The 72,089-nt window shown below is 38.6% G+C and overlaps 3 protein-coding genes and 1 long non-coding RNA gene across 9 annotated transcripts; 2 read left to right on the top strand and 2 right to left on the bottom strand.

Moving 5' to 3' along the window:
* The first annotated feature begins 4,041 nt into the window (after nt 1-4,041).
* Nucleotides 4,042-23,398, top strand: LOC121735520 (piggyBac transposable element-derived protein 4-like). Its single transcript, XM_042126359.1, has 5 exons — nt 4,042-4,120; nt 7,509-7,653; nt 20,288-20,377; nt 21,025-21,101; nt 21,184-23,398. The coding sequence occupies exons 2-5, from the start codon at nt 7,510-7,512 to the stop codon at nt 23,207-23,209; spliced, it is 2,337 nt and encodes a 778-aa protein (XP_041982293.1). The 5' UTR covers nt 4,042-4,120; nt 7,509; the 3' UTR covers nt 23,210-23,398.
* A 2,348-nt stretch (nt 23,399-25,746) lies between these two features.
* On the bottom strand, nt 25,747-32,254 carry LOC121735531. Of its 4 annotated transcripts, XM_042126372.1 has the most exons (8): nt 32,230-32,254; nt 31,817-31,916; nt 30,010-30,222; nt 29,739-29,837; nt 28,978-29,079; nt 28,656-28,757; nt 26,709-26,810; nt 25,747-26,370 (listed from the first exon to the last, which is right to left on the bottom strand). In XM_042126372.1, exons 2-8 carry the CDS (start codon nt 31,860-31,862, stop codon nt 25,982-25,984), a joined length of 1,053 nt encoding a protein of 350 aa, XP_041982306.1. In that variant the 5' UTR covers nt 31,863-31,916; nt 32,230-32,254; the 3' UTR covers nt 25,747-25,981. The 4 variants fall into 4 exon arrangements, with proteins under 4 accessions (XP_041982306.1, XP_041982308.1, XP_041982305.1 ...); XM_042126374.1 differs by lacking the exon at nt 31,817-31,916; XM_042126371.1 differs by lacking the exon at nt 32,230-32,254 and having other exon boundaries at nt 31,817-32,033.
* A 16,962-nt stretch (nt 32,255-49,216) lies between these two features.
* Nucleotides 49,217-68,037, top strand: LOC121735528 (outer mitochondrial transmembrane helix translocase). 3 transcript variants are annotated; one of them, XM_042126370.1, is made up of 9 exons: nt 49,217-49,542; nt 50,098-50,206; nt 59,907-60,051; nt 61,499-61,666; nt 61,948-62,076; nt 64,728-64,867; nt 66,712-66,745; nt 67,475-67,570; nt 67,783-67,872. In XM_042126370.1, exons 1-8 carry the CDS (start codon nt 49,370-49,372, stop codon nt 67,558-67,560), a joined length of 984 nt encoding a protein of 327 aa, XP_041982304.1. In that variant the 5' UTR covers nt 49,217-49,369; the 3' UTR covers nt 67,561-67,570; nt 67,783-67,872. The 3 variants fall into 3 exon arrangements, with proteins under 3 accessions (XP_041982304.1, XP_041982303.1, XP_041982302.1); XM_042126369.1 differs by lacking the exon at nt 67,475-67,570 and having other exon boundaries at nt 50,110-50,206; nt 66,712-66,840; nt 67,783-68,037; XM_042126368.1 differs by lacking the exon at nt 67,475-67,570 and having other exon boundaries at nt 66,712-66,840; nt 67,783-68,037.
* Nucleotides 68,038-69,159: 1,122 nt separating this feature from the next.
* LOC121735549 lies at nt 69,160-71,829 on the bottom strand. Its single transcript, XR_006036877.1, has 2 exons — nt 71,644-71,829; nt 69,160-69,190 (listed from the first exon to the last, which is right to left on the bottom strand). It is a non-coding gene; the product is annotated as an uncharacterized LOC121735549 (long non-coding RNA).
* Between the last annotated feature and the right edge of the window lie 260 nt (nt 71,830-72,089).

Genomic DNA, 72,089 nt, shown 5'->3' with positions numbered 1-72,089 from the left:
CATACCAACATAAATCAGTAATACTAACCTTAAATTTATCAATTAACTCCTTCCTTTCATCCGCACCTTTCACACATCTCTTTTTAGTTACTTACCTAGTAAACCATCGCGTATATATAAGTATAGTACCGTACTATACTTACGTAGAATAACACACCTGCATATTATTCTACGTATCTTATTAGTTATTACAATTTGTTAACAGTCACACATACAAAATATAATATCAGCTGCAGATAATTTTAAACAATACCACAGAATAGATAATAGTACAAGTACATTACATTTAAAAATATTATCGAAGCAACTTACTTCACAGAAGTAATGTCAAATGTGTGCCTTACGCTCTGGAGTTAAGGTTGAATTTGTTATGTTAAATTTTTGTGACATTGGTGACCCTGTCGTGGTAATGATGATGCTGATGATGAATGTAATTTGCATAGTAGCATATGCTTTCAGTTCTTAAAACAACGCCTAAACCCCCAAACTTGTATCTATAAGGGATCCGGAGTTCTCTTAGTATCTTCGGAACCATAGTATATCTCGGTGCAAAATCTTGCGTTTTGGTAGCATATGCTTAGGATGCTTCTTATAAAACCAAAATCACTATATGTTTTCATATAAATTTCGTGGAGTTCCCTTGATTACTCATGGTTCCCATCATCAAGTCACCACTTTTGTGAAAATGGAACTAAATTGGAGTGAAACCTCATACAACAAAACAAAAATTTCAAAAATCGGTTCACAAACGGCGGAGTAATCGTTGAACATACACAAATAAAAATTAAAAATATATATTTATCCACACCCGAACATATAACCTCCTCCTTTTTGGAAGTCGGTTAAAAATGTCAGGCACTGGAAGAAGTGATTGCTACACTTACTGTAAATAATATAAGCTATGAAATTCAGCTTTACTCTTCCTCGAAGGTCAGATAGACCATCAGAACTGGATACCTCTTTAAGTAATCGCGACCAAAACTCCATAGTTGTTGGTCGTTCTTTTCTCTGTAGAGGTCACAAACAGGCAAACTTTCAGGTTTTCTTATAGCTTTCAGCTTTGCAGATAAATATGATTTAGGCATGAAACTAGCACATATTATTCTATTAACTGTACTAAACTTCGGAAGTCAGTCAAAAATACTGCTATTCAAATACAATTCAAGGTACCTTTTCTGCGTGTTGGTTTTCACATTCATCTTTTGCCGTTATTGTTTCTTCAGTTGATTTACTTTTATATTGCCTGAAATACAAACAGAAAGCACACAAAACATGTTATTTGTAAGACTAAGTAAGTAATTAAATGAAAAAATAAGTTGAAGTAAGGATAACAGTGATAATTATAGCAACATTTTGGCCTCTCTTGCCTTTTCCAAACTTTCCAAATTTTCTACATTTTTGCGTTTACTTTTCTTTGCTAAAAACATCTTCATTTTGATTCCCATTAGTTCTGTAATGTAATGTATTTTAATAGTAAAATTATTTTCCGCCATAAAAAATACATACATAAAATATAATATATTACTTACCAACAAAATAAAATATTTTTCTTACCAAAGAACCAAGATTTTTCGATCGCGCTATAAATGTTCACTAGTCTGGTATGCGCGACAAGGGTCAACAAAGGTCATGCGCAGCACGGAGCGATACGTCCTTCCTTCAGCAAGCCTCGCGGCGGACTAATTTGAATTGCTTTGCGCGCAGCGATTTATAGTAGTTTTAAAATATTTGTAGAAAAAAAATGACAAAATATTTGTTGATTTTTAAAAAGTATGTTTTTAATTAAAGTGTTCTTCTATCATATGAAGCTATTATTATATTGAAATAAGTAAGCTAAAAGGGTAAAAATAAGGTTTTAAATTCTTGATATTTCTCATTCTTTGAATTGAAATTTCTTATAGTTATATAACAAAATGAAACATTTTTTTCTACTAACTATTTGCTTAAAGATCTTGTCAATAGGTTATTATTTTTTTCTAATTAGATCTGTCGCTGGTTTTGTAAATTAAAAGCTTCGAAACTGATACCAAAACGGAATTTAAGAAAATCTCTGTTAAGGTATCGAGATTGAATGTACAAATACTCTAAAAATCGTATTTTTTTCTCTACTAACTATAAGGACAGTGAAATTTCCTATAAAAATAAGTAATCAACATTTTTATAAAGATAAGTGGTTGATGACTTATTCAAGTTTGAAAAGTACAATTTTAAGCCAAATTGAGCGTGAACGGCGTAAACGCTCGTAAATATTTAATTTATTTTGTTTTAAGTATTTTTTGTTATAGCGGGAATAGATATACACAATCTGTGAACATTTCAGAAGTCTAGCTATAGTGGTTAATGAGATACAGCCTGGAGACAGACAGACATCGAAGTCAGTAATAGGGAGATCGCAGACTCGATCGCACAAAAAGTCTGTCGTCTGCGATCTCCCATAGGGTCCCGTTTTACTCTTTGGGTACTGAACTTTTCTTTATATTTTTAGAATAAAGATAAAATGAACGTGGAGATAAATAAAAGATAAATATAAAAAATTACAAATTTATTTAAAATCAAAAATAGAATACCTAGTCAGCAGTAGAACGAGAACATGGAATCGAACTTAGTTTCAGTCATTTTCTTAGCCTCGAAATCTAACGGGTATTTGGGCACACTGCACTTAATTTGGGTCACTCAACAACGCGCAGTATCCGCACATGCTTCCAGAAATTTTCATTGTTAATCAAATCTCTCCTGCAAATCTTTTAAGTATAATATTTTTAAAATTTTAATATTTTTGAACGAACTTTTTCATTCCATGTCCTTATTTTTCTTTTAAGACACTTTTGCTCTAACTTCTTGTTTTGAGTTTATTTCTGTAAACAAGATTTTTATTTTTTATGAAGTTTTATTCTGCATTCAAAGTGTTGAAGTTAAATTTTTATATATAAATGTATATATATTTCATGCAATTTAGTATATAGGGGATTTCGGGGGCGATAAATGGATGTAGCTAGGAATCATTTTTAGAAAATGTCATTTTATTCGTGTTTTATCGAATACCGAGCAAAGCTCGGTCAAATAGCTAGTAATAAATTAATAATTAACATCAAACATTATAGTACAGCGATACTTTAAATAAACTGCTGTATTACTTTTAATTTGGGTTATAGAAGTTTGATGTTTACATAATGAGTAAAATTATTATTAGAATGAAAACAAAGTGACTATTGAAATGACATTGATTTTGTTATGATTATGTGTTGTCAAACAGATAACGAGGCGGATTAAGGTTAAAAATTTTTAAATAAATGATCAGATTCTTCACCTTATATTTTTTAAATTCGATAAAAAAGTACATCACTAAACGTCAAATCTACTAATTTCTATGTTGATTAAATATCGAAAATCAAGCCATGTTATATTCTATTCTATCACAAATCTTATTTTTTGTCTAATTATTAACTAAATTAGCACGTACGAAGTCAAGCCATCGGTAAAATAACAAAAATTTTAGTAAAAATATAAACATACCGATCCAAGGACAAACTTTTTTAAATTTCTTCACTTTTTTGACGGACTATAAATTAATTTAAAAAAAAGCAAATTGGTCGAAAAATTTGACCGATATATCGATATATCGATGTTTTTTTTGCAATATATCGAGACCGATATTGATATTTTTTCAAATATCGCTGTATTGATATATCGATATTTTCTTTCAATTTCGACATCTACGATATCTATAATACGACACTTTGACAGTTAATGTACCTCGGAGAACCGGAACATAAAATGGCGGACCGGCCACAGTATTTTGATTTGGTAGAGACCATTATGCCGAGTGCACTCTATAAAAGTCAAGAAGTCAAGAAGTTAGATTGTGATGTCTCTACTAACATTTGTGTTTGTGTTTTAGGTCAATCAACTCCTGTAAATATGTAATTTTGTTAAATGTAACCGTACACGTCTTGTACTTCACGACCTTCCTATATAGAGCAAAGTCTTTCGAGCCACTCTGACATTGGCAACTCGCCGAGTCGGCCATTTTTAAAAGATGAAGAAGAAGATTAGTGAATAATTAATTTCGAAGTTATTAATTTTGTTTGTTTGTTCGAAGTTTTTGCTGGTTTTCTCGAATGTAAGTACTGTTTTGTATTAGTACATAATTTATTTTACTCATTAAAAGTATTTTTAGATGATAATTTGAAAGGAATACATCGTAATAACTTATAGATTTCACTTGAAAAAATTGGTTTCCATTGGTTTCTATGGGACCGATTCAGACGTGATTTTCATAAGTTTGTAAATAAATGAAGTAAAAATCCTAAATAAGTAATTATAACTAGTTTACAAAACTATTTATCGTCGTATTATGCCTAATTTTAGTAAAATAACCAAAATCAATTTGACAAACAATGCATTCTAAAGTCAAAACAATACAAAAACGGCGTCCCCGGTCCCGTCGCGTCACTCCAAACATTTGCATGTAGGTACTCAAAACATTTTCCCCCTAAAGCAACTTCAAAACCCACTAAATTTCAACCAAAACTCCCCAAAAAATCAGAATATTTAAAATTACTTGGGGTCCGGCTAAAGTTTAGAATCATGCCCAACGATTTTGGTGGTGAGATGGGTTGAGGAGGGACAGGTTAGATGAGGAAAACCCCCCCGTACCACTTCCACCCTCAGGGGACCCTCCGTTTATGAGAAATTCGCATTTAAAATTTTCGTAATTTTGGGGTTAGGTCTTCTATTCTCTGATGTTTACGAAGTGTTTTTAAGGCATCCCAAGGCTGTGATGAGTGGGGGATGATTATTTTATCATTCCAAAACTATATAATTCAAGGTTTCTTGATAAAAATTAAGAAAATAATTATCAAAATTCACTACTCTATTAGAAATTGTATGGGTTTAGACTTTGGCCAATAACCCGCCACCCGCACTAATAAATATTTAGCTTCTTCTTCTCCTTCTTTTTCCTTTTATTTGCCTGGGATTTGTCACTTGGCATTTCTTTGATGTTCCGTTAAGGATAACAATAATAATTTAAGTAGGTAATGTAATAATTTATTAATGATTCTTATAATATGTATATAAATATATTTCATGTTATTTGTTATAAATGATAATAATATAAGTATTTTTAACAACAAATATTTGTATGATAAAATGAGAAAAGTCGGCAAACATCGTTTGTCAAATGACAGACGATGATCAGTCGTACTACTTAGCCACGGATACCAAAGGGGGGGGACGGGGGCACAGCCCCCTTAAAGCCAAAACAAAAACAAACACAATCCAGAAAGTCCAAAAGTAGGTTAGGTTAGGTTGGAACTTAGACCAAAACACCCAGAAATAGGTCAACTGATATAACGGGGGGGCTCCTGAGTGTGGAATTGGTACTGGGGGGGTTCACCCCCTAAATCGTTGGGCATGATTCTAAACTTTTACCTGGGGTCCTGCTAAGCGCTCAAAACGCTGTAATACACTTTCAACAGGCCAAACAAACACGTTTGTTTGTTTGGCTGCTGCTGTTGGCCAGCAGTTTTTAAATACTTCAATCTTTTTTTTCATTACATACAACGACAAATATAATAATCTCTCAGCCTACTGTCAGCAGTGTCAATTGTCAGCCCTCTGCTGGTACAACTCAAAAGACTATAGAGACATGTGCTTTGTGCGGCAGTTCCATCTTAAAGGTGGCTTTCGGATCTTTGCCGTGAGCGACCGCGACCGGTAACAATTCAAATAAAATGCTACTGCATGCTGCCGCCGCCGGCGGCGTAAAATGTAACCTATACTTAGCGTATGCCATAAAGTGGCTTTTCGTTCGAATTTTCGTCCGTCGCGGTAGCTCCCGGCAAAGATTCGAAAGCCGCTTTTAAGGTTGTTATTAGAAAAAATATTCCATTCTTCAAAAATTTTACCCCCAAAAATATCCCCAAAATATTTTACCCCCTAAAAAACCTACAAAATTTATTTTTTTCCACTAAATTCAGTGGGAAATCCCCATAGTTGGCAACACTGTTTTGAAGTTTGAACTCAATTTGGCTGCAGCTGACTGCTGAATGACTGCAGCTATTTAGCATTCATATAATATTATTATATGAATGCTAAACAAAAAAGGCTATTTCTCCAGTCCGCAGAATTTAGTTGTCCGGACGTATAAAGTAGGTACCCGCAGAGTTACAGATATACATATATGTATAGACTTCTGTATTTTTTAGGGTTCCGTACCCAAAGGGTAAAAACGGGACCCTATTACTGAGAGTTAAGACTTTGATGTCTGTCTGTCTGTCTGTCTCCAGGCTGTAATGGCTGCGGACGGAAGCCACGGAAAACATGTAATAGGCCCTGCCAAAAAAAAAAAAGACTGTAACTCAAGAACCGCTATAGCTAGACTTTTGTCACAGATTATGTATTTCTGGTGCCGCTATCACAACAAATTCTAAGAACAAAATATTTTTTTTTTTTTAATCTTTATTTTTTATAGAGAGTTAGGTACAAAAAGACCATGTCACTCTCGTAGAGAGCCGTTCTTAAATACTACACAATTAATTTTTATCTCTTAATTTTAAACCAAACAAAACTAATTTATACCAACCAATTGCTTCCTTAGATAAAGGAGCAGACAGAAATGGAAAGAATACGCTTACATCACAAACATTTATATCTAAGCTAAAAAATATATCTTGTCTAGCTACTTCGTTCCGGACACATTCCATCAGTATATGCTGGACGTCCTCAACCTTATCACACTCTAAACAATTAGGTGATGCCACTTTGCGCATTAAAAATGCAAATTTATTTAATGGAATGTGTCCAGATTGTAACCTTAAAGCTATTGACGTATATTGTCTGTTCAAAGAACCTTCAAACCAGGGAATTTTAAGCGGAGTCAATTGGATAACTTTATACCATATGCCTTTTGTAAGGGATGTTGTTTCAAAATATTCCTTCCAAGTTTTATATGAAAGCTGTTTCACAATAGAAATGTAATTAGTGTAGTGGGGAAAATTTTCACAAATGAGTCCATCATTTATTGCTTCTTTAGCTAAAATGGCTACCTTCTTATTCCCTACAAGACCTATGTGCGAGGGAATCCATTGTATCAATATTATTTTGTTTTGTAAGAACAAAATAAAGTTAATATTTAAGGGGGGTTCCTATACACTAAACATTATTTTTTGGTCTTTTTGGCTCATAATCCATAATGGCAATATATATGTAACACTTTTTAACAATTATTAAAATAAAATATTTTAAAAAGGGGGGCTCCCATACAAAAAACACAATTTTTTCCCTATTTGCGCTCTATAACGGTACGGAACCCTTTGTGCGCGAGTCCGACTCTTACTTGACCGATTATTTATAGTAATATAAGGTGTAGACAGTGTGGATCTAACTGGGCCACTTAGGTTTTTTAGATAAACTCAATAGGGGTTAAGATGTAACATTACCATATTTTTACCGGTATTTCGGACCCTGGTTTTGATATTGATTTTTCTTTTTGTTTTCTTGTAAAGCATGTCAAACTGGCGCGCCGATCAGGACCCACCCGTGGCACCTGCAGATTTCCTCGAGCTCTTATATGAAGATGAGGTCGAACTATCTGGTGAAGAGGGTGAATCCGATGGATCAGAGATGATTGAAACGGATCTGGAAGACGAGGTTGGTAACGCATTTTTTATTTATTTTCGCTTTGTTTTGCATGGACATTTATTTCTCTTATGTTTTAGTACAAATGATTTTGCCGTACAAAAAAAAATAACATCAAATATGGTGGCGACAATAGAAGAGAAGCTGAAACCACTGACGGACGATAACTTAAAATTAAATTAAAAAGTAACCACACTTCAAAGCAAAGTCCGCTCCCTCGAAAGGGAAATAAGAAAAAACAACATCATATTACATGGCGTACTAGAATTCGAAGAGGATAGTATTAAGCTTATGCAATCTGTGCTTCTAACCCTAAATGAGATGGGGAAAAAAGCTGGTATAGAGGATTTCGACAGATAAGGAGTAAGCGAAACACGCAGACTAGGAAAGAAAGGAAGCAACAATGCAAGATCTATACTTGTGGAACTAACGCTAGTATGGAGAAGGAACGAAATATTAAAGAATAACAAGCATTTCCCTTCAGGTATTCATGCTACAGAAGACCTTCCAAAAGACATTATTAATCAGAAAAGATCTTATAACCAAACAACAAGAAGAGATAAAGAAAGGAAACCAAGCATTTATACGCTATGACAAGCTTGTCATAAAGGAGAGCGTGCCAGAAAAGAAATCAAAAGAATATAGCACTACATAATGGGGAAAATAGTAGACAAAAGGGGAAAGAAAACACTGACACGAAAAGAAAAAGATCACCGACAAACTTACCAAAAGACTCTGAAATAAGACACAAAGAAACAGATGCAAGCGCACCGAGCAAAATAAACAAAAACTTCCATATTTTTCGTCGCAAAAAGCACCACAGACCAACAATAGTAAAACACAACAACTCAAAACTGCCACCGGAGCCGCTACGATAAATGCTAATTGCACTAGTGAAAAGAAACCGAGACAATAAACATACACTATCAAACAGCTGTTGCCCGCGACTTCGTCCGCGTTAGTATAGTAGATCACGATTCACGTCCCAAGTATTATTTATTGTACAAAAATATTCAATGTACAGCATTGACTTTCCTACGATTTTATTATATTATATAGATGTTCTGCGCGGCTTCGCTTGCGTAATTTAGGAATTTCACGCGACCGTACATTTTTCCGCAAAAAATAACCTATGTCCCGTAACGTGGTCTATTCTTCATGTTTGCCAAATAACATAAAAATTGCTCTTGTAGTTCTTAAAAATCTTAAGATAATAAGCAATTTCATATAATTTTCCCCGTTTTTTTCACATTTTCCTCTATTTCTTCGCTCCTATTAGTCGTAGAATAATAAAATATAGCCTATGGCCTTTCTCGATAAATAGGCTATCTAACACTGAAAGAACTTTTCAAATAAGCCCTTTCAAATAATTTCTCCCCGTTTTTTCCACACTTCCCTCTATTTCTTCGCTCTTATTAGTCTTAGCGTAATAAAATATAGCCTATAACCTTCCTCAACAAATGGGCTATCTAACACTGAAAGATTTTTTTAAATCGGACCAGTAGTTCCTGAGATTAGCGCGTTCAAATAAGCCCTTTCATATAATTTCCCCCGTTTTTTTCACATTTTCCACTATTTCTTCGGTCCTATTAGTTTTGGCGTGATCAAATATAGCTTGTAGCCTTCCTCGATCAATGGGCTATCTAACACTGAAAGAATTTTTCAAATCGGACCAGTAGTTCCTGAGATTAGCGCGTTCAAATAAGACCTTTAAAATAATTTCCCCCCGTTTTTTCCACATTTTCCTCTATTTCTTCGTTTCTATTAGTCTTAGCGTGATAAAATATAGCCTATAGCCTTACTCGATAAATGGGTTATCTAACACTGAAATAATTTTTCAAATCGGACCAGTAGTAGTAGTAATATAATGTCAGGTCCCTAGCTACAACCTACTGATATTTAGAATTTGTACACGGGCTGGATTCGATAAATATTGACATACTGGGACTCTCTGAAACGAGACTACAAGGATGCCAAATTGAGGAATATGCCAACTACATTCTTTGGTACATTGGAGAAACAAAGGGCCTCCATGGTGCAGGTTTTTTAATAAAAAAGATCTGGAAGGACAACTTCAAAGGTATATCAGAGAGAGTTGCACTATTGCTAATGAAATTTGAAAAAGACCAAATATCCATAATACCAGGCCTATCCCACTCGCGCGGTTAGGTATCGAACTGTAAGTACCCCTCTAGTGGGACAGATCACTATGGACTCACAAGCGAGCGCTGACGCACGCGCAAGATTTTTTCGTCGCTTGTCTGTCTGTCTTGCTTTCACGCCAAAACTACCGAACCGATTGTAATGAAATTTTGTACACAGATAGTCTAAAGCCTGAGAAAGGACATAGGCTACTTTTTTACTGGAAAAAAAGGGTTGTACGGGGGTGAAAATGCGTAAATTTTGTACCAATTAAGTTGGTTTCAAAAATTCATAATATGGCGCCGTGCGTCTCCTACATCGCGCTGACGCTTGCTCAAAAGTCTTTCTATAAGAGGTGGTATCAGCTTACACTCAGGTTTGGATTTTTTTTCGATTGTTATTTCTATTCTACGTTATTAAATAACTCAGTACTTTATCTATCAAAAGTCAAAGTCAAAGTAAAAATTTTTTATTCAGAATAGGTTTTTTTCAAACACTTTCCGAACGTAGATGCTACCGGGGCCTACCACCGGTTCGGGAACTAACCCGGCGAGAAGAACCGGCGTCAGAAACTCGCACGGGGCCATCTTTTACCAAAAAGATAGAAAATTACAATGTCATTATGATTAAATAAAAAAAACTAAATACAACAAGTGTACAATCTATACTAATATTATAAATGCGAAAGTATCTCTGTCTGTCTGTCTGTCTGTCTGTCTGTCTGTCTGTCTCGCTTTCACGCCAAAACAACCGAACCGATTGTAATGAAATTTTGTATACAGATAGTCTAAAGCCTGAGAAAGGACATAGGCTACTTTTTTACTGGAAAAAAGGGTTGTAAGGGGGTGAAAATACGAAAATTTGTTAAAATTAAGTTAGTTCCAAAAATTCATACTAGATGGCGCCGTGCGTCTCTTACATCGCGCTAACGCTTGCCCAACATCTTTCTATAAGAGGTGGTATCATTATACATTCGAGCTTCGATTTTTTCGATTGTTATTTCTTTTTTTCGTTATTACTAAGTCAGTACTTTATATTATATACAGTGACGTAACCTTAAACCTATCAATAATAAATAGTTTATGGGTAAAGTTGTGTAATTGGGGGGCTAAATAAGCTTTAAAATTTGGCATAAAATATAAAGTTTGATTTTAAAAAATGAAATATTATGTGCACACTGCACAGCTGTTTTGATTTAAGGGGTTTTCTTTATAAAAGCTTTTGACACCAATTTTGTTGCCATCGCGCGCTATAAACTGAAGTCCACGCGGACGAAGTCGCGGGCAACAGCTAGTATTACAATAAAATAATATACAGAAACAGCTCTGCAGGGGGCGACCTTATTCCCACGGTGTACTATCATTCATGAAATCAGTAACTTTATAGTATGCTTTGGTACACAAACGTTCTTTAACAACTTTTTTAAATTTATTAATTGAAAGATTTTGAACGTTTTCTATGATCTTATTATAAAGGCGTATACATTGACCTTTAAAAGAATTTTTGACTTTAGTAAGTCTAGTCACCGGAATTTCAAGCTTATGTTTATTACGAGTATTTCTCCCATGGGTATCACATTTTTTCTTGAATTCATATATATTCTTTTTAACATATAATACATTTGATAGGACATATTGAGTAGCAACAGTTAAGATTCCAGTTTCCTTAAAATTTTCTCTAAGTGAAGTATTACGGGCTAGCTTGTAGATTGCCCGAACAGCTCGCTTCTGCAGCACAAAAATTGTATTTATATCTGCAGCATTGCCCCACAGCAAAATGCCGTAGGACATAATACTATGAAAGTAACTAAAGTAAACTAGACGTGCTGTTGCTTCATCAGCAAATTGTCTAATCTTACTTACTGCATATGCTGCTGAACTGAGTCTGTCGGCCAACCCAGCAATATGAGGGGCCCACTGAAGCTTGGAATCTAGTGTTATATCTAAAAATACAGCTGTATCCACTAGTTCCATTACATCACCATTTAAAAGCACATTGGTTTCCGTTTGCCGTACATTGGGCAGTGTGAATTTAATACATTTGGTTTTTTTACTATTGAGTAAAAGATTATTAACGCTAAACCAATGTACAATCTTTAAGAGAGCATTATTTACTTCGTCATAACACGCATTAAGCCGTTTGATATTAAATGTAAGCGATGTATCATCAGCAAATAATACTATCCTATGTTTATCTTTGATTAAGAATGGCAGGTCATTTATATAAATAAGAAATAGGAAGGGTCCTAAAATAGACCCCTGTTTAATAATAGACCCCCATTTCAATTTTAGCACCAGCAGATTTTTTACCATTTATCTCAACCCTCTGAGTTCTATTTGACAAGTACGATTTTAGGAGGGCGTGTGCTGTGCCTTTTATGCCATAGTGACAGAGTTTCCTGACCAATGTTTTATGTTGCACGCAGTCAAAAGCCTTTGAGAGATCGCAAAAAACTCCTAGAGCATCCTGCGACGTCTCCCAGGCATTAAAAATACTACTGATCAATTCAACGCCTGCGTCTGTAGTAGACCGTCCCTTTGTAAAATATCTATGCAGTGACGTAACCTTAAACCTATCAATGATAAATAGTTTATGGGTAAAGTTGTGTAATTGAGGGGCTAAATAAGCTTTAAAATTTGGCATAAAATATAAAGTTTAATTTAAGAAAAAAAATATTATGTGCACACTGCACAGCTGTTTTGATTTAAGGGGGGTACCAGGGTTTTTTATGAAAGCTTTTGACAACAATTTTGTTGACATCGCGCGCTATAAACTGAAATCCACGCGGACGAAGTCGCGGGCAACAGCTAGTCGAATATAAAACTATTCTATACTAATATTATAAAGCGGAAGAGTTTGTTTGTTTGTTTGAACGCGCTAATCTCAAGAACTACTGGTCCGATTTGAAAAATTTTTCAGTGTTAGATAGCCCATTTATCGAGGAAGGCTATAGGCTATATTTTATCACGCTAATACTAATAGGAGCGAAGAAATAGAGGAAAGTATGGAAAAAACGGGAGGAAATTATTTGAAAGGGCTTATTTGAACGCGCTAATCTCAGGAACTACTCATCCGATTTGAAAAATTATTTCAGTGTTAGATAGCCTATTTATCGAAAAAGGCTATAGGCTATATTTTATTGCGCTACGACTAATAAAAGAGAAGAAATAGAGGAAAGTGTGGAAAAAACGGGATAAATTATTTGAAATGGCTTATTTGAACGCGCTAATCTCAGGAACCACTGGTCCGATTTGAAAAATTCTTTCAGTGTTAGATAGCCCATTTATCGAGAAAGGCTATAGGCTATATTTTATCACGCTAAGACTAATGAGAGCGAAGAAATAGAGAAAAATGTGGAAAAAATTGGGGAAATTATTTGAAAGGGCTTATTTGAACGCGTTAATCTTAGGAACTACTGGTCCGATTTGAAAAATTCTTTCAGTGTTAGATAGCCCATTTATCGAGAAAGGCTATAGGCCATATTTTATCACGCTCAGACTAAAAGCAGCGAAGAAATAGAGGAAAATGTGGAAAAAAACTATTGGAGAAATTTATCTGTTATTTGGCACAGGTAAGAAGTAGACCACGTGAAGGCTCATAGGCTATTTTTAGTGGACTAATTTGTCTGTGAAATATCTTATTTACACGGGCGAAGCTGCGCGGAACGTTATATTTCGCGTGGTCACGACCGCACGCGTAAACGGCTTGACCCATTTTGCTGAAATTTGGTATAAAGATACTTTGAGTCCCGAAAAAGAACATAGGATACATTTTGTCCCGGAAAAATGTACGGTTACTGCACAAAATACTTTTATGATTTGTGCATAAACTATTCAATCTATTTTGATGGAATTTGGCATCGAGATACTTTGAGTCTCGGGAAAGGACAAGGAATACTAATTTTGTCCCGGAAAATGTACGGTTCCCGCACAATAAACTTTTATGATTATATTCGCCTAAACTATTTAACCTATTTTGATGAAATTTGGTATGGCAAATGGCAATACTTTTAGTCTCGGGAAAGGACAAGGGATACTTTTTATGCAGGAAAATATACGGTTCCCGCACAATAAACTTTTATCATTCTCGCCTGAAGTCTAAACTATTCAATCTATTTTGATGAAATTTGGTATGGCAATACTTTCAGTCTCGGGAAAGGACAAGGGTACTTTTTATCCCGGAAAATATACGGTTCCCGCACAATAAACTTTTATTGGTTCTCGCCTAAACTATTTATACCTAATTTAATCTATTTTGATAAAATTTGGCATGGAGATTGGAGATACTAATTTGAATCTGGGACAAGGAATGTTTTTTGTCCCGGAAAAATGTGCGGTTCCCACACAATATACTTTTCTGATTTGTGCGTAAGCGACTCAATCGTGAGGGAACAACTATAAAGCCCACGCGGACGAAGTCGCGGGCAACAGCTAGTATATAATATACATTGGGTTACTGGAATTTGATTATTACCATAAAAAAGTTTGCTATTAGTAGCTATCTATAGCTTTGCCCACACTGTACCTTTTTCTGTTCGTCAAGCCTCTCTCTTTCTTTTCTTTCGCTCGCCTCACATTCGCTGTTGACTGCGCTATAACGCATGCCGTTATAGCGCAGTCAACAGCGAATGTGAGGCGAGCCCGCGAGCGCGACGCATGCCCTCTAACCGTATCTAACTTTCGCTTTGTTATTAAAAATGACATTTGGCGTTGCGTTCGTTGACGCATTCAATTATTGAATGCGCTAAAATGAAAGTTGAATGAAAGAAGATGACGAAAATTGAAGACGACAGCGCATAGTGTGGACATAGCTTAAAGTAATTAAAACAAGATTATTTTATTTTCTAAAAGGTGACAATCTTGATTTCGTCAGAAAGGGTACCTCTTACGCAATAAAATGAGAGCGGACATGTAGGTTAATATAATTGTAGGCACCTAGCACTGCGCGGTCGGAATTTGAACTTTATAGTATCGTAGCATGAGTCGGTATTTCTTTAAACGGGTTTCGCAAGTGGGAATTCTGTTGGTACTACTAATATAATATATTCTGTGATAATACAGGCATATGCACCAACGGAGAGTTACAGCGACATTGAATTAGAAAAGTTCTACGACGATCTTAAACGAGCTCACGCTCTAGCCGACAGTAAAATTATTTTACTAGGAGACTTGAACGCAAAAATAGGACAACCAAAACCTGAAGAAAATTTGATTATGAAAAAATTTGGCCTAGGCATCAGAAATAAAAGGGGAGAAAGTCTCATAAACCATGCGCAAGAATATAAGCTCTCCATAATTAACACATATTATAAACTGAAACCTCAAAGAAGATGGACATGGAAATCACCCGTCGACAAAACAAAGAACGAAATATATTACATAATGGCAAATATCCCAAAATCTATACATAAATACGAAGTTCTTAACAATGTAAAATTTTGGACGGACCACATACTAATACGAATAACTCTCTCCATAAAACAAACTAAGAAAAGCAGAAAGAACTTCAAACCTCAACCTAAAATCCCTAGAACAGACGAAGAAATAAAGCAATACAAAGACAACCTAAAACTAAACATAGAAAACAAACTAGATAATAACGCAAACGTACAAGCATACTACGACACACTGGAAGAAGCAATAAAAAAGAGTCTTGTCACCGATAGACAGGAAAAAACGAGACACAATGTATTTAGCAACGAAACACTTAAAAAGAAACGAACTGAAAACAAAAGAACATAAAGATAAAAATATTAAACAAGAGCTAAGTAAACTATACAAGGAGACGAGTAAGGCAATAAAAAGAGATAACAAACAATATAGGCAAAGGATACTTACTGAAAACCTAAACAAATTCAGGAGCACAAAAAGAGGTCTAAAAGAGTTAAATCTACACAAAACATGGATACAAAATCTAGACAGACAAAACAAAGAAACTACAAGCAGACAAGAAATTCTACAAGAGGCAATAACTTTCTTCCAACAACTATACAAAAAAAGGGAAGAAAACTTAGTAGAACCTCGAAGTGACGAAGAGCATAGAAGTGACGTCACAGAAACAGAACTTATAGTAGATACAAATGAAGTATTATAACTGTTGAAAAATCTTAAAACAAACGAAAGTCCAGGTCCCGACGGCATTACCAACGAAGCCTTAAAACATGGGCGACGGTAGTTGCTTACCATCAGGTGACCCGTTTGCTCGTTTGCCCCCTCATTTAATAAAAAAAAAACTTGGAGCTTCAGTGCTTCTTACCCATCTTATCGATTTGTTCAACTTAATATTGGAAACTGAGATAGTACCTACCCAATGGTATACATCAGATATCATCCTCCTACACAAAAAAGGTAATCCAAAAGACATCAATAATCATCCTTGATCCTAAACCGTATTTCAAAAACTATTGACAACGCACAACCTATAGAACAAGCCGGCTTCCGTTCTGGCTTCAGTACCTTAGATCATATTTAAGCTTTAGAACAAGTAATTGAAAAATACGAGGAGTTTAACAAACCGCTGTATCTCGGGTTTGTAGATTACAGCAAGGCCTTTGATAGCATCAGCTACGCCTCAATATGGACCGCATTAAACAAGCTTAACATCAGCTCGAAATATATTAACATCATAAAACTCATATACAGAAACAGTACTAGTAGAGTAAGACTGGAAACGAAAGGTGAACTAATCAGTATAGAGAGGGGCGTAAGACAAGGCGATCCCTTATTACCGAAACTATTTATTGTGGTTCTAGAAAACATATTTAAAAACATCAACTGGGATGGCAAAGGCATAAAGATAAACAAGAAATACTTAACCCAACTTAGATTCGCAGATGACATAGTCTTGCTATCAGAATCAGCATCAGACCTGGAAAATATGCTGGATTCATTAAACCAAGAAAGCAAAAAGATAGGACTAGATACGAAAGCTTCAAAAACGAAAGTCATGACTAACAGCATTAAACGAACTGTAAAAACCGAGAACACAATAATAGAATATGTTGATAATTATATCCTACCTAGGAAAACAAATATCATTTCATAAGACTCACAACATAGACGAAGTAGAAAGAAGACAGAATATAAAAAAAAATCTGGTCCCTCAAAGAAATCCTAAAAGGAGACTACTCAATAAACCTGAAAAAAATAGTACTTGATACCTACGTGCTACCCAGCCTGCTTTACAGTTGCCAAACATGGGTTTTATCAACATTTACAAAGCAAAAGATAATAACAACCCAAAGAGCTATGGAAAGGAGCATCCTAAATATAAGGAAAATACAAAAAGTAAGAAGCGAAACAATTAGACACAAAACAAAACTAAGAGATACCCTAAAACAAGCTCTAAAACTGAAATGGCAGTGGGCTGGACATGTTTCTAGGTATACCGATAACAGATGGACAATGGAGAATGTTACTAGGTATGCCAAATTGCTTGAAATTTTGTTACAGTAAAGCCTGTATGTATACAAATACACTAGTTTTTTTTTGTAGTCAAAAATACCAAGTAGTTTTGATTTTATAGGCATTCAAAGTTTCGAAAAATATCGAGTCCCGCTAAAAGTCCCGTGACCGCCTGTGACGTCATATCACAATTGCATCGTACGGGCCCCATACAATAAACGTGATTTTTTGGCTTTTTTGCTCTTTATCAATAACGGCAACGGGTAGGCACTTGGAATTTTCACCATGGCCTTAATTATATGTGTACTTTAATAATTAATAATAATATTAAAATAAATTAAAAATTTAAGGGTGGCTCCCATACAAAAATCACAATTGTTGGCCTATTTTTGTTATGTAGCGGTACGGAAGTCTTCGTGCGCGAGTCCGACTCGCACTTGGCCGATTATTTATTTGTATTTTTTTAACTGACTTCCATAAAGGAGGAGGTTATATTATGTTCGTCTGTTTATATATTTTTTTTGTATGTTCAACGAACACTTCGCCGTTTGTGCACCGATTTTCAAGATTTTTTCGCTATTGTATCGGGTTTAATCCGAATTTGGTACCATGTTCATAAAAAAGGTAAGGTGACTTCGTGAAGGGATCCATAAGTAATCGAGGGAATTCCTCGCTATTTATACTAAAACCGCATATTTATCTGGATGATATTGTGATTTCGATTCATAATCTGAAGTATTTCGAATGGAAACTCATAGTGATTTTGGATAAATAACGAAGTATTCCAAGTGAATCTTACCAAAAAGTAAGATTTTTAGATTAAGATTAATTATTAAAGTACACATATAATTAAGGCCTTGGTGAAAATTTCAAGTGCCTACCTGTTGCCGAAGAACATTAAAAGCCAAAATACACGTTTATTGTATGTGGCCCGCGCGGCACAATTGTGATATGACGTCACACTGTAACCGGGCGCCCGCGTCGTATAGTTACAACTTGCTTTGCTTATAAATCGGAAACTAATTAACGTATCCAAGTAATTCTTTCACTAGTATTTATTATTTTTGACAGAATATGGACTGCTAATAATCAAAATTAGGTAACATTCTCCATAGAAACCACTGAGTGGGAGAAGCCTGCTGGAAAAAGAAGGGTTGGCAGGCCAAAAGAAAGATGGGCAGATGACCTAGTAAAGACAGCAGGCAAAAACTGGCTTAAGACAGAAAAACATGGAGGAGGCCTTAACACGACAAGGGACCTATACTACACAAGAAGGCTCGGCAGGGAACAGTGGAGGTTCTGGGGACACAGGTACTGACGGGCCAGGGTGTCAGGATGACATGAGATTACCTTAAAAATCTGCCGCTTTGCTCCCAGGGTCCGTCTGGGCTGTGTTACCTTGAGTATCCACTGTGCCACGCCAAGCCACGTGGAGTTAAAAAGTAGTAAAAGTAACAAATATAAATGTAATTTTAAAACATTGTGTAACTTATAGGGAATAAAGGCTTTTTTATTTTATTTATGTTTTAGTATGAAACTTGCAACACGAGGGCTAGCCGTCCACCCTCGCGCCATTCACTGCCAGAACTCTTTGAAGTGATAATGGTTTTATCAAAAACTTCTATTTAAATTGAGGTAGACATGCCATACGCATCAAATGTTCCGCCGTTCCAATAGAGCTAATTCACACCGTTGCAGTCAGTCTTCACTGGCGCGTTGTACGCGACGGTCGTATGCGAGTGTGTACAGTTAGCAAAGAAATTTTTAAAACAAACTTAGTTTATTTTCAGATACTAAATGTAATCAAAGGACAAAATGCTATCTTGTGTTATAAGATTTTGTAAAAAATATACAAATAAATATTCAGGGATTACCTTTCACAGGTAACTATCATAGTTGTTCACAATAGATGAATAATTTTTACCTGGCTACAGCAAAGCAAAATGTAAGAGTTGTGTCTTACAGGCTATGTATGTATGTATGTATGTATGTATGTATGTATGTATATGTTTCCGTTAATTTGCGTAAGCCAGTTAGAGTGCAGATTAACGCGGTATCCTGCAAATTATCTGGGTGAGTCAGTTAAAGTGCACAAAATTGATTCTATTCTTACATTACTAAATAATCTGCAGAATATCTAGGTAATCTGCAGACTACCGACCATGCATACGGTAAATTGCATAAAACAGGTTCTTGTTTGAATAAATCATATTATTTACTTGTAGGTATAGGGATTATTGAATATAATTTTTAGGACATTAACAAAGGAATAAAATATTAAAATTCAAGTAACCAAAATATTACTGCACTGGTAAAATATAACAGATCAAATGAACTAGAAAAAGAAACAATAATAAACAATTAAAAACAGTCTAATGTTAGCCATACACGCAACGGTCTACCGGAGAGGTCTACCTGTGCATTCGACCAGCGCAAAATCGAGGATCAATTCTTTCGAGTGACACCTGCGCAGGCATACCTGCAGATGACCTCTCCGGTAGACCGTAGCGTGTGTGGTAGCCATAAAGTTAACATGCTTAAGTCAACATTTTTTAGGACATAAACGAAGGAAGAGTTTAGCCTAGAATGTGAAAGAGTGACGTTAATGTGTTTTGTATTAATTTCCTAAGATTGTTCTGGGATAAAATATTCAATATTAACTTCAATGTTGTTGTTACTCCACTGATAAAATATAACAGACCAAATCGTCGAACATAGGAACAGAGGGGTGCAGTCCCAGCGAAGGAGCGCAACAAAAGTGTTTGGTTCACTGTAGTACTTTACATGTCAGTACTTTCGGGCGTTTGATCTTCGGGGAGTTACGCTTGAAGCGTTCGGTATGACCGAATGTCATAGGCCTGCATCCTTGTCACTCTTGTTACAAAATAATATTGGCATCTCGCACTTGACAACGTAGATACTTTTAGTTTCTGTGTGTGAGTAATGTTTTGAGTGTATTGTTTTAGGATTGCTTTTCAAATTACATTTCGCACTTCTACCTCAGTTTAAATAGAATTCTTTGGGTTTTATATAGTATGTGGTTATAAATATTTATAAAACCCATGGGTTACAGTGTATTCATGCTTTTTATGTTGGCCTAGGGTGAAGATAGCGATAGAGACATCTCACTGGTCGAGGCTCCACTACACTCTGTCACGTCCCCGGAGCGCCGCGAGAGGCTGTCGCGAATGGTATGCATTGGTTATTGTGTTAGGTTTGCGATAGTGATTATATAGGACTAGCTGTTGCCCGCGACTTCGTCCGCGTGGACTTCAGTTTATAGCGCGCGGTGTCAACAAAATTGTTGTCAAATTTAAAAGCTTTTTAAAACCTTAATATAAACTTAATAGTACTCCTTAAATCAATACCCAAAAACAGCTGTGCAGTGTGCACATAATATTTCATTATTTTAAATTAAACTTTATTTATGCCAAATTTTAAAACTTATTTAGCCCCCCATTACACAACTTTACTGCATAGATAAAGTACTGAGTAGTCAGTTATATAAAAGCGTGTAAAACAATCTTAAGAATCGAAACATGTAACTTGAGATGGTACCGCCTCTTATAGAAGCACGTAAGAGCAATCGATAGCGCGATGTAGACGACTCTTAGCGCCATCTGTTATGAATTTTTGGAACTAACTTAATTTGAACTAATTTACGTATTTTCACCCCCTTACAACCCCTTTTCCAGTTGAAAAGTAGCACAACGTACAAAATTTCAGTACAATCGGTTCAGTAGTTTTGGCGTGAAAGCGAGACAGACAGAGATACTTTCGCATTTATAATAATATTAGTATAGATTTTTACGTATTAACTTTTTAATTTTTTTGTCAGAACGACCCAACGACGCCTCCACGACGAGCGGTGTCCCGAGAGAGGTCACGATCGCCATTGTCGTTTTCGTCAGAATCGTAAGTGTGCTATTGTGTGTTGTTCGCGAGTAATTTATACCTGCGTATAAATCAATTAATTTTTTTTTTCTTGCTTTCATAGTGCTACTATCACGGTGCCAGCAGAGGGCCTGGTTCTGCTGTTCGATGAGTTTGGTACACCGCTCGACGAACAGACGCCGGGCGACGAGTTTTTTGCCCCGGATACCCACCCGTTGTATGTAATAGGTGAGCGTGGAAGAGATGAACGCAATAGAAGAGGAACGACTGGGAGAAGGGGTGGTAGAAGGGGAGTCAGGGGTGTGCGAGGACAGAGTGCACGCGGGGGTGAGTATCCGAACCGGGGCCATAGAGGAGGACGGCGGTGGCAGACGGGACAGCCACTGCGTGAAATATGGCTCCACGATGACGACGTTCCTCCCGAATTGTTAAGTTTGGCGATGGATGTATTGAGGAGACGACAGATGAGATTGCAAGGTGATGCCGTGGTCGATAGTACTGAACGAGGAAGGGTCGCTAGTGAGAGCGAAGATGAGGATGAATTTGTCGACGCCAGTGATGGTGCCGATGCTCTCTATAGTCTGGAACGCCAGAACTTTGACTTTGAATGGTATCCTATGGATACCTTTGAAGGTCAAGAACACAATTTTCAGCCAAATCGTACTGGTTCGGTTCGGTATTTCGATTCAGCCTATGACGCATTTCGTTCCTATTGGAGCGATGAGGTCTTAGGTTTAATAGTGGCCGAAACGAACCTTTATGCTTCGAAAATTTCTTCTGCTTCATTCCAGGCTGATTGGTTCCCCACAAATTTGCACGAAATTTTATGCCTCTTTTCGTTCTGGATGATGTTGGGGATCGTCAGATTGCCAACTGCTACTAGTTGTTTTTCTGTCGATCCTCTCTTGAAAACGGAAGTTTTCAGACGCATCTTTACAAGAAGAAGGTATGAAATGTTAAGTAGAGCGTTACATTTTGTAGATTCCGACCCCGTTATGGATAACAAAAATCCCTCCAACACTGGCGCCAGAAGCTTGGACCGATTACGCCGTTTGAGACCAATATTAACACATTTAAATTCAGCTTTTAAATCAAATTATATTTTAAGTAAAGACATTTGTATAGATGAAAGCCTTACACTTTGGAAAGGCAGATTGAAATTCAAACAGTATATTCGGAACAAAGCTTCTAAGTTTGGGATCAAAACGTTCGAGCTTTGTGAGAGCACCACCGGTTACCTGTGGTCGTTCATCGTTTACACCGGTAAACAATCTGCAACAGATCTGGAGCAGTCGCCCGGAGTGCCTAAAAGCGCGGCTGTTGTAAAAAAGCTCATCAGTCCCCTACTAAACAAAGGGTATAGATTGTTTATGGACAATTGGTACAATTCACCCCTATTAGCTAGATTTCTGAAGCTCAATGGTACCGACTGCGTTGGTACTTTGAGATCTTCCCATCGCGATGTTCCCATTGTAATAAATAAGGCTCCTCTTAATAGGGGAGAGTACATCGCCAGACATTCAGGCGATGTCACTGTTTTATCATGGCAAGACAAGAAACGAGTGACCATGATTTCCACTTGTCATGGTTCATCTACAGCCTTGCCTACAGTCTCTTCTAGACCATTATCTCGGACAGTAGCCTTTAAACCACAAGTGGTGCTGGACTACAATAAATACATGGGGGGTGTAGACTTAAAAGATCAGATGTTGGAGCCTTATTTATTAGAAAGGAAACGTTGCAAAAAATGGTACATGAAACTTTTCAAACGCCTTCTCAATGTATCCATTCTCAACTCTCGCATTCTTGTAGAATCATCTACTCATAAACATCATGATCATTTAGCTTATCGCCTTCAACTTGTAGATACCATCCTTTCAAAACATCTATCACATTGTCCGCAAACCCGTAGATATACTGCGTCTAGCAGTAGATCTACGCACCTTCAACCTAATAGATTTGTCCACTCCACACATTGGCCTGTCTCATTGGGATCCAGGAAGCGCTGTTTTGTTTGCCTGAAAAATGGCAAAAAAAACATAAGAACCTCCTATTGTTGCGAATCCTGTCGCGTGCCACTGTGTGTAGAGGATTGCTTTAAAGCTTATCATACATCACCTGCACCATAATACCAATTATTCATAAACAACTACGGCGGGAAAAATCGGGGTAAGAAACTTGCACAATTTAGGTAACCAACTCGGCGAGAACCGGCGTAAGAAACTCACATTCGCATATTGTGATTGCTAAGTCACATTCGTATGACTGGTATTGTATGAAAACAGAGTGGAAGGTTAGTGTGATTGTGTATTTTTTAGATATGCCTTTTCAATTTTTATACATTTTTATACTTTACATTGCAATTTTTATGTTTGTTATCACAAAAGTCTGTCGTCTGCGATCTCCCTTTTTACAAAATCTCCAATCTAAGACCCAGTTTCATCAAGCAATGTTAAATAAATAATGGCTTGTTAAATCAGTTAACGGCCTGTTAGAGCTATCGAGCGTTCCACCATGCCCTAATGTCATGTTAAATCACCTAACACGGTGTTAAATTTAATTCCTGCTATGGAGGTCCGTTAAATGTTTACTGTGGGAAATAAGTATTTTAACAGTCTGTTTAATTTTCTAAGCTCCGTTAAGTAATGCCTCGTTAGGATTTAACAAACATAGGTTGGAGAAATTGGGTCTAAAGGCATCAGGCATTATCTTTAGAGAATGTGTGCGTGTGTCATTTCCTTTGCAACATTTGCCACGGTTTTGCTGTAATAATATGTTTGCATATCTAACTATATTTTACCGTAGTACATGATAACCCTTTAACTTTTGACACTTTTCGTCGAAACACAATCAAATAAATAAATCTAACGTATGTACAATAAAACCAAGCATTTGCAGCTGGCTTGCTAAACATCTGTTCCGAAAATTGTAAATAAATATATATAGTTGTATAAAATTGTATTTTTATTCAATAGAGAAAGAACAACGAACCTTATTGGCATAGATACCTAAACTTACAAGTGCATAAAAATGTCGTATTTTGGTGTACATTTGGTACCTACTTATAAGGTGCATTGGGGCTATCTCGTAAAGTTTTTGGAAGAGTGAGTTATTGTGTCATTGTTTCAACTTTAGAAGACGAATTGTATTATATTGTTAGGTACCTATAACTCTAACATTTTAGTTGAAGTATAGTATCATACATTACCATAATACATTTCTTACCAATTATTCATAAACAACTACGGCGTGAAAAACCGGCGTAAGAAACTCGCACAATTTCGGGAACTAATCCGTATCAAAACAGAGTGGAAGGTTAGAATGATTGTGTAATTTTTGTATATACATAGTTTAGATATTATGTCTTTACCGTTCTGATACTGCGTATATATATATATATATATATATATATATATATATATATATATATAGGTTTGCATCAATTCCTTGCTGTAACTTGCACGAAGTTGTCACTTCTCATGGGTCCAAAACACACTTACGACTATTACGATGAAGTTTAAAATTTTACCCTTGTCTTAAATAATTATTAGGTTTATGGTTGAAGGGATAATAATATTATGTTGATAATGAAAATTTTATGGTTCTTTTTCTATTGTAAATAAATATATTGTTGTATAAAATTGTATGTTTTATTTATATTGTATGTTTTTATTCAATACAGTAATTTATGAACAAGTAAGTTAATTATAAGTTATAACTAAGGCGCTTTGCAGACGACGGGGCGGGGCAGGCCGGTCAATTTCGCCGCGAACGATAGCACAAAGGGAATCCTATATTACCAACGCACACGGCGGGCAAAAAGACCGCGCCGCAGGTGCCCAGCGGACACTGGCGACGCATGTCCGCGGCTGCCCGCCGTGGATCACACAAACCAGTTTACATGATGCAGCAACGCAGACGGCGTTTGCTTTGTGTACGCGGCGCGGGCAGCCGCAGAGGCAGACATCTACGGGCGTACGCAGCGAAGTTGACCAACCCGCCCCGACCTTTACGACGGTACTAGTACTATGGATTCTAGTATTACTTACAGGTCTTTTTCAGGCATTAGATGTACATTTAAAATTAAAATAAAACAACAGAATTTACTTACCCTTTATAAATTTTATTTATTACAAGAACATTCTTTTCTTTTAAAACATTTTCTTTGCCTTTAAGGACGCCATCACAAAAATTACGACAAAAATTAGCAGGTCAGTACGAATATCGACGTTAAGGACTTTCAAATAACATTAAATATCAGCGCGCCTTGTACAGTGGCGTTACGACTCTCTCCGCTTTGTTGATAGGGCGAAAATGTATGAAGAAATTTGAGAGCGTTTTTTATTTTTCTTATAAATGGAAATGTTACATAATTTTATATAAAATATTTAGCTGTTCGTACCTATAGGGGACTAAAAAAGCATCATTTTTTTGTATATTTATTTTCCTTAATTCAGTGTATTTAGATATAATGGTACCTAATCAGACCCCATTTTTTTATATTTTGCGATTATTGTGATGGTTAAAACGTATTTTATGTGAAAATTTTGTATTTGCGGCTATAACATTTTTATGGTATAGACGTGGAGATGAATAAATTATCTTTCATTTGAAACCAAAATATCCTCGCAGTAAGACTCCTAATTCTTTAAAATGGTACCGGAAAATCGCTGATATTTGTGAAAAAATGTGATAGCGTCCTTAATTGGTTGGTGTCTTCGTCATCATCACAATCGTTTTTACAGCTTAAAATTTTATTAAGTAATATTTTTACAGTAATGATGTATGAAAAATCTAGATGACAAATTTATTAAAAAGTCAAATTAAAGTTTCTTTATGGGTTTCACAGTTAATAAATTGGAAATCAATATTTACAAAAATTAATGTTTTAATGAATTGTTTTATATTGTTAATTTTTTGATTTGTTCAAGCAACTTTACTAGTGTTTGCGGTGCTGGCAAAATTAACATTTTTCTCAAAAAACAATATGATTTTGCACTCTGTTTAAATATAGCCAAGGATAATATTTTTTCGTCAAGGGTAAAACGCCGGCCTTTGTCTTTTTTTTTTATTTCTCGAAACTGCATCATGGTCAGCAATCTTGCAGCACATGGCAAATCTTCAATTAACTTTCGGAACTTTTCATTAGAAGTAATATTTCTACCTGTTTTAAGCATCGCCGATTGTGCCTTCATTTTGTTTTTCAATTTACTCAATTTAACTCTCAATCTTACAAGTTCATGATATAATTCCTGTTCAACCATAGTCATGCCTTGCTTCTTTTTCCGATCTGAAATGTGAAATATAAACATTTTGAGATAAGAAAGCAGAAATTAATAAATGGCCAAATTGTAATGCTTTTAACAAATCATTTCATATTTCATACAAATTAATAAATCACATCACATTTGCGGAGAATAGGATTCATACTTTTATTATTTATACATTACTAGCTGTTGCCCGCGACTTCGTCCGCGTGGACTTGAAAGCGAGACAGACAGACAGAGATACTTTCGCATTTATAATATTAGTATAGATAGTCCAGGTTATTATAGTACATATTTAAAAATAGATCCAAGATAGACAGAATTAAGTAAAAACCTTTGTAGTTATAAACTGAACACTCACCATTACACATTGATTTCTGTTCTGATTTTTTATTATGACCCATAGTATTTGTTGGAATATTTTCTTTATCGACAGCTTGCATGGCTACATCAAGAACAGTATCTGAAATTAATTTGAAAACATTTAATTAATCAGATTAAAGCTAAACCATACAAAGAAAATTAAGCAACAAAATTAACTAATCGGGATTGTATAATAAATAGACAACGGATTATATGCATTTGGATACTTGCATATGCAAATGCATACATTGGCACTTTTTAGTTGATAGTGCATATTATGTCAATTTTTCGTTGATAGTGCATATTTCGGTAGTTTTAAGCCCGTAGTCTCCAAACTAGCTATCATGTATCACATCGAGGCCACAAAACAGAGGTACGATAGACCAAAACACTTCAAATATGTCGCTTTATCCCCATTTAAAGAATGCAATACACCCAATAGGTACAATATTTTTCTAGAAACAAAAATTTTCTTTGACATTGGCAACTTTATTATTAAACTAGCTGTTGCCCGCGACTTCGTCCGCGTGGACTTCAGTGTATAGCACGCGGTGTCAACAAAATTGGTGTCAAAAGCTTTTTAAAACCCTGGTACCCCTTAAATCAAAATACCCAAAACGGCCGTGTAGTGGGCACATATATATATATATATATATATATATATATATATATATATATATATATATATATTTTTTTTTTTTTTAATTTAACTTTTTTATACCAAAAAAGCTTATTGAGCTTTACACAACTTAGCTGCATTACACAACTTTAGCTTTACCCATAAACTATTTAGTATTTATATTATAAATACTAAATAGTTTATGGGTATGCCGTTGTTTCTGATATCTATGTTGGTAGGTGAGTTATTTGATAAATAACGTGTTACATAACGATCGAAAGAATAGAAATACTTAGCTCAACATGGTACCACCTCTTATAGAAATACATATGAGCAAGCGATAGCGCGATCTAGGCGACTCTTGGCGCCATCTGTTATCAGTTTTGGAACTAACTTAATTTGAACAAAATTACGCATAAACACCCCCTTACAACCCCTTTTTCCAGTTAAAAAGTAGCCTATGTCCTTCCTCGGACTTTAGACTATCTGTGTTTTGGCGTGAAAGCGAGACAGACAGACAGACAGAGATACTTTCGCATTTATACTATTAGTATAGATTGAATAAAGTAGTTAACGATTTAATAAACTTCCATGGGCATTAAGATTGCAATCGGAAAATGCTGGTAGAAAATTATTATTGGTGCTGTGTAAAAATGAAAAATCCTGGATTTAATGAAATTATAAAAATTGGCGCTTTTACTAACGGCACCACCGGAAAACTCTTCAAAAAAATAATTAATTTTAATATTAAGTGACTTTAAATTGTGCATATTTCGGCCATTTTTCGTGCATGTTTGCATGCATATTTCGGCACTTTGATCGTGCATAGAATCCGATTCATAATTTTATCTTCTATTGGAAAAAAACCGAAAATCCGGATATTGAAAAATAAAAAACCGTATTTTTCATAGGCCCAAAAAATCCGGATTATTCGGATAACTGCCATCATCATTTATTATTAACTAGCTGTTGCCCGCGACTTCGTCCGCGTGGACTTCAGTTTATAGCGCGCGATGTCAACAAAATTTCACCCCCTTACAACGCTTTTTTCCAGTAAAAAAGTAGCTTATGTCCTTTCTCAGGCTTTAGACTATCTGTATACAAAATTTCATTACAATCGATTCGGTAGTTTTGGCGTGAAATCGAGACAGACAGACAGACAGAGATACTTTCGCATTTATAATATTAGTATATAATAATAATGGCAGTTTTTTTGGGTACAAACTAGCTTCTACTAAGGATTACGACATAGGATACTTTTATATAGCGTAGTTTATAATATAATAATACTCAGTTATAGGACGTAGTTATAAACTTAATACTCACCACTATGAATCAATATCTGTTCTGATTTTTTACTACAACCCATTGTATTTGTCAGAATATTTTCTTTATCAACAGCTTGCATGGCTACATCAAGAACAGTATCTGAAATTAATTTGAAAACATTTAATTAATCAGATTAAAGCTAAACCATACAAAGAAAATTAAGAAACAAAATTAACTAATCGGGGTTGTAAAATAATGGCAGTGTTTTGGGTACAAACTAGCTTCTACTAAGGATTACGACATAGGATACTTTTATATAGCGTTGTTTATAATATAATAATATTTAGTTAAAGGACATAGTTATAAACTGAATACTCACCACTATGAATCAATATCTGTTCTGATTTTTTACTACAACCCATTGTATTTGTCGGAATATTTTCTTTATCGACAGCTTGCATAGCTACATCAAGAACAGTATCTGAAATTAATGTTGAAAACATTAAATTAATCAGATTAAAGCTAAACCATAGGTTAATACCATACAAAGAAAATTAAGCAACAAAATTAACTAATCGGGGTTGTAAAATAATGGCTGTTTTTGGGGTACAAACTAGCTTCGAAAAGAAAACTACAGTTTTAATAAAATATAATATTAACATGATATAACACTAACAATAGACCACAAAATAATTGTTTATAAAAATAATATGACTAGACTTATTGCTTAACATGGAATTTTTTTTATGAAAATACAAAGGGGCAAACGAGCAAACGGGTCACCTGATGGAAAGCAACTTCCGTCGCCCATGGACACTCGCAGAATCATAAGAGCTGCGAGTGTGTTGTCGGCCTTTTAAGAGGGAATAGGGTAATAGGGGAGGGTAGGGAAGGGAAGGGGAGGGAAGGGAAGGGGAGGGTAGGGAAGGGAATAGGGTAGGAGATTGTGCTTCCGGTAAACTCACTCACTCGGCGAAACACAGCGCAAGCGCTGTTTCACGCCGGTTTTCTGTGAGAACGTGGTATTTCTCCGGGCGAGCCGGCCCATTCGTGCCGAAGCATGGCTCACCCACGTATAAATATATCCCACGGATATGTGTAATAGTAGACAGTATAGCTGTTGTCATAACAAATACATACCTCTTGAAGTTGATGGTAAGCACTCTGATGACTGTTGTGTCAAAGTCGATGGCCTTCTTTCTTTTAAGAAAAACGATGTTTTTGAAAGTCCTAAGGGATCTGTAACAAAGAAATAGATATTATTATAGATGGGGATAGGGGTATAGATACTACATTACATTAGTTTTTAAATTTCAGGTCATTCAAACTCACTTCAAATGGCACTCTCATTTCAAATCATTGATAATAAAATATGTAACAGTATTCAGTTTTTCAAACAACACCAACACACCTGGCATACGCTGGGTTGGTACTGCTATGTTGCTGATCCGATCGAAATGGCAACAATATTTCTCTTCAAAATGAGCGTGGCACACTCGGCGTCGTCGATAAATATAATCATTTTCCAAGTCCAAAACATCACCACCAATGACCATCAGCCATGCATTGAAACGCTCCCTCTCCTTTTCTGGATTAGGAAATAAATGCAGAACTCGATGAGACCCTGGCGAACAAAAGATATTGACATTTAATATTGCATGAATTGATTAAACAACTAGTGCTACATTCAATCTTAACCCTCCGTGTACAAGGTGGGGTATGAATACCCCAGAGGTAAAAACAATTATGCCATTTTTAAACGAAAAAGCGCATGAGTTGGGTTTTTCAGTAGAGCTGCAAATGAGATGTTGCTGTTCAATACCTGCCAAATATTCAGTTTGATGTCACACTTTAAGCACATGTCACCAATTCTGTGGCATGTGCTTAAAGTGCGCTGGGGTTAATCATATGTACCCCACCTACTATAATGGCACGTAGCTAAAAAGGCAAGTGTAACTTCTTTTATTTTGTTTGTTTAATTTTGTGTTTAACTTGATCAAATATTGTTTTAACTAAAACATGTCTCAGTTATCGAAAAAATATATTTTACGAGGACTGACTGAAGATGATGATTGTGATGCTGAGTTAATGAATTCCGAACAAGAATTGGATGGTGATGAAGATCAAATCAGTAATATAATCAGTAATATAAGGCTATGTCCAATACTAATAGATAGGAATACTCGGAACATTTGTAAAATATGTAATCTATACTTATAAAATTACATGTCCTGACTGACTGACTGATTCATCATCGCTGAGCAAAAACTGTAAAAGTTACAGCCACGAAATTTGGTGAGTAGGGTTGTTTTATTAAGTAGACACCCACTTAGGAAGGAATTTTGAAAATTTTACCCCGAAGGGGGTGAAATAAGGGTTGAAAGTTTTAATGAAAGTCCATCATTTCTTGAGTTAGAAACATGAAACTTTATTTTTGGGTTACTGATTAAAAATGAATGGATACGTATTTAAGCGTTTTTGGAAATTCTACCCCCAAGGGGGTGAAATTGGGGTTGAAAGTTTGAATGAAACTCCGTTATTTCTTGAGTTAGAAAAACATGAAATTCTATTTTTGGGTTACTGATTAAAAATGATTGGATACGTGTTTAAGCATTTCTGAAAATTCTACCCCCAAGGGGGTGAAATAAGGGTTGAAAGTTTAAATGAAAGTCCGTCATTTCTTAAGTTAGAAACATGAAAGTTTATTTTTGGACTGCTGATTAAAAATGAATGGATAGGTATTTAAGCGTTTTTAGAAATTCTACCCCCAAGGGGGTGAAATTGGAGTTGAAAGTTTGAATGAAAGTCCGTCATTTCTTGAGTTAGAAACATGAAACTTTATTTTTGTGCTACTGATTAAAATGTTGGCAAATTAGGAATCCCTTTTTTTACAGAGGTCTTTTTGATTGATTATTCTGTATTATAAAAGTTGACCAATCGTGTTATGCTATGGGTAATTCAAAGACAAAGACAATATGATGAATACTGACAATGAACTTTAATTTCTTAGCTATAGTCATTGCTGAGAAAAATTTATATCCCCACCGATAAACCCCATATACAGACCCCACCTAATATAGCATGGTGAGATTAGTCACCTAGTACACGGAAAATTAATCATATTTATAAAAAAGGTAACCCTCCTTTCAGTAGTCTGGTAGTAATGTGAATGTTTGATAGTTTGTACAGTCTATTTTAACAAAATTTTGGATTCTTACCGCCAGATTCTATGCAGCCAGGAACACAACACTTCTTTTCAGACATGTTACGTGTTGACACCGTACCACCACAAGTCCACAATACACCACAAAGTACAAACTACAAAGCAACGAATACTATACTCACAAGGAGCTACAAAGAGTCCTATCTCAGTTCTTGCACAGGAGCAACCTAACAGGCCACAGCACTTACAATTTACAACACAGATTCACAAACTATATAGAATGCTAACGCATCAGACGGAACTCTTCCATAGTGAAAAAACGTTCCCTAATAACCACTCATATTGATTTTGACATTTTGTTTTTTTTATAATGGGACTGGAGTTTAGTTTAGTTGGAGCACAGATTACTAGTTTAGATTTGATTTACAAACACACAAACCGGAGCCGGGAGCACAGATTACTATGAACCGGAGGAGCGGAGGCTCTACTCCAGGTGGACGAAACTTCCGAACAAAAAAAAATTGGGTTCGAAATATAATCGAGGTGACTGAAGAAATAGCATAATCTGTGCGATTCAAATATAATTGTCTCGCTCATATAATAAGTGTGTACTCTTTCTAACATTAAGTAAGCGTTTCCCGCCAATGTCCGCCGCGGTTTTTAAATTTATTTGAATTTGGATAGATTCAGAAAAATTTTCTCCGTGTTTGAACAATTATTGTTAAACTCGCTTTTGTATTAAAATAAACCCAAAAAAAAGTCAGAAAAAGTACAAAAAGTGTGAAATCTGCATGGGACGTAATATCGATAAGAAAACTACTTATTAGCAAGATCTTTCCCACCAACAAGGAACGGTAAGTAAAATTTTAGTACTAATGTGTAAGATGTATTTTAAAATTTAAAGCAAAATATATTTAAATAAAACGATGCGCGTCAAAACTCGATTATCGCGCGGGAACCGTACATTTTTCCGGGACAAAAAGTATCCTATGTCCATTCCCTATACCTACTTACTCAAAAGTATCTCCATGCTTTTCAGCAAAATCGGTTCAGTGGTGAAGAGGTAACAGACAGATAGACGGACATTTTTACATTTATAATAATAGGTAGTAGGTAATAACTAATAAGTACTTAATATAAGTAAAGTATATATTAAAACGTATGGATAGTCCACATACTTACTACTTACAATATTATGCAACTGCAACTTTCGTTTTACATAATATTATTATTCTTTCAGTTGTAAGAAATGGGTTCAAGCCACTGGGAAACCAGCATTAGCTAGCTTAACTATTGGTCAGTTACATTATTCTCATTTCTTATGTGGTAAACACTTTCCTGTTAATAACTTCCGTAACAAAGGAACACCACTAACTGCAACTGCTTAAGCTTATGTTATAGTTCGAAATAGTTTATTGAACATTTACAATGAGTTCAACACTGATGAAAACTATACAAACTATTATTATTACATATGACCGGCTTCGGGCTGCGAGAGACTTGTACGTGTTGCACATAGCACGGCGCGAACGCGATTGTCGTGACGCGATCACCGACGCGCGCGCTTCCAGTTTAAACATGCGCGCGCAGATAATACTCATACTCGGAGCGTGTTATTGGTCGTCGATCGCGACCCGAGCGTCTCAGCGGTATGATTGGCCCCGGTGATGCGGTGCGAGGGGTGGCGCGAGGCGCCTGCTTAGTGCTTCGCGCTATAGCCTCCCCCTCCAAGTCACAAGCACGACCCGTCTGTGACTTGGCTGGACGACCACGGCGGCGCTGATGTACAACGACAGTGGATGGACCAACATACGGTGTGAGGGCGCTGGCATGGTACTTGCCTCGTACAACTCCGTTCGCATCCTCAACAATGAATGACGTGGGACTCACTAATTGAGCGACACGATAGGGACCTTCCCGTTTTGGGGCAAATTTACTGGTAAACCCCTTGGCTGCATTGCTCATCAAATGGGCATCCACGAGGACCAGGTCCCCTTCTGCAAACGAAGGACTCTCTCGTCTCTTACTATCACCACTGGCCTTTCGAAGATCTTGTTGCTCTTCAACCCGGTGCTTAACATCAAGCAAAATTCGCGCAAACTCCTTCAGGTAAGGCGTAATCTGGGGAACGAAATTTTGTTGGGACACAATATCTCGTAGGTCCGTGTGGACTGTTATAGGGGAGCGCATCTCCCTAGCAAAGGTAAGATATGCAGCAGTCTGACCCGTTCCTTGATTATAGGCACTATTGAGTGCAAAACGAACCTTCGGTAGTACAGTGGGCCACTGGCGATGTTCTGGTCCCACCAGAATACCAAGTAACTGCTTCAGCTCTCGATTCTTACGTTCCGCCGGGTTTGCTTCCGGATGATACACAGGAATTAGGGCCTGTTGGACTCCAAGCACAAACATAGCCTTTTGCATTACTGCCGAGACAAACTGACTACCATTATCCGAGATAACTCGACGAGGTAAACCATAACGCAGGAAGACTTCTTCTATCAAAACCTTTGCACACGACTCAGCTGTAGCATCACACAGTGCAAATAGTTCAATCCACCGACTCGCCGTATCTTCAATGAGAAAAACCCACTTTTCTCCGCCTTCGGCTTCAGGAAGGGGTCCGAAAAGATCCATCGCAAGCACTTCGAATCGCTGCTGGAGCACGGGTGTCTGAAGCAGACCAGCAGGTTTTAAATTCGTCGCTTTGTACTTTTGGCACAAGTCACAGGATTTAAGGTATTGAGCTACATAAGTCCTCATATTTCTAAAATAATATTTTTCTTTAATTTTTCGCAACGTACGCTCCAAGCCTAAGTGTCCAGCAGTGGGCGCATCATGGAGTTCTTTCATGATCTCTGCCTTTAACGACTCTGGGACTACCAGTTGTGGTTCCTCGGACACTCCGTCCGGATCACATCGATACAGGACTCCTCGTTCAATATAATAGCCCCGGTCAGTCCAGCGTACAGCTGCTGCAGGGTCATCCGAATTTTCAAAATCTTCTATAACTTTGCTCACCTCAGAATCATTCAATTGAGCTTTTCGAATGTCTTCTGGACTACATTGAGGCAAATCGACGACTACGGGACAAATACCACAAGATCCCGTAATAGCTTCTTCAGCTAAATTGGTCACTGGACGACTGAGAGTGTCGGCGACCAGATTAACTCTACCAGGTGTATAATTGATTTGGAGATCAAACGATTGAATTTTCATCGCCCAACGGGCCAATCTACCACTGGGTGTCTTTAATGACAAAAGCCATCTTAATGGTTGGTGGTCGGTAGCCACATGAACTTGGGCTCCTTCGAGGTACCCTCGGAATTTATCCAAAGCCCAAACGACCGCCAAGGCTTCTCGCTCGGTGGTATGATAATTTCGTTCAGCCGCAGTGAGCAGCCGGCTGGCATACTCAATTGGTCTCTCTTCATGATGAGAGGGGCCTTGCAATAATACTGCTCCTAGAGCATAGGCACTGGCGTCTGTCCGCAAAACAAACGGCTCATCAAAACTTGCTTGTCGAAGAATGGGACTGTTTGAAAGGCGCACCTTCAGTTCATCAAAGGCTCTTTGCTGGTCCTCGCCCCACATCCAACGTCGATCTTTCTTGGTAAGTTCCGTCAACGGACGAGCTAGATCAGAAAACTGGGTTATGAACTTCCGAAACCAGGAGCAGGTTTGTAAAAACGTTTTTAACTCTTTCAGGTTCGTAGGAGGCTTCATATTCATCACAGCTTCCACCTTCGTAGGATCCGGCTCGATTCCTTTTGAAGAAACGACGTGTCCCAGGTAAGTAACCTCATTTCTAGCAAAATAACACTTTTTTCTGTTTGCTTTCAGGTTGAACAGGCGAAGGCGCTCGAAGACCTGCTGAAGATCCTTCAGGTGCTGCTCCAGATTTGGTGATATAACGAGGATATCATCCAAGTATGCCAGGACGCAGACGGCCTTGAGACCAGACCTCACCCGGTCTATTAACCGCTGGAACGTCGCCGGTGCATTTTTTAAGCCGAACGGCATGCGGCGAAACTGGAACGTTCCAAAGGGCGTTGTGAACGCCGTCTTATGTCGATCTTCCGGGGCGACACTAATTTGCCAATACCCAGCTTTTAAGTCGATCGTTGACATGACGCAGTCTGCTTTTGTGTTCTGCAGTAATTCGTCGATAACCGGAAGTGGATACTTATCAGTCCGTGTGACGCTATTAAGCTTTCTGTAGTCTACACAGAACCGGGTTTCGCCATTTTTCTTCGGTATTAAAACCACAGGAGAGGCCCACTCCGACTCAGCGTCTTCGATGATGTCATCTTCCAGCATCTTATCTATTTCTTCACGAATAATGTCTTTCTTAGCGGGAGAAACGCGATACGGCGGACTAGCAATTGGCGCCGCATCTCCCGTATCTATACGATGTACGGCAAAATCACTCGGTCCTCCCCCTGGAGTAAAAATATCCTCGTGGATATTCAGAAGGTCCGACAGACGTTCCCTTTCGTCCAGACAAAGATGGGATCCCTCGTCATCGCGAAGACCCACAGACGAACAGGTAAGGGGCCGTAAAGGCTTGGTTTCAAAAATAATCGACTCCGGCGACCTATCGTGTCTCACATACCATACACCACGATCGAAGTCTAGTACCATACCAATGTCCTCTATAAAATTCATACCTAACAGGCTCTCGGTTGCATCCGGCAACATAATAAAATCGACCGCTCGCGCTACGCCTCGCACCGTTACATTAACATGCGCTATTTCAACATTTTGCGCAGAGGTCCGACCGTCCGCATATTTTAATTCAGTAAATACATTTTGGAACTGACAACCATGCTTAAATAAGTGGGCTCTTAGACTAACACTTCCTACGGAATGTTTAGCTCCAGTGTCTACTATTAAATTACCGAATTCACCACAGATTTGTACACGCAACACCGGACGCACACGCGAATCAATATTAGCGCAACTCGCGGAAACCGATTGAAATGTACTCTTAGATGGCACGGGCGGCGCGCTCGATTTTTTCTCCTTACACGTTGGACAGTTCGAGCGTATAACTCCGGGTGTCCCACACCCGAAACACGTGACCGCAGGGGAACGCGAAGCTCCTTCAACTGGACCATCTCTAGTCTTTGCCTGCTTGGCAATTCGCTGACAATCCTCCTTGAGGTGGCCGTACTGTTTACAGTACTTGCATTGAGGCCGAAACTTCCTCGTAGTAATAATAGGCTCCGCCTGAGCCGTCGCCGAAGTATACGGCGCTGGTTTCGTATCCATATTGACACGCGGCCTACTCTCGTCTATAATATCTTCCCCCCGCCGTGCTTGAGCCAATAACTCGGCGAAACTAGTAAAGTTAGCACGCGGGACTTTCTCTCTAATTCGACGGTGCATCAATCCATAGGCCATATCCAGCTGTACCGTTTCCGTCAGTGTAAACTGCGGGAGCTGGGCGAAAAGTGCTCGAACGTGACAAATAAACAAATCTGTAGACTCGTCTACACGTTGCTCTCGTTCAAAAATTTTCCTATACAGTTTGTGAGGAGGCAAGCGAGGTCCAAAAGTTTGCTTTAGAGCCTCTAAAGCAGCTTGCCACGACAACGTAGTGTCCTTGACTCCTTGCCACCAAGTAGCGGCCAATCCCGTCAGCAACATTGACAACCCACGTAGGGCATTGTGGTCGTCAATACGGAGACACTCTTTATAAGTTTCCACTGCATCGATAAACGCCTCAACGTTACTGTTATTCTCTCCGTTAAAACGAGCCGTGCACTTGGCGAAATTGCCAGTAGAAATTGGTAATGTACTTACAGGCTCGCCGCGACTCAACCTGTCTATGAGTAATAGAAGTTGATCCGTTGTCATGGTGACCGGGGCCGCAGCCGCACCACCAGCTGGCTGCGGGTCCTCCGCGGGCACCTGGGCGGCGTCAGCGCCGGCAGCGCATGGAGACGTGTCCGCCGAAACCGGCGGCGGCGTCGGCGTCCCGTCCACGGACGATTCGAGGACAGCCGACGAACTCGCTTGTTTCGCATGGGCTGATCTGGTGTTCATCTTGATAAGTCACCACGTACGCGGAACAGAACCGAAATAAAGTCTTATAGTCCAGGCTTCCACACAGCACCGAGGCTTACGTAACTTGTGGACGCCCCCTTACGTATTCGGTATTCTATAAGTCACTAATTCCACTATTATTACTATATCCGTTCGCGGAACAAAGTAACACAGCCCACCTACTGTTTAGCTCGCGGAAAGTATAGAACGAAATGTTTTAGACTATTATTATTATTAGCGCGCGAAAACAAAACTAACACAGCAGTCGACACACGCGCGGCTGCTTAGTTCGCGGAATAGGTACTAGAACAAAGATATTCTAGAAAAGTCTATTAACATTTAACACTCGTATTGTCATTAATACAGTTCGCGAAAACAAAACTAACACAGTTGTTGAGAACTTGAGATGCACACTGTTTAGTTCGCGGAGAATACCGGTGACAAAACTTAGGTATTCTAGAAGAGTCTATGTACATACACTGTACACACGTACTTATTGTTATTACAGAACGCGGAACAAAACTACTCCGTTGCGGAGATGCACACTGTTTAGTTCGCGGAGAATACCCGAAACAGTCTTAGGTCTTCCAGAAAGTCATTATTTCACACGTAGTGTTAACAGTTCGCGGAACAAAACTAAACAGAAAACTATATAGGCCACACCTACTGTTTAGTTCGCGGAGAAAAAACCGTTACACTATTAGGTCTTTTCGGAAACCTAGGTCTTAAAACTTTTCGGCCAAACGTTGGGCTGCCACTTATAGTTCGAAATAGTTTATTGAACATTTACAATGAGTTCAACACTGATGAAAACTATACAAACTATTATTATTACATATGACCGGCTTCGGGCTGCGAGAGACTTGTACGTGTTGCACATAGCACGGCGCGAACGCGATTGTCGTGACGCGATCACCGACGCGCGCGCTTCCAGTTTAAACATGCGCGCGCAGATAATACTCATACTCGGAGCGTGTTATTGGTCGTCGATCGCGACCCGAGCGTCTCAGCGGTATGATTGGCCCCGGTGATGCGGTGCGAGGGGTGGCGCGAGGCGCCTGCTTAGTGCTTCGCGCTATAATGTCACCAATACCTGTAAATGCAATATTTATACACAAAACAGTAACAATTGGAGGTAAGTTTCTATAATTAGAATATTTTGTTTCAACACAAACATTAGTAGGTATAGCATTAAGACTAATAATAATTGCCAGGCATTTCGATAAAACTAGGTTTATGATTGTAAGTAAATCAGGCCAAAATTTAAGGTAGTCCAGCTTTTGTGGCTTGGGCTCCATATAGAATTTCATACTGGCAATTGGCATGTTATATGATTTCATCTTTTTAAACAAAAATCTTGTAAGGATGCTGAGTTGATTGATATGACTGAGATTGAAATGCTAACTATAGGTAGCGTGTTCAGTCTTTTTTATATAGTATTTTGATTGTCTAGCTAGCTAGGTTTGACAATACAGCAATCATACATTAATTACTTTAGCACAGGTACCTTGCCAAGAAAATGCATGATAGAATATTTTCAAAAACATTGCACACAATATAATTAAAAAGTGGTTCAATAATATCTTCTCTCTTTCTATAACCTGAATAGTTTACCACTGTAATCAAACTGCAATATTATGTGTATCATTGAATGAAAGTGCAATTGTGTTTACGTCAGTACAGATTACCAGTAATATGAGAATCAATATTAAAAGATTTTATGAATCCAAATGTAAGTTCAGATTAAATTTACATCCAAGTAGGTATAACTTACAAACACAACACTTTAAGCAAGTATTTAGAAGTATCCAATCAATATTAAAATATTATATTTGAATTTTACAGACACTAATGAAATCTCCAGAGCCACCAACCACAATAATGTTATGAATGAGCAAAATTATTTTCTGCCATTTGAAAAATCCAAATTTTTATTTACATCCAAGTAGTATATACTTACAAACCCAGCACTTTATGCATGCATTTTTCTACTAATATTGTAATGACCAATTCTCTATTGAATGTTTTCCAGGCACTAAAAATATGTTACAACTTACAAGATGACACAGTGTTGGATGAGAATAGAATAAAATATTGTGATGAAGGTAAGTAACAAGACATGAACATAGCTTTTATTTCTTGTTTATAGTATATTATAATTACACTAACGTTGAAAAAAACGTGTTTTCTAACTAAAGTACACTGTAATATACTTAAGTATATTATATTCTAGAATTTAGATTCTATTTTAAAGTTTCTAATAATTGCAGACTGAGACATACTATTAAATTTTTTATATTAGTAGTATCTAGTAGGTACACATGTTTACAACAACACATGAAGTCGGTTAGAACTAGACATTACTTTAATTAATATTATAATTTATATGTAAATAACCCATGGCATGTGAATACTTTTGGCAGGAAAATAGTATAATTTTACATCGTTCGATTTGCCTTTATTTTTCTTGTATGTAATAGAACATCCGGGAATACAACAATTTACGTGGGAGAGCCATGCTTCGGTACGAATGGGCCGGCTCGACCGGATAAATACCACGTTCTCACAGAAAACCGGCGTGAAACAGCGCTTGCGCTGTGTTTCGCCGAGTGAGTGAGTTTACCGGAGGCCTAATCCCCTAACCCCTACCCTGTTCCCTTCCCTACCCTCAACTATTACCTTCCATTCCCTTCCCTACCCTACCCTATTACCTTATTCCCTCTTAAAAGGCCGGCAACGCACTTGCAGCTCTTCTGACAGGACACCACCAACATTAGGGCCGGCAGCGATGCCGCCCCAGCGGCCCCTGCTGCCCCCTTAGCCCAGGCGACCACTATCGCACCTGCACACCGCCCGGTCCCACGAGGGCGCGCTGCTAGGACCTCCCGCAGGGACGAAAATGTTCCTGCGTCTCGCACTCCCGGCGCCCCTATTCCCGCCCAAGGGCGTAGCCAGATGGGCGCCGAATACAACGAGATGACTACCTGCCAGCTCATTTAGCAGCTGCTCTCCCTGGCCATGGACGCCTTCTCTAGGATCCAAGCCGGGGAGGACACCTTCACCACTCTCCTGCAAACCTTTCCTGCTGGAGCTGCCATAATCTCCGCAATAATTTCCCGATGGACCAGCCCGCCACCAAGACATTGAGGGTGGTCCATTGGAACGCCCGAGGGATCCATGGGAAGAGGCAACTCCTTCAACACCTCCTTAGGTCGTATGAAGTAGACGTTGCCCTCCTCGGTGAGACCCATCTCACCCCCCACGTCCGCCTGTCTATACCCGGCTACCACGTGTATAGACAGGACTACCTGGATGGAGCTGCCGCCAGCCGAGGCCTGGCGGTCCTCGTCAAACGCAGCCTCCTCCACCAACTTCTCCCCAACCCCGAAGTGGCATCTTTTTATGCGCTCGGCATCGAGATAATGCTCGGCGCCACACGCACACATGTCTACGCCTGCTATAAGCCTCCGCAGATGCGACTAGACACCTCCGAGATCCACCGGCTCCTATCAGAAGAGCCGACTGTGATCGCGGGGGATCTTAATTGCAAACACCCTGGTTGGGGCTTGCGGACCTCTAATTCAGATGGCAACAGACTGCTGGCCGACTCCGAGCGCACAGGGTACAACGTAGTGGGTACCTACGTACCAACCCACTACCCAGACTGCCCCACTCACTCGCCGGACGTGCTGGACATAGCCATAACACATCGCCTCCCGGGTGGCCTCGAACAAGAGGTACTCGAGGAGGCCCTAGGCTCCGATCACCTCCCAGTACTAGCGACAATCAGGGCTGCGCCTGTGGCTATCCCACCGCCACCACCGCGCCCTGCCCGCGACTGGGAGGTGTTCTCCCAGCACCTCCACAACTCCACCCCCAATTTTCCGGTGGTCTCCGCCGAAGATGTAGGAAATCTGACGCAGGAGATCACCGTCTCCATCACGTCGGCCTTGGAGGCGGCCGCACAGCCGACCACAGGCCACAGCCGAAAAAGAGACGCACTGCCACGCCACATCGCCGACCTCATCATGGAGAAGAAGAAGTTGCGCAGGCGCTGGCAGGCGACCCGTTGCCCTCGGCTAAAAACGGAGCTAAACCGCCTCACAGAACGGGTGAAGACCGAGATGCGCGAGAAGAATGCTGCCGACTGGTCCCGGCGCATCACTCGAGCCGGTGAGGACTGGCAGTCCCTGCACCAGCTATGCCGCTCCCTCACCCATACCACAGCCCCGACGAGACCCCTGCTGGATGACGACGGCAACCCGCGCTACCGAGCCGAAGACCGAGCGGAGATTCATGCCTCCCATCTGGAGAGACAATTCTCCCCCCTGCCCACCTCGGCGACGGACCACGCTGCAGCAATTTCCGAGGAGGTAAGGCAATTCCTTCTATCCCCTCCCTCCCCCTCTGACATCCCGCACTTCTCATTTTCACCAAGAGAAGTCAAAAAGGTTATCTCACGCCTTAAACCCCGCAAAGCCCCCGGAGCAGACGGAATACCCAACTCCGCCCTCCGGCACCTCCCCTTCCGCACAGTGGCCGCCCTCACCCGCCTCTATAACGGGATTCTCAGGACCGGCCACTTTCCCAAACCCTGGAAGATGGGGCTTGTTATTACGATACCCAAGCCGCATAAGAATTTAAGACGCCCTGAAGGCTATCGCCCTATCACCCTCCTGTCCACTCTCTCGGAGACATTCGAAATCCTTCTTCTCAAATACCTCGATCCCTACCTTCCTCCTCGGAAGGAACAGTTTGGATTCCGCTCCCAGCTGAGCACGACCCATCAGCTGGTTCGAGTGGTCCATCTTCTCACCGCCGCTGCCAACAAGAGGAACTCCAGCGTGGCCGTCTTCCTTGATATGGAGAAGGCCTTCGACTCGGTCTGGCACGACGGGCTTATCTATAAGCTGAAAGAAGCTGGTGTGCCCAGGTCCATCATCCGGATCCTGGCCTCCTACCTGACGGGCAGGACCTTCAGAGTCAGGGTCGATGGAACCCTCTCGGAGGAGCACCCCATCACTGCCGGAGTCCCCCAGGGAGGGGTCCTCTCCCCTGGGCTTTACAATTTTTACGGGAGAGACATCCCAGCGCACCCCGCAACCATGGCGGCGCTGTACGCCGATGACACGGCATTCATCGCCTCCTCGATCACCCTGGACCACGCTGCCATCAAGGTGCAGAGGACGCTGGATCTCCTTCCTGAGTGTCTGAGCAAGTGGCGACTCTCGGTCAACCCGAGTAAGTCACAAGCGCTCGCCGTTACCAGGAAGTTGAGGTTACCAGCGCCCCTCAAAATTGAGGACTGCGAGATCCCGTGGCGCAGGACGGCCAAGTACCTGGGCGTCACCATTGACCGCAGCCTCAGTATGAACGCCCAGTGTGACCAAGTCGTCGCCGGCGCTCGTGCCGCCGCGGCCTGCCTCCGCAGCCTTTTCGCTGCCCCCCAGATCCCCACCAACATGCGGTTGGCGTTGTATAAGACGTACGTGCGATCTCGACTGACATACGCGGCCCCTGCCTGGTATCAGCTGCTGTCTGCGACGCGACGAGAGTTGCTCCAGCGGCAGCAGAACAGGGTGCTGCGCCGCGTTGTCGGTGCGCCGCGTTACGTTCGCAACGCCACCATCGCTCGGGACCTCAGGATGGAGAGCGTAGAGCAATTTATCTCTAGGCTCTCCTCCAACCTCTTCCGACGTGCTGATGCATCGAGCCTAGTCGAGCTGGAGGACCTGGCTCCCTGGCACGCACGCCCACCCGACCGCCTGCTGCTCCCCCGTGACACCATCCCCACGGAGGAGGGAGAACTGCGCCGCCCACTGCAGCGCCCCCGAAGAGGAGGAGCCGTGCGGACGAGCGCCACAGCGCCCCGCACCACTCCGGCAGCCGCACCCACGGATGCAGCCCCCCAACCAGCCCCCCCCGCGCTGGGCTTTTAAACCCCAGCGCGTCCCCCTCCCTTTACTTCTAGTGACACCAGGGGCCTGGCGAGTGGCAGCCCTATTGCCATTACCGCCGACCCCTCGGTGTCCTTTCCTCCCGGCATTTAAAGCCAGGGCTCAGGGAACTCTACCCCCCCATCTCTATTTTCCCAACTCGGTCCGGCCCTCAGTGTGGAGGAAAGACGGCGCGCGTGGGAGTGGTCCCACACACGCTATCTCCGCCCCAGGGCGGGGACCCTCGTGCGTCGCCGGGACCCTACCTGTCCCGGCCGAGTTCGGCCCCAGGCCATACTACCCCCCCTGGCCATTCCAGGCCCCCGGGTTTGCCCTGCGATATTCGCGGGGATTTATCCCTTAAAAATAGTATAACACACGCACCGTGGTACCCGTACCAGGTGCCCTAAATAGGAACACCACATGTAGAGGGGCTTAGCCCCTGGGCATGTTCCCCCACCCAGGCCCACCATCCAGGGCCAGGTGTGAGAAGACATAGCGACCGAGCAGCTCTTCTGATGCTGCGAGTGTCCATGGGCGACGGAAGTTGCTTTCCATCAGGTGACCCGTTTGCTCGTTTGCCCCCTTATTTCATAAAAAAAAAAATTCTTAAAAATACTCAAATTTCTCAAGATATATACTTAGGTAATTTTCCGTAGCTCGACTTAGCTTGACAATAATAATTAATATCTTTGACAACACACAAGTCACAACATAGATTAGGATCCTAACCAAGTTAGGATCCTAGCTTTCTAAATGTTATTCCACTTGACTAAATTTTTAGGAAGTGGAATAAGCGCTTAACTAGGACGTAACAAAGGAGTCGGTGCATATTTCATGTAATAAAAGTGTTAATAACACTGACATAGTATGTACTACGTACTGGACTCGACAACGCAACGCAATGCTTGGTCACATTCAACGTAATCTATATAGCAGCAGTGCACTTAGTCGCCCGTGAGCTTTTCTGCGCGCCAGACGTACCACAATGAAAAACGAAACCAAAAAAAGTCGCAAAAATGCCTAGTTGTGGGTTAAGATACTGCAAAAATGATTCCAGTAACACTTCCAAATGCAACGGAATAACATTTCATCGGTATTAGCATTCTTATTTAATTATTTTCAATTAAAATACGAACATTTAATTACTAGGCGAAGACGCGCGCCATTTTGCATTGTCATAGAGTAGTAGATTCAGAGTGTAATGTAGGCAGAATACCAAATATATACTAGTAATCTGTGCAGAATACAGATCTATGTTTGTATTTTGGTAATATGTATTTAAAATATTACTTAGGTACATTATACATGCGTACGTTATAATAATTTTATTATGTTACATATTTGAAAATATTTAAGTAATTTAAATAAGATCCATATTAATTATAAATTTTATAAAAAAGTGAATATTTATTTTTATTTTATCCACTTACTCAAATAGATTCTGCATTCATTCGAGTGTAGGCACAAAACTTTGTCACTTCTGCGGTACTGATCTATAGCAATCACCGCCCAGCCTTCCATCCCGCTCATGCCTCAAGTGCGACATGTTTTTTGTTCACAATAGCTGCTCTAGTACGTAGTACTTACTACCTCAGTGGTTAATAAAGGTTTTTAGATGATATGGGTGACAGTTTTCATATTCCTTGCTATGTAGTTTCATTTTATGGAAATTTCAAGTGCCTACCTATTACCATTATTGATATATAGCAAAAAATGCCAAAAAATCAAGTTTGTTGTATGGGAGCCCCCTTTAACTATTATTTATATTTTGTTTTTAGTATTTGTTGTTATAGCGGGAACAGAAATACATAATCTGTGAAAATGTCATAAGTCTAGCTATAGCGGTTCCTGCAATACAGCCTGGAGACAGACACACGGACAGACGGACATACATCGAAGTCTAGCTGTAAATTGTAACAGGGTCACGTTTTACCCTTTGGGTACAGAACCCTATTTGTGTATTTTTAGATGTGCAAGGTGCATATGATAATGTTAATTTGTCTGTACTTATTAAGGTTTTAAGTGAATTGGGGATTCCTGGTAGGTTTTTAAATTGGATATATAGATTCTTAAATCACCGTCTTGTCTATGTGAAATTTAATGATTTACTTCTTCCTAGTCGTATCCTCATGGCTGAGGGACGTGACCACCAAAATTTGCTTTCTGGGATAGGGCTCTCCACTTGTCTCTATTTTTGGCCTGATGAAATGCCTCCTGGAACGTGCAGTCAGCAGCCTTGACAATCGCGTCTGTCCATCGTGTAGCCACTCTGCCTCTGCCTCTTTTCCCCTCTAATTGCCCAGCTAGTATGAGACTCTCAAGATTATTAGGCTCCCGGCGGGCTATGTGGCCAAAAAAGGCAAGTGATCGTTGTAGACAAAGCGTGGACAGGCGGGTGGTAATTTTGAGTTGCTGAAGTATAGACGTGTTGGTCCGGTGTGCGGTCCAAGGGATGCCGAGCATTTTACGCCAGCACCACATTTCAAAAGCGTCAATCTTAACTCGAGTACGTGATTTTAGTGTCCATGTCTCGGAGGCATATAAAAATATTGAAAAGATTAGGGAACGCATTAGTGTTATTTTTGAGCTACGATAGATGTTCTTATTCTTCCATATCTTTTCTAAGCGCCCAACCGCAGATTTAGCCATCTGAGCCCGTCGGACAACCTCCCTCTCGCAGTTACCATTGTTGCTAATCAACGATCCCAGGTAGACAAACTCCTCTACGGGTTGGAGATCTTGTAGTAAGGATGTCTTTTGTATTTGGTTCAGCTTATCGACGTACATCAGTTTGGTTCTATTGCGATTGATTTGGAGGCCAAAGTCTCGACTAATCTTTTCGAGCCGCGCTAGAAGTTCAGCAAGTTTCACTTCGCAAGTACTTATAAGCGTGGTGTCGTCAGCGAACCTTAGGTTGTTGAGAAGGTATCCGTTAATTTTAATACCATCCTCCCAATCTTCCAACACTCGACGCATTATATATTCGCCTACGAGGTTGAACAGCTGTGGAGAGAGGATGCAACCCTGTCTGACACCACGCTCTGTAGCAAACGGCTCTGACAGATCATTGTCTAATCGCACCCTTGATCGACCTTCCAGACAGAGGTTTTGTACCAAAAATATGAGATGATCGGGGACGCCCAACTCTCTCATCACCTCCAGTATTTTGGACCAGACGATGCAGTCAAAGGCCTTAGCGTAATCCACAAAACAGAGTACTATTGGGACATTAAATTCTCTGCTCTTTTCTATCAGCTGACGGATGTTTAGGATTTGTTCTCGGGTACCCCTGCCCTTTACGAATCCCGCCTGCTCTTTGGATATCTGTCTAGTTATATAGTGTGCCAATCTGTTGTTTATAACATGGAGAAGAATCTTACTGGCGTGTGAAATTAGTGAGATGGTCCGATAATTTTCACACTTTTTAGTCGACCCTTTCTTATGTAGTGGTGTCACGAGAGATTCTGTCCAATCGTCTGGCCACTGTCCTGTTCTCCATACTTTAAGACATATTGAATGCATTACTCTGATTCCAGACTTACCCAAGCTCTTAAGCACTTGTGCCTGTATACCATCTCCACCGCAAGCTTTTGTTTTGAGCTTATTTATAGCTGCTTCTACTTCATGGAGAACGATGTCGGGTTCTTTATCTGTAAAATCTAATCTAGTGTCAGGTTCGTCAGCGTCATATTTGTACAGGTCTTGGCAGTAGTTCCTCCATCTTGTCATCACTTGGTTCTTGTCTAAAATCAGGTTACCCTTTTCATCTTCTATGTTCCAAGATTTTGATTTTCGTTCCCGTGTGAGAATTTTTACCTTTTGAAACATGTCTCTTGGATGTAGGGTATCAGAGTGTGTTTGTATATCTCTACATATGGAATTGATATATGCATTCTTGTCATGTCTACAGAGACGCTGTACTAGTGAGTCGAGTTCAGAGTATCGCTGTTGTTCTTCCTTTGAACGAATTCCTCCAGTCTTTAGAGCCTTTCTTTGTGCGATTGCCTCCTAAGTGGTCTTGCTCATCCACTCAGATCTAGGATGTTTTACTTTCCGTCCATAATGATTTACTACATGGTCCAAAATTTGCACATAAAGGCTTAATGCAAGGAGTGATACTGTCTCCAATCCTGTATAATTTATATACATCACAAATTTGTAAATATGTAAAAGTATTAGGTGTTAATGTTTTATAATATGCTGATGATATAGTTATCTATTGTATTAATCGTTTACTACGCTCGGCCAATTGTAATATTAATTTAGCTCTTAAGCAACTGTTAAATTATTATAATAACAAACTAAAACTAAATATTAATTCTTCAAAAAGCTCAGTTATGACTTTTTGTAAAAGTCAATGTAATGTTCAAGTTAAATGTAATAATGAAATCATCTCACTAGTAAATGAACATAAATTTCTAGGAATAGTTTTAGATAACAAACTTAAATTTAATGTACATATAGATTATATATGTAATAAAGCTTACAAGCGACTCAATATATTGAGATGTTTAGCAGGAGTTTTTTGGGGTGCTGATCCAAAAATTCTCTCAATGTTGTATAAAAGTTTAGTTAGGAGCCACTTTGACTATAGTTGCTTAGCATATATTAATGCTAGCGCTAGTCTTCTAAAAAAGTTAGATATCATTCAAAATCAAGCACTGCGCATTATAACTGGTGCGATTTAATCCACCCCTATAAACTCAATGAAAGTTGAAACTTATATTCCTCCTTTATTCTTGAGACGACTCATGTTAGCTAAGAAATACTTTGTTAAGATGATTGCAATTAAGTCCTCACTTCCTGTAAGAAAACTTAAAGTATCTGAGGAAATAACTAGTTTAATAGATTCTTTTGTAATAACATCACAAATTATTTCTACAAGGATTTTGCCACAGATGCCGACTTTGTTACAGTTGGTTTTAAATATGACAAATGACATTTATTCTAGTGATCTATGGCCAATTTATGACAACTTTGAAGGTTCTAGAAAAAATATTTGGTAACACCTGGAGACATCTATGGTAAGACCGACTTTCTCAGACTTCCTTACAGATGGGTCGAAAACTATAGATGAGGTTAAATCGGCTTATTATGATGAATTTCTGGATGTTACTAAATGTTTTATAATCAGTAATATGTGTTCTATCTACACAGCCGAATGTTATGCTGTTGAAATGGCATTACAATTAACAATATATAAAAACTTTAGTGTAGTGTTTTGTTTTTTTTTTTGTAAATAGTGCTTAGTGTGAACATTGGTGAGAACCTGTGGTGAGAACCAACATAGAAGAAAGACATTCCTTTTTTTTTAATTTTAATCTGTTGTATTTTGTATTATTATTGTATTTTTTTGGAGCAAAGGCCTCCTTTTCAGCTCTCAATAAATTAAAAAAAAAATCACTGTCAGTGCCAAAAGCCAACAAAAAAAAAACTCAAAAGAAAAATATATGTCAAAAAATATCTCTGGCCCGAAAATTACAAAAAGATTTCGTGAATATTATAAATTGCTGTTGTAATTTATTTCAGTCTAATTTAACCAGTCTGATTTAACATTAAGCATCGTTATTGAAAACATTTTAGGATTAACAATATAACCTAGTTTTGGAAAGTGCGGTATGATGGTGGAAGGTTCAGCCTTTACCAGAAACGATGTGTTCCAAATGGCAATTCGTGTTGCATTTGTGTCCGCAGTGACTTACTTTTCAATAAAATGGCTCGTCAATCAAATAGATCCGACGTCCAAGAGCCGGAAGAAAGCAGAGGAGAGAGCGCGGGAACAGTTACGCAAGTACATATCGATTTTCTTTACAAAACTTCTGTTCTAATTTTAAACTTTTCACAACATTCTAATACTTTATTCTAGTCTTATTATTAAATTCCATTTGCTCATTGCCAAGAACAAATAAATATAAACAGTTGCAATGTAAATTCAAACAGTGTAAATATTCATGATCATGTGTTCTATCATAATATATCAGTACCTGGATGACCAAGCTTTGCTCGGTATAGCAAACACTCATTGACTTCGTGTTACTTAATAACGCCATCTACTGGCCGTTGAAACAATTAATTGCCAACAATATAGTATTATTATTCGCCAATAGATGTCAGGAAGAGTCATATTTTTCAGTTTATCGATTATCGATAAAACACGAATAAAAAGACATTTTCTGAAAATGATTCCTAGCTAGATCGATTTATCGCCCCCGAAACCCCCTATATACTAAATTTCATGAAAATCGTTGGAGCCGATTCCGAGATTCTAATTATATATATACAAGAATTGCTCGTTTAAATATATAAGATAGAATATTGATGGCAAGTAGACCATGCATGTGTTAAGGATATCTTGCAGAGCGGGGCTCGGAGGGCGGCACTCGCTGGCGCTGGACAAGCTGACCGACCACGAGATGATCATCGCCTCACAGCTTGTAGTACCTGAAGAGATAAACGTAAGTTCAATTATAATATGTTTTCTACATAATATGTTTAAAGTTTTCTTATCAAACAAATTCAGGCTCTTTTTGACCCTCTATAACTTCATAATGGATAAACCAACAAGCCTGAATTTTCAGTTGTTAAGCAAGCATTGTATAAAAACGGTATATTTAAAATTTTATTCAATTTGCACCAGTAGTTTAAGAACTGTAACTTGTTAAAGTTTCTTAATTTTGTCACTGACTGACTGACTGACTGACCGATCACCAAAAGTCTAAGGCACTTCTAGCAAACATAGAACCTTCAAATTTGGAATATAATTAGTGTTTAGTGTTTAAATCAAGGGAAAGTTCCAATATTTCAAAATTTCTGTCCAGTTTTCTAGATACACTAACTTCGTAAATAACTTTGTAATCCCATATAAATGTATAGGATTACAAAGTTATATTTGCGGTTTATGTATCATTGTACCCGTACCATCAATATCTCCGGTTTATCGTCGGTAGAGAGAGATATCTAGCTAGTGTTTAGTGTTTTAATTAAGGGAAAACTTAATAAACATTTCATAAGTACTGTCCAGTTTTCTTCTTCTTTCCCTAACTTCGTGAATAACTTTGTAATCCCATATATACATGTATAAGATTACAAAGTTACATTAATTGCAATTTATGAATCATTGTACCGGTAGTCGGTACCATCGATATTTCCGTACGTATTATATTATGTATATTCGAAGGAGTAATAGTTGTAGATAGGTATCTATATATATGAAGCACTAGCTTTTGCCCGCGGCTTCGCTCGCGTGGAATTAAAAAATCGCGTAAAATACGAATATTCTTGTAAACCTCCTTTGGAAACCTGACGTTTTTCTAAGACCAAAAGTAGCCTATGTTACTCTTCATTCTTTCAACTAAGTCTACGTCATAAATCAAGTCGATTGGTTGCTTCGCTAGGCCGTGAAGAAAGGACAATCAAAAAAACAAACACACTTTCGCATTTATAATAATATTAGTATGGATATTGGGTAGTCCTGAAAGGCAAGTAGTATAGTAATACTGTATACATAATGATTATATTATCATTAATTGTTAGTTTTATTTGTTTCTTATAAAAATCGTTATTGATATTTGTAGTAGTAAAAGGTACCAAAAAGGAGAAAAGTAGGACTCTACAAAAAGAAGTGAGATCCCATCAAAAACATCCTGTAAAAAACCAAGTCTCGCAACTCAGTTTTTATACCGTAAAAATTTATGAGATCCATGCAATACCAAGTCAGTTAATTTATTCAGTCCCTACCTAGGGGGCCTTCTGTCTCAAGTTATTACGTAAGTTATTATCATATCAATATTAAAAATCTTTTACGTTTTAAATAAATAGATCGACTTGGACATCGCATGAAAACACAATGTATCTTACAATTCATACATAATTATTATAATATGTATTAGATTGTTTAGTTTATTGCGCTCCATGCGATTGATGCAGGCCCGTAGTGCTGTGTGATACTGTATAGTGTTATACTAAACAATCTAATCATGCGATGTCCAAGTCGATCTATTTATTTAAAACGTAAAAGATTTTTAATATTGATATGATAATAACTTACGTAATAACTTGAGACAGAAGGCCCCCTAGGTAGGGACTGAATAAATTAACCGACTTGGTATTGCATGGATCTCAAAAATTTTTACGGTATAAAAACTGAGTTGCGAGACTTGGTTTTTTTACAGGATGTTTTTGATTGGATTTTAATATTAATTCCATATATTGTGACTGACTCTACATTTGATACGACTAGCGTTTTATTTTGTCATAATTATATTATGGTTACTATCATGTTGTTAATATCAATTTTAACCTTTAAGTACACGCATTGTTTTGGGTAACGTTCCGTCACGCGTGGGGTCTAGAAGTACCCCAATATAAATATACATATAACTATAGATATAAACATATAAATATAAATATAGATAGCAGTGTTGAATTTCGTATCGCTCTTATTAATTTCTTAAAAAATATTAATTACACAATTCAAACTATTTAAGTGCAATAAATATTTATCCAAAAGTGATTATAATAACGTAAAGATAGAAAAATCGCATTTACCTACGAAAACAGGACACTTCAAGTGAATTTTGTTGGGGCGGTATCCATTGTGATTTATGGCGTCACTTCAAAGAAAAAGTGTTAAAAAATGAAGTGCTTTAAGTGTGAAGACGATTTTATTGACGACAATACAGTGCAATGTGATGGATGTAAAAGAAATGTCTGTTTACAATGTAGCAACCTTACCAGTAGTGAAGGCTGAAAGGCAAACGGACGCTATTATACCTATGCGCTCTTTGTCGCGAGGCACTATTTCAGGTTCCGAAGCTGATAAAGGCTTACGATGGCCTACGTAAAGAGCTTCATGAGATTAAAACTTCTTAAGAATCCGAAAAGTACTACTCCTACATGAACTACAAGTACCCCCAGCCCCTGTGAAATCCTCAACGGACACAAACACTATCATGATGGAAATCGCTGAGCGGGAACGCCGAGCTAATAATGTGATTATAGTAGGAGTACAGGAGTGTAGCTCAGATTTAAGTAATGATAGAAAAGAGCATGATAATCTAAAAATTCAGAATATATTCCTGGATATTAGCATATTAGCAAGAGTGGCAATCTCGATTATAATGCTTCTGTAGTATCTGTGCAGCGCCTGGATCGTCGGGAAACCGGAAAAACACGTCCTATTAAGGTGGTCTTTTCCTCGCGTAATATTGCTATTGGAGTACTAAAAAATAAAGGTAGTGCGAGCAAGGATATAAGGATTTATGATGACAAAACGCCCATGCAACGAGAACAATTGATGGAACTCAGAGAGGCACTTAAATCTAGGATTGAAAAGGGGGAAACAGACCTTACAATAAAATATGTAAAGGGCTCCCCAAGAATAGTTCAACAAAAAAACTAATACATAACACTAATACAAGCCCATACACTGACTTTACATTTTGCTATACTAATTTATTCTCATTACCACCCAAATTTGATATTTTTCTTCAATATATCAATGCAAAAAAGCCAGCAATTGCCATCATAACAGAAACATGGCTTAATAGTAACGACAGTTCCTGTTCCTTTAATATATCAAACTATAATCTATTTAGATTGGATCGCAAACATAAATCAAAAAGGAGTGAAGGGAAAACTAGAGGTGGCGGTGTTGCCATGTATATAAGAGACAATTTTAATGGTGTTCCTATAGTAGCCAATTATAATAGGAGATATATGTGCGATGAAGTGGAAGCTCTTTTCATAGATATACAATGTAGTATATACCACTTTCTTGTTGTAGGAGTATACAGAGCAGACGATACCAATGAAGATATATGGAGACCTCGAGACACCAAGCTCTACTCTAACATTTTAGAAGCGGCTATAAACAATACAATTATAGTTGCCGGTGATTTCAATCACCCTGCTATAGAATGGCCAATGAACATAAGCCAGACATTACCTGGTCCCGCACTACTCTTTAGAGAAATGTTTATGGACAGTAATCTTACACAGCTTGTAAACTTCCCAACAAGATTTAGAACAAATCAGACCGCTTCACTATTGGACTTGATAATGGTTAATGAACACTCTTTTATCAAACATATTGACTACAGCCCGCCAATCGGAAAAAGCGATCACTGTGTTATTGAATTCAGTACCCAACTTCTTATAAAAAGACATATAAATAATCAAAAGTTGCAAAGACCATACCATTTGATCAATTATGAAAATTACAATGCAGATCTTGCCACACACTTACAAAATGTGAACCCGAACTGTAACACAGAGGAACAATGGTTACAATTGCTGAAAGCAATAAACGTCACCACGAACAAACATGCCCCGGAAAGACTTATCACATATAAAAGTCACAATAAACCTTGGATCAATAAAGACATTTTGAAACTTATCTCCAAAAAGAATAAGCTCTGGAAGCTATATAAACAGACTAGACTAAATGAGGACTATGAAAGATACCGTGAAGTGAATAATAGATGTGTCTCACTTACAAGAAAGCAAAGATTTAACTATGAATCAAGAATTTTGGACCACGGTGAGAAGGGATTTTACTCATATATTCGGCAGAGTGTCTCCTCAAAAGTTGGCATACCTCCTGCTATGAGAAACCCGAATGGAGACCTTGTTACAAATCCAGTGGACATAGCAGAAATATTTGGCAGTGAATTCCAAAGGGCATACTCTAAAACACAACCACTCGACCTCGGTACGCAGCTTCCTATTTTACCTAAACTTACAAATGAATTGAGTGATACGTGGGAGAGCCATGCTTCGGCACGAATGGGCCGGCTCGACCGGATAAATACCACGTTCTCACAGCAAACCGGCGTGAAACAGCGCTTGCGCTGTGTTTCGCCGAGTGAGTGAGTTTACCGGAGGCCCAATCCCCTAACCCCTAACCTATTCCCTTCCCTACCCTCAACTATTCCCTTCCCTTCCCTTCCCTACCCTCCCCTATTACCCTATTCCCTCTTAAAAGGCCGGCAACGCACTTGCAGCTCTTCTGATGCTGCGAGTGTCCATGGGCGACGGAAGTTGCTTTCCATCAGGTGACGCGTTTGCTCGTTTGCCCCCTTATTTCATTAAAAAAAAAAAAAGTGATATTGAATTCACAGCTACAGATGTTACAAAAGTAATTGCAGGACTTAACAGTCACTCATCACCTGGTCCAGATCAAATTTCATGCAGTATTATTAAGAACTCCAGCAATTTACTAGCCCAACCATTAACAGACATAATGAACAGCTCATTCCGCTCTGGTGTAGTGCCTCAAGATTGGAAAAAGGCCATTGTAACACCAATTTTTAAAAAAGGAGATAAGACTGATCCCAAAAACTTTCGACCTATACACCTTACAAGTGTAGTGGTGAAAATTATGGAACAAATCATCTCTGAAAAAATGAATATATTTTGGCATAGGGAGGGAGTGATCTCTGCCAAGCAACATGGATTTGTCAAGAAAAGATCAACCATAACCAATCTACTGACATGTGTACGTTCTTGGTGCAATGAACTTGATAATAAACACCCTGTTGATATCATATACCTGGATTTTGAACGTGCCTTCGATAAAGTTTCCCATAAACACCTTCTTCTGAAACTTGAACACTTTGGAATAAGAGGACGGCTTCTAAACTGGATTAGTAACTACTTGAAAAACAGAACATTCCAAGTTCGAATAGGTAACTCTCTTTCCCACTGTAAAGCAGTGACAAGCGGCGTTCCACAGGGCTCGGTGCTCGCAGCAGGCCTGTTCGGTATGTATGTAATTAATCTAATTGCAATGATAAGATCTCACCCAGCCTTCTTTTCTGATGATGGCAAATTATTTGCTAACCCGCTAGTAAGCTCTAATCAAATACAGGATGACCTTGATCGGATACTTACTTGGACCAAAAACTGGTTATTAAGTTTGAACTTAACAAAGTGTTGTGTTTTGCACTTGGAAAACAATAACCCAAAATTACAGTACACCATTGACGGTTGTCCTTTGACCTCTACTAACTCACAAGCAGATCTGGGAGTTCAGATAACACACAACTTAAAATGGGATCAACATATTGCCAACATTGTCAAGAAAGCCAACTCGTTTGTTTACTTGGTTAAGAGGACCTTTCAAGTTGTAACAATTGACCTTTTTTTGAAAATATACAAAACATACATAAGACCACTACTGGAATATGGATTCCAAATTTGGAGTCCATACTTTCATAAGGATATTGATCTTTTAGAAAGTGTACAAAGAAAGGCAACAAAAATACCGAAAGCACTTCGACATATGAGCTATGAAGATATATTAAAGGCCTCACGACGCTAGAAGACAGGCGCCTTCGTGGAGACCTCATAGAGACATACAAAATACTAACACATTGTTACAGCGTGCCAGAGCTTGAAGATATTTACATTAGGAAAAATGTGAAATCCAGGTCAACTCGAGGTCATCATCTCAGACTAGAACGTACACCAGCGAACTCGCTTGTAGCTCATAACTTCCTAAGCAATAGAGTTGTGCAGACTTGGAATATGTTGTCCGATGATATTGTATCTGCACCAACTGTTAACAGCTTTAAAAATAGACTTGACAAATGGTTGATGACAAATAAGTCCTGCAAAAGAAATTAATAACGAGTGTGTGAATTACAACACTGTGTGATATGGTCATTATCAGCTAAATGCTGCTAGATCATTAACAATAAATAAATAAATTCAAAATGGTTTAATATTTTTAAAACCTCTTTTATATAATGAGAAAATATATTATTTTATTTATGAAAAGCATTTATATTTATAAATAATAAACTAACCATTATTTAGACAGTAAAGAATATTTTTATGAACTAACCAATCTCGTGCATAGAATTTTTAGGGCACATGTTGAATGTACTAAAATTCAATAAAAATGTCTACTTCTGACTAACTTTTTATTTTTTTCTAATAAATAAGGAGTTATAAATAAGTAATCAAAATAAAAATTAACACTAAACATTACAGAAAAAAAAATTGACAATCCTTGAAACACTAAACTAAAACACAACTCTAAACTAAAATTATTCCTTGAGTAGGCTAGGTAAGTAATAAATAATTTTACTGAATGAGGCTTGCAAATAGTTTTATAGCAAGGCTTACGGACAATAATAATTAGTTTTGGAACAATAACAGCATCTTCTCTTCATTTTTGGTGCACTAGGTCTACCTACCTCTAACTCTTCCAAAATGTTTCCAAAAACTTTCAGAGTCATTAAATTGTATAATATTATGATTTCAGCAATTTGATTTCCTGTTAGTCGGCAACAATTTTTGCCATTTATACATAGCCAATTCAAAAAACAAATAACTAAACATAATCACGGGTGATTATTCATTTAGATGTTACGGGATAAAAAATCACGGGTGGGGTCTGTAGGTATCCCCACATAAGCAAAAATGTAACTTCTCTCAGCAGAGGAGCGACGGGCTTTTACACACTGAAAGACCTCGCGTTGCATTGAGATTAGCCGAAAATGTGCGATCGTAACTTGCCAATTTAAAAAATTATCGTCAAAAAACAGCGCGTGGGGTCTGCGTAGACCCCGCCGGTGACGTTAAAGGTTAAGATTGTTTTATAGCAGATTAAACAAGTTAACTTATGTAGAAAAATGGTATACACTGTTATTTTCAAATAGCATTTATTTAGTCAAACATAAACGTTACCGACACTACATGCAAAAGGAAGTAGTTTCCGAGAGTGTTTGTAAACACCAATAATCTTCCTCTGTGTGTTCTAAATAACTCTACTTTGTATTTTTATCGAAAGTGCATGAAACAAACTATTACAAAATGGTTACCTATATCCTGTAAGTTATTTAAAAAAATATTTATCTCCGGTCGAGCCGGCCCATTCGTGCCGAAGCATAGCTCTCCCACGTATAAATATATATGTGTATAATTATATTCACAATAGTGGTGATCTGATGAAGGATCCATAAGTAATCGAGGGAACTCCTCAAAATTTATGGGGAAACATGTGGTGACTTCGGTTTCGTGAGAAGTATTCTAAGCATATGCTACAAACAAGTAAGATTTTGCACCGAGGTATACCTACCTGGTATACCGTGGTTCGGAAGGTGCTGAGAGAACTCCTGATTCTTTATAGATACAAGTGTGGGAGTTTCGGCGTTGTTTTAAGAACGGAAAGCATATGCTACTATGCAAATTACATTCATCATCATCATAATCACTACCATAATATTATACCATGCATCGTCCCATGATTATGAGCCTTTTCATAGACTTTTAGATCGAGGCTCGAGTTTGTCAAGCGATAATTTAAAAAAATCTATACTTAATATTATAAACCTGAAGAGTATGTTTGCTTGAATGCGCTAATCTCAGGAACTGCAGGGCCTCTATCATGAGCTCTTAAATCCATTCTCTTTACGTCCTTATACTGACTGTATAAGGACGTAAAGTGAATGGATTTAAGAGCTCATAATAGGCCCCCTAGGGGCCTATTATGAAAATGTACGGTTTCTGTGAAATTCCTAATTTACGCGGGCGAAGCCGCGCGGGACATCTAGTCTTTCTATAAGAGGTGGTATTATCTTATTGTCGGAGTTTTTAGATTGTTATTTCTTTTTTGCGCTATTTATTAAATCAGTACTTTATCCATGCAGTGACGTAACCTTAAACCTATCCTACTAATATTATAAAGGCGAAAGTTTGTTTGGATGTATGGATGTATGGATGTGTGGATGTATGGATGTTTGTAACTCTTTCACGCAAAAACTACTGAACGGATTTTAATGAAACTTTACAATAATATAGCTTATACATCAGAATAACACGTAGGCTACAATTTTAACCGACTTGCAAAATGGGGGAGGTGTTATGTTCGTTTTCTTATATTCAACGATTACTCCGCCGTTTCTTAACCGATTTTCAAAATTTTTCTTTTGGTATGTAGGGTATCATCCCAATTTGGTATTATATTCACAAAAGTGGTGATCTGATGAAGGATCCATAAGTAATCGAGGGAACTCCTCAATCCTACTAATATTATAAAGGCGAAAGTTTGTTTGGATGTATGGATGTATGGATGTGTGGATGTATGTGATGGTCACCAGTTTGCTTGTTTGCCCCCTTATTTTATAAAAAAAAAACGATCATAATATAACCGATATGGTGTATTTAATAATCCTAAAAAAACAGTACATATTGTATACAGATTATTTTCTATACCGAACTAACATTCTATATTGTCAGATATAAAAATGATAAATATTTAAACATTAAATCTACATTAAATTCATAAATACATAATTACAACACTGTACATCTGTATTAAAAATGTTTTTACTACGTACTAATCGCCACACTATCGTTTGTAGCATCGCGTCGTCCTGAATATCATATAGATTCCTATAAGAAAAGTCAATTAGTTACGATCGTTTTTAAAGTACTCGGTGATTGTTTAATCCAAAAAGGACATTGTATTTGGGATACAGTATAAGTAGTCTACTATGCCACATATAAATGGTTTCAATCGATTACGGGTTTTTGGTCTATACATTTTTGGGCATTCGCCTTTACCATGGAAATTGTCAGAAAATAAAATAAAAATACCGACTTAGTGGCGCATCATTTTATTTACTTATTATTTATACTTATTATTTTTCATGTATTTATCTATCGATGCTAAAAATGCCGTACAGAATCATATGACCAAAATGTACTCACCTTACATGCACTTTTGAATTCTCACCAGCACTCAGTTTGACAGCTTACAAGTGACGGCATAGTGCTAAATCCGATTATTTTATGCTCTAATATCGTCCTATATACGTCACCAGGTGGTTCATATGACCCATCCATTTTGGACATGGGCCTGCAGTAGTCTATTATAGTTGTCATGTAGTGAGTTATCAAGTTACTGATGCTAGTTTTATGATAGTCAGTACTTTGAGCAGGGTTAAAATTCAGTAATCAACTGTAATTTGAGAATCAAAGCGTCAGTGGTAAATAAGTCTGTTAGTATGTATTGTTAATTTTTCATGATGGATGGTGTCTTAACATCTGAGTTGCCTTATATATTTTGTTTTTCAGCAACTTCCTGGGGTGGTTCCTTTTCCTTTCGTATGACTGTCTGCAAAACAGAACATTCCTGTATTTCAGGTGAATTGGAAGGATATCGCCGGCTTAGATCATCTGATTAGAGAGTTGAGGGAGACAGTGATCCTGCCGATACAGAAGAGAGAGTTGTTTACTGACAGCCGCCTGACACAACCGCCAAAAGGAGTACTGTTGCATGGCCCACCTGGTAAGCAATGTTTTGTTGTAAAGGCTTATACAGTAATATTTCTTCTTGATGCAGAAAGACTTATCACTACCAATCCAAATAATGAAAGGCATGTTGTGTCACTGCCTATTATCGTCTAAACCACAAGAAAAGAAACAATGAAAAATTATATGACAAAGTATGAAGTTTTATTTGTGTCATAGTTTTGAATTTTGACCTTATAGGGAGGGGAAGAGGGGATTTCGGGACAAGCTCGAGCGTGTCAGATTAAGCTTGTATAGGCTTCCGACATGTATCTAGTTATCATGGTATAGAAATCAGATTTCTCACTTGGTGGGTTAAAAAAATATATTTTAATACTGAAATGTCATTGGATCTGTCAGATCATAAGATATTTAGTATACCCCAAAGAAGCCTCCATATAAAGTACTGACGATTCAAAGGTTAGGTACGCCTGTAGCAGCGTTGCCAGATTTTTTTTGAGCCAAGTCACTTTGGAACTTTTTGAGTGAAAAAGCGGGATTCTTTAGTCGAAAGCGGGACAAAGTAAAAAAAAAGTATAAAATCAAATGTTTTTTGAATTTTTATATTTTTATTGGCGTTAAAATAACGTTTACCTGACAACAGATAGCTAAAGTAGCCAAAGAAAATCCACCCCTCTATCTCCCACACTCTTATCTTCATTACGCACCTATCTTTCTCAGCACGCTGCACGTACGTTCGGGCTTTCTCCTAAAAAACGGGACTGAGCCTGTCCCGCGCGGGACATTTAATTTTGATGAAAAAATCGGGACGTCCCGCCAAAATCGGGACGTCTGGCAAGCCTGGCCTGTAGGGACATTTTAAAATATATAAAAAAATAAAGCTTAATATTTTCTTTTCCTAACTAAGCTTCGCAGATATTTTATAGCCTGTCAAGAAAGTAAATAAATAAAAAAGTGGCAATATCGTAGTGTCTACCCTTTCAAATCAATCTAAGAAAAAAGGATGACACTACGATGTTGCAACTTTTTAATTTCTTCACTTTCTTGACAGACTATATTTTGCACTAAACAGTAAACTAAATGATTTACTCCTTGTTGTCTAAATTACATTTATAATTTACCTAAATAAGAAATTTTCTGAATATTTTTTCTTTTTCAAAACTTTAAAATGGCTGCAGCTTCTGAACCCACCGCTAAAATAAAAAAACGCTCTTATAATTTTTTTATCAGTTTTACCTAATGTAAAAAACCTACTATGTCTCCATGACGCTCGAGTGACTACACAAATAGCACCTTACCCTCCCCTACTATTATTTACTACTTAGGTTAGTAACCCAGTCTGGGTTACTAACCTAAGTAGAGATATTAATATGTCCATGTTGATGCTTGCATGCAATGCGTGCTTAATAGGTATGAGGGAATTTCGTATTCGTATTAAGAAGTAATAACATTAATGTACAATTTTTTGTTTCACAAACTTTCAGGTTGTGGCAAGACACTTATAGCAAAAGCGACTGCAAAGGAGGCAAACATGAGTTTCATAAACCTGGATGTGTCGTTACTCACTGACAAGTGGTACGGAGAAACGCAGAAGCTTGCCGCTGCTGTGTTCTCCCTCGCAGTCAAACTGCAGCCCTGTATTGTGTTTATAGGTGAGAATTATCCACTATGACCTAGATATAAATTATAAAGTAAGAAAAGTGGCAACTATTCTTGCATTCTATGTAGATTTTTTTAGATAGATATATTATAGCCACTTGTTTCTTTCACTTGTGCACAAATATAACATTTGCACAACAACAACAACCAAACAAAAGACAGGCAGCAATAGGTTAATGAGCATCTTTCTAGCTGCTCTACAACTGCTATTTGATTGCAAATACATACTTTATCAAAATATTGTGTCCCTAAAACAAGATGAAATAATTGACAGACGAGATCGAGTCGTTCCTGCGCACGCGCACGCAGCACGACCATGAGGCGACGGCGATGATGAAGACGCAGTTCATGTCGCTGTGGGACGGCCTCATCACCGACCCCTCCTGCACCGTCATCATCATGGGTGAGTGACGACGTGTGGGGTGATGATAGAGTGATGATGAAGACGCAGTTCATATCGCTGTGGGACGGCCTCATCACCGACCCCTCCTGCACCGTCATCATCATGGGTGAGTGACGCCATGTGGGGTGATGATAGAGTGATGTTGAAGAGGCAGTTCATGTCGCAGTGGGACGGCCTCATCACCGACCCCTCCTGCACCGTGATCATCATGGGTGAGTGGCGACAATTTGGGGGATGATAGAGTGATGATGAAGACGCAATTCATGTCGCTGTGGGACGGCATCATCACCGACCCCTTCTGCATCGTCATCATGGGTGAGTGGCGACAATTTGGGGGATGATAGAGTGATGATGAAGACGCAATTCATGTCGCAGTGGGACGGCCTCATCACAGACCTTTCCTGCACCGTCATCATCATGGGTGAGTGGGGTCATGTGGGGTGATGATAGAGTGATGATGAAGACGCAGTTCATGTCGCTGTAGGACGGCCTCATCACCGACCCCTCCTGCACCGTCATCATCATGGGTGAGTGCAAGGCCTCAATGAGAATTGGCGGGTACTCCTACGAGGGCTGCTATTTATGTATCCGGAATTAAAAAAAGAAACAAACATATATCATTTAATATGGTTTTATTGCTTTTCAAAATATTCGCCGCGATGATCGACACACTTTTGCATACGCTGGAACCAATTTTCATAGCACTTTTTCCATTCTGATTGAGGTATCTCCAAAACGTGCATTTTGAACGCATCAACAGCCTCTTCGCGGCTCGAAAAACGTTGACCACGTAATTTGTTCTTCGCGTATGGAAATAAAAAGAAATCGTTAGGTGCCAAATCGGGGCTGTACGGCGGATGACCAGTCAATTCGATCTTTTGACCCTCCAAAAACTGAGTTGTTTCAGCTGAGGTGTGACAGCTAGCATTGTCGTGATGTAATATGATTCTGCGTTGTCGGTTGTCCTTTCTTATTTCTTCAAAGACTTCTGGTAAACAAATGGTCGTATACCATTCAGAATTAACCGTTTTACGATTCTCTAATGGCACTGTAGCCACATGTCCATTAATTCCAATAAAACAGGCGACCATTTGCTTCAAAGTACTTTTTGCACGAGTAACTTTTGTTGGTTTCGGCTCATCTTGGAACACCCACACCGTTGACTGTTGTTTAGTTTCGGGGTCATATGCATAGATCCAAGATTCATCACCTGTGTAGATATTATAAACGGCTTTTGACGTACCACGGTTGTATTTTTTTATCATTTTTTTGCACCAATCGACACGAGCCCGTTTTTGATCGATTGTCAAGTTGTGCGGAATCCAACGCGAACATATTTTTTTACAGCCAAATGTTCGTGTAATATCTTATGTATGCTCGTCATACTTATGCCTAAGGACGCCTCTATCTCGCGATATGTAACATGACGATCACGCATTATTAGTTCCCGCACAGCATCTATATTTTGTGGGACAACAGCTGTTTTTGGGCGACCTTCTTTATTTTCATCCGTGAGCATAGACCGCCCACGATTAAACTCACTGTACCAGTGATAAACACTGGTTTTTGATGGTGCTTCATCTCCAAAAGTTGCGGTGAGTTGAATAAAGCACTGTTGTTGATTTAACCCACGCCGAAAATCGTAGTAAATCATTGCACGAAAATGTTCACGCGTTAAATCCATGGCAAATGAAGACACGCAATTTTCAAAATGACGCCACAATGGAAAAATAATTGACAGTCACATGAAACAAAATGTATTCTTCAACCAAAGAGTTCTATTTTCAAATGTTGTAATTACTTTTTAAATATTGTTCTTGTAAGTGGCCAGTTCCGGATACATAAATAGCAGCCCTCGTACTGCGGCAGATATACTGAATGGATGTATGTATGCCTATCTATCTATTCTATACAATGCTTTACCTTGTCTTATATATTGAAGCGTTAATCATATCAATTCAGAGACAATATACTCAAATATAAACAAAATAATGGACCAAATTAAATTGTATTTTGTATTATGTATTTGGAATAAAATCAGATTGAAAGGCATACCGCATAGTTGACAAGTATTTATGTACCCTGGCTGCAACTCAATTTTCTGCTACAGAGTGTATTAAGAGTTATGACCATTAGCGGGGTCAAGGGGGGGGGGGGGGGGGGGGGTTACGCTGGGCGACCAGATAAAAAGGGGAGCTGAAGGCAAACAAAAAAGGCGCCAATTTTTTCAGCACTACCAGCACCCTGGGCGCCGAAGAAATCTCGCCCAGGGCGCTGGTAGTGCTAAAACCGACATTGACACTATAGGTCTACCAGAATCTGATGGCAAAAAGTGAGAAAAGAAATTGACTAGCAATGCCGGGGTAATTAGAATAAAACATTTTGATCACATGATGGCAGCGTTGCCAGTTTTTTTTTTGTGCCAAGTCGGGACTTTGGAACTTTTTGAGTGAAAAAGCGGGATGCTTCAGTCAAAAGCGGGACAAAGTAAAAAAAGGTATAAACGACCAAAAGATTCTGGAGCCCTATAGCGGGTGATTCTGTGTGTGAAACATGCAAATATAAAAATTAATCCAATGATCAAGGATATTTTTTGATATTTTTTGAAAATCTTCCATCCAAAGCCTTGTCCAAAACACTTGTCATTTCAGGTGCAACAAATCGTCCTCAAGACCTGGACAAGGCGATCCAGCGTCGCATGCCGGCCACTTTCCACGTGCCCATGCCCAACGAGGCGCAGCGAGAGAGAATACTACAGCTTATACTGAATAACGAGCCGACGGCACCTGATGTGAGTACAGACCTTGTCCGTACCCAAAGGGTAAAAACGGGACCCTATTACTAAGACTTGGTTGTCTGTCCATCTGTCCATCTGCCTGTCTGTCTGTCTGTCTCCAGGCTGTATCTCAAGAACCGCTATAGCTAGACTTCTGAAGTTTTTACAGATTGTGTATATCTGTTGCCGCTATAACAACAAATACTAAAAACAAAATAAAATAAATATTTAAGCGGGGCTCCCATAGAACATACGTGATTTTTTGGTCTTTTTGTTCGATATCAATAATGGCAACAGGTAGGCACTTGATATTTTCAAAAAGGCTTAAGGTTTGTTTTCCCTGGATTTATTCCTAGAAGTTCCCACAATCTGGGACCACTCTTTCATAGGAGTATTTAGGTCCTCTTGGCGTGTGGTCGCCATGGAGTCAGGTTGTTTGACCGCCGCCTAAGGCTCGGAGTTGTTACCCGTTTAGCACCACCCGGGGGACACGTGTAGGGTGGGCCTAGGAAAAGGTCGTAAATCCTACGGACGCGGGTAACTCTATCCCCCAAACTCGCACTTGGCCGATTTTTTATGAGTATAGGCCACTTTAATTTTGCCGCCCCTATGTACTACGCCGCCATTGTAGGACGCTGCCGCACCCCCGGTACGCCATAGGACGCTGCCGCTCATAGGCCATGGCCTATACTGCCTATACATAAACCCAGAGCTGCATATATTAATGAAAATCATTGCGCAGCGTTCTTAAGGTCCGCTGTCTTTCTCTGTCACATTTCAGTATATTATGTCACTAATGTATAAGGCCGCGTCCCCATTAGACAAGACGCGGCACCGGCACCGGGTTACGGCACGACGCTGCCACCGTGATACGGTACGGCGCCGCACCGTGACACGGTGCCGCGTACGGTTCGTCCCGGTGCGTGCGTATTCAGTCGATATTTGCGCTCGAACGAGAGTGCTTGTCTGGATATGGATCGCGACAGAATTATTCTTGTTACTAAGACGAAGATTGAAAAAGAAACAGAAACAGAGAAAATTTTGGGTAAATCCGTATATTTATACAATATTATATTATATAATCGTTTAAGTTTGGACACAATTTTTGTTTGGATGTTTCACCAGAATAGGGGCGCAGGTGCGGCGTCGTGCCGTAACACGGTGCCGGCGCCGCGTGTTTTATGGGGACGCGGCCTAAGTTACTCCCGTTCGGGTGTCTCATTTTGGTGTGGCGAGCAGCGGGGCTAAAATGGTCACATTTAGCAATTCCTCTCAATCAATTCAGCAAATGAATTGTCAAAACTGTCAAACTGTCAAATGTCAAATCAGTACAAAAATACAGAAGTGAATTGCAAGCAGAGTTGCATTTTGCGACTTAAGAAAAATGAATCATAATATGATTCATATCATGATTCTTCAAAGCGACCATTTTAGCCCCGGGGGGTGGGCATATTGGAAATGGGGACACGCTGTTAGTAGATCAGTGTCTTTATTAGTGGATCTCTCTATCAGACGTTTACACGTCATTTGTAGCTATTGCATGCTATTGGTAAGCTTACAACAGGTTTTTGCTTTAAAGGTTCTTTCAGTGTTAGATAGCCCATTTATCGAGGAAGGTTATAAGCTATATTTTATCACGCTATGAGAATGTGGAAAAATTGAGGAAATTATTTGAAAGGGCTTATCTCGCGAACTACTCGAGCAATTTTTATGTTATTTGGCACAGATAAGAAGTAGACCACGCGAAGGAGGCTATCGATTTTAATCATTTTTTCAGTGGCTATATATTTTATACCCGTGCGACGCCGGGCGGGTCGCTATTGAATATATATTTCTGAATGTCCCTGTTTTAATTTCAGATCGACTACAAGCGTCTAGCGGCGTGCACTGAGGGCTTCTCGGGATCAGATCTACACGAGCTGTGTCGCCAAGCCGCCGTGTACCGCGTGAGGGACCTCGCCCGGGCCGAGATCGATAGGGAGGATCGGGTAGGTACCCGGCGGGGATAGCCATCTAAATATATATAACGAAAAGGTTGACTGACATAGTAATAATAATAGACATTTATTCAAAAAGCACATACACATTACACCACATTACAACAGATGACAGCAAAAACAGAAAATAAAAGACAAAAAATATAGATAGTGATCTATCAACGCACATCCCGTACCACTGGACGGAACGAGCTGAAATTGCAGGTAGATGTTATGACGTAGACATCCAATAAGAAAGGATTTTGATCAATTCTACCCCCAAGGGGATAAAACGGGGGATGAAAGTTTGTATGAAACTTTGTCAATTTTAAACGGATCGGGCTGAGACTTTGATACCTAATTAATAATAATACTTCTTAACGCGAGTGAAGTAACGGGCAGAAGCTAGTTATCTAATATATAAAAATAAGTCTGGTTTTCCTTCCTGACGCTATAACTCCAGAACGCACGAACAGATTTCCACATTTTTGCATTCGTTGGAAAGGTCTCGGGCTCCTTGAGGTCTATTGAAAAAAATATATCAGAAAAAACTTCAAGAGAAAAGCAGGAAAACAGGGAAAATCATTTTATGACAAAACAACGTTTGCCGCGATAGCTAGTTGGATATATTAGGCGTGTACTGAAGGTTTCTCGGGGTTCAGATCTACACGAGCTGTGTCATCAGGCGGCCGTGTACCGCGTGAGGGACCTCGCCCGCGCCGAAATCGATAGAGAGGATTGGGTACCAAGGACTTGGGGAAACCCGGCGGGGATAGCCATCCATACTTGATATCTTGATATGTATTATAAATACGGAAGTGTATGTCTGTCTGTCTGTTACCTCTTCACTATAGCAAAGCTCGGTCATCCAGGTACTATTCATTTATAGGTTATATTTTGAATGAAATACGTCTTGCATTATTATAATACTTACCATTTGAATATCCGTTACAGGCATCGTTGAACAAAACAGAATCAGACGACGAATACGAGGACGCGGTGCGACCGATCAGTATGGACGATCTGCGACTGTCGCTCTCCAAACTGAAGGAGTCAAAAATACAGTGCGGCTCCATGCCCCCTAACATGAGGCTGGAGTTGGACTAAGTCTATTTAGTGGAATATGTATAGAGGGTTTAACGAAACCAAGGGTCTGTTTCCACCACTTAACTTGACAGATGAAGTATGGAGAATCTGTCAAAAAAGTTGTGAATAGCCGGCAGGCGACGGCACATCAGAAAGTGGTAAAACAGGCCCTTAGTGATACTTTAGGGTGCATATGGGTATGTTGAGTTCGCTGTGAAAGTAGCAGCGCTGAAAGAGCAAAAAATTTTTGTGGTTTGTATGGGCAAGCGCCCGCGCGTCATGATTTTTTCCATACAAACTGCTACTTTCACAGCGTACTCTATAATATAATAGGACCCACACACACCCTATAGTATTATCACATAGTTTTGTTACACCCGGTATAGACTGCGTATAAATGTAAGATCGCTCGGCAAACATTTTAGGGGAAGACGCAATGTTAGATTTTTTGAATAGGGGAGTGAACGAGGCGAGTAACTCGCTAGTGGTAGATCATGTAAAACGGGTCGTTATTGATAGATCGCCATCTAACGGTGGCACATCATTGACAGCATTGAAGTTAATGTGTGTATGTGTTATAAACATGTTCTTAACAGATATTGTATATGTTACGCTCAAAGACCGAAAACGCTCAGTGAGCGAAAAAATGGCTCACAAATTTTTTCGCTCACTGAGCGTTTTCGGTCTTTGAGCGTAACATATACATGAGCTTATTCCCCTCTACAGTTTTGCGGAGCGATCCTAAAAATTTTGCGCGCTCTACTATATTTTAGTGGACTTATGTCTTGGTATAATCGAATGTCAAAATCCATAAGCAGTCTATTTCAGGTTACAACCACAATCACGGTATTTCGATAAAGGAAGTCGCTTCCCATAGGACGAATCTACTGCTTGTCTGGTATTAACTTTATGGTACTACATTATATTATATGACATATACTTAAAGCAAACTCTGTCGGTTGTAACCGTAGGTTGTAACATAATAATTATGGCGAATTTAATCTCTTGAGATTTTGGTCAAGTTAGTGACAACGGCATTTTTAATATACAAAATGTTTGTGTAAACACCATTATCCTTGAAACCATCAAATGAGCCCGTCAAAATGAACAACTTTTTCTATGAGAACAATGCTGGGAACTCAAAAAAATCCGTCTTCATACCTAGTATCATACCATGAAAGTTGTTCATTTTGACGGGCTCATTTGATGGTTTCAAGGATAACGGTGTTTACACTAACACACTCTATATAGCCTTAAAAAGATATAATATATTAAACTACCTTCCTTTCCTGAGTTGTTACAAGCTAATATAAACTGGTATACTGATTATGACGTATCTGTTACTTGTTGTATAGAGACAGCCACAATCACCAAAACCGGTGTGGCATTCTAGTGAACTCACCCTGCTGTAGTTACCATGAATTTACTCTGACTTATAATCTGAGTTTTTAAAATGACAGTGGAAAGTGTGTCTACCAACTGACAAATAATTGTGTGAAATGCGAAATCCAAATTGAACTTTATTTGAGCACAAAAGGATACAGTTTTCATTGCAAGTGGTTTTCTGGAATTGCTGGTAGCTCAAATTCTGGCAGTAAATTAATGTATATCTTCTTATGTAGTAAATAAAGCTCAATTCTGAATCTCTTTAAAGCTGAATCCCGTCATGGTTCTATGTAAAATAGTGTAAAGGTGATCGCACATTTGTCAGCACGCACGCCGAACGCGCCGCATTTTAGAATTCGTTGTATGAAATGATGTGAAACCTCGCACATTCGTCCGCATCGTACGCGTCGTATATCGGTACGGTGCGGTGCGTTCGACGCGTACGGTGCGTACGGTGCTGATAAATGTGCTATCAGCTCAAAAAGTTGTCATTTTATTAACTGAGATTATAAAGTCGTACTCACAGTGATGATACTATAAATAGTTGATATTAGAAGTTACACCAAAAGTACCTAGTGATATTATAATACGACAAGCTTATACTAACACAGATATAGTACGCTTTATACGTCATACAATATCGAATAATCACCAAATAGGTTTTTAAAGAGTTGAAATAGATGCTACGAATAATAAAAACTAAGAAAAAGTAACTCCGTCAAAAACATGCTATACAATACTTGTCGTAAATGTGTACCTAATAGGTACACAATTCAATACATTTGCAATATTTAGGTCGCCTTGAGCAGTATCAGGCTGACGTTACATGACAGGTCGAAAGGAACCTTTAAAACGGTAATAGTATGGGAGTTACGTTTCCTTAGTTTTTATTATTCGTAGAATAGAAGCAAGCAAATTTCACGTTGATCGCCATATTAAAAAGATGTTAATAGTTTGTAGAAGGGTTTAAAAACGCGAAACGCACCTGCAACTTCTATTCTTGCATTACCATCAGGTTACCTGTCTACTAGCTTGATGGTAATTTATAAAAGAATTTGTCTTAATATGCTTTGCAGCAGCTGTTGTATAGCTTGGCCCTAATGTTGACAAAAAATGGGGCGCTAGTTTCTTTGTAACTGTCATATTTTTGACGTAAAATGTCAAACGTTTTGTAAAATGCTTATAGTCTCAAAAAAGTGAAGAAATTAAAAAGTGGCAACATCGTAGTGTCATCCCTTTTTTCTTAGATTGATTTGAAAGGGATGACAATACGATGATGCCACTCTTTAATTTCTTCACTTTTTTGACAGACTATATCTATGGCAACAATTTTGTCAAAAAATTTTTTAGTTCCACCTTAATAAATTTCTGCTTTTAAGGCCAAGCTGTAAACGATTATTTATTAGTTGTGTTGAACACATAAAAACTATTATTTACGTAGTGGTAAATAAAAAGATAATAAATACCATAATCTATAATTAACATTAAACTTAAATTAACTTTATGAACAGTTTTGGCATTGTGTATAAAGACGTATAGGCCACTATATAAAATACTACCTACGTTAAATAGGAATTCCTATAAACAGTCCAAAGATACTTTTTCACACAAATTTTACAGGTTAAAACTAAACTAAATATAGAATATTACGCAAAAGTCGGAGCAGAGGTACGTACAGTAAAAATCCGACCACAACCCGACATGTTGCACACGTCATATTAAAATATTGACAGAAACGTTGTTAAACGTTGAACAAAATTTTTTGTTTACTGTCTATGCTAGTGCTAGCTCTAGCGTGAAGACATTGCAGTAATATATTCTATTAATACATTGAAGATTTCAGTCATAGCACTAAGGTACTAAATCAAAATTTAATAGTTTACAACATTTAAAATATTTGATATTTATAACTAAACATACCGACACGAACAAAGTATGCATGGCAAATTTTCAACAAAATGTAATCACCATTTTGCTACGTATGTGTATGTCGCAGTCATCTGGTTAAATCTGCGATTCGTTTGAATGACTAGCGCATTCATTGATTGACACCATTCAATTGAATGACTCGGCCGAACGTCGATTGAACGATCGTCTCAACGTCCAACTAGTTAGCGATTTGTAACATAGCCCTTTGAAGATATCGGACATGAAATCAGTCGTGTAATTGAACGTATTTCATTTTTTCCTTACTGCGGCGCTAGTAGTCACTAAAACAAATATGGCGTCAAACAGCTCGCACAGCTGATATCACTGTGTTGATATGTTGTCGATTAAATTTACTTTAAAGTTTAAAGTGCTTTATTTCTATATTTTGGATTTACCCATAACTTCCCTGTCAACGGCTACTTAAAAAAAATATAGCATCCCATTTAACGACTTTACTATATGACTTTTAGTCCAGACGTTAAATGTCACAGTCAACGTCTTGACGAGTTGTCCTTTAGTCATTCGATTGAATGGCGTCATTCAATAAATGCGCTAGTCATTCAATCGAATCGCAGAATAAACCAGATGACTGCGACATATACATTTTCTTGATTTGATAAAATTTGTGTGCCACTGTCGCAAAATAATATTTACATATTATGGCTTTATACAAGGGATGAAAATTAAAGCGTATACACTATTATATATGTTAATGCTTGTGTCAGTGCATTGTACAGTAGAAGTTGTATTAAAAAAAAATTAAGAGTACTTATTAGATGTTCGTAGTACAAACAAATCATTTATCAGATGTTTTCATATTTAAAATATCATTAAAATTGAGCCTAAGCCTAATGTTTATT

This window comes from Aricia agestis, chromosome 17, assembly GCF_905147365.1.
Source record: "Aricia agestis chromosome 17, ilAriAges1.1, whole genome shotgun sequence".
NCBI lineage: Eukaryota > Metazoa > Arthropoda > Insecta > Lepidoptera > Lycaenidae > Aricia > Aricia agestis.
The sequence above is the reverse complement of the archived record's forward strand: the minus strand, read 5'-3'. Positions and strand labels throughout refer to the sequence as shown.

Bases quoted from the DNA above. Each gene is read 5' to 3' on its own strand.
- LOC121735531 (XM_042126372.1), bottom strand. From the start codon at position 31,862: ATGTCTGAAAAGAAGTGTTGTGTTCCTGGCTGCATAGAATCTGGCG. The intron at 29,080-29,738 runs GTATGTATTTGT...CATTAATTTCAG, and splicing joins CTTACCATCAACTTCAAGAG to ATACTGTTCTTGATGTAGCT. The intron at 28,758-28,977 runs GTGAGTATTCAG...AATTAATTTCAG, and splicing joins ACAGATATTGATTCATAGTG to ATACTGTTCTTGATGTAGCC.
- LOC121735528 (XM_042126368.1), top strand. From the start codon at position 49,370: ATGATGGTGGAAGGTTCAGCCTTTACCAGAAACGATGTGTTCCAAATG. The intron at 61,667-61,947 runs GTGAGAATTATC...AATAATTGACAG, and splicing joins GCCCTGTATTGTGTTTATAG to ACGAGATCGAGTCGTTCCTG. The intron at 66,841-67,782 runs GTAGGTACCCGG...TATCCGTTACAG, and splicing joins AGATCGATAGGGAGGATCGG to GCATCGTTGAACAAAACAGA.
- LOC121735520 (XM_042126359.1), top strand. From the start codon at position 7,510: ATGTCAAACTGGCGCGCCGATCAGGACCCACCCGTGGCACCTGCAGAT. The intron at 20,378-21,024 runs GTATGCATTGGT...TTTTTTTGTCAG, and splicing joins GCGAGAGGCTGTCGCGAATG to AACGACCCAACGACGCCTCC. The intron at 21,102-21,183 runs GTAAGTGTGCTA...TTGCTTTCATAG, and splicing joins TTGTCGTTTTCGTCAGAATC to TGCTACTATCACGGTGCCAG.